The 67,039-nt window shown below is 36.9% G+C and overlaps 4 protein-coding genes across 4 annotated transcripts; 2 read left to right on the top strand and 2 right to left on the bottom strand.

Annotated features, from left to right (window-relative positions):
• Window positions 1–12,386: 12,386 nt before the first annotated feature.
• On the top strand, window positions 12,387–13,343 carry LOC128123762 (olfactory receptor 5B3-like). The gene has a single exon (XM_052760073.1). It carries the CDS (start codon window positions 12,387–12,389, stop codon window positions 13,341–13,343), a length of 957 nt encoding a protein of 318 aa, XP_052616033.1.
• An 8,263-nt stretch (window positions 13,344–21,606) lies between these two features.
• Window positions 21,607–22,539, top strand: LOC128125380 (olfactory receptor 5B3-like). The gene has a single exon (XM_052762754.1). The coding sequence runs from the start codon at window positions 21,607–21,609 to the stop codon at window positions 22,537–22,539; it is 933 nt and encodes a 310-aa protein (XP_052618714.1).
• A 13,456-nt stretch (window positions 22,540–35,995) lies between these two features.
• On the bottom strand, window positions 35,996–36,931 carry LOC128123761 (olfactory receptor 5B17-like). The gene has a single exon (XM_052760072.1). It carries the CDS (start codon window positions 36,929–36,931, stop codon window positions 35,996–35,998), a length of 936 nt encoding a protein of 311 aa, XP_052616032.1.
• Window positions 36,932–56,018: 19,087 nt separating this feature from the next.
• LOC128094377 (olfactory receptor 5B2-like) lies at window positions 56,019–60,806 on the bottom strand (the record flags this gene model as incomplete). The annotated part of the gene is made up of 2 exons (XM_052712725.1): window positions 59,893–60,806; window positions 56,019–56,031 (listed from the first exon to the last, which is right to left on the bottom strand). Coding segments are annotated over exons 1-2 (927 nt in total), but the record flags the coding sequence as incomplete, so codon positions are not given.
• Window positions 60,807–67,039: the final 6,233 nt, after the last annotated feature.

The raw sequence follows: 67,039 nt of genomic DNA, 5'->3' as shown, positions 1-67,039 counted from the left end.
TTCTTTCCCCTTCAACTCCTCTCAGATCCTACCCACTTCCCTACCAGCCAATCTTCATGTTCTTTCTCTCTCTCTCTTAGTACAGATAATACTGACACATCAGGATAAGGATATTAAGAATGGCATCAAACACGTAGTGGAGACCAGTGGCCTTGAACCAGACTAATGACTCTTTGCAAGGAACGCTTGCAAACAGCGATTTATGGACAAAGGGGTTTATGGTGTGATTTGTTGGGTCGCACTGCGGCTTCCCTTTTTTCAAATGTTTCTCATTTTATTTTCTTCCTTTTTTTTTTTTTTGGTTTTTCGAGACAGGGTTTTTATCTCCTGAATTTGGTTTTATGGGGGGGGGGGCGGTTTCCAGGGGCAGAGGGTGGATGTGAAGGGACAGGGAATGAATGGGATCAAGATACATGATGTGAAAAACACATAGAATAAATAAATAAATTAATTAATTAATAAATGAGAAACCACTGTGATTTTCCATGTATGCACCAAAGGCAATCCCATTTGTCCTTATGAATAGGATTTAGGATAGGACGTTTTAGCTACAGGTGACAGGTAGCTGGTAATGTGACACTGGAGCAACATTAGTGTAATGTGAACACAGAATGACCTCAGTTAGCAGAGGCTGGTGTACACAGGAAAAGAGCTTCCCTAAAGCCTATGGAGTGACCGTGCCTCTTACAGAACCCCTAACTTCTTAGTGAGACTGATTTTAGGCTTATAAAATCATGGTTGCAGTAAGCCTCTTATTTGCAGTAACCTGTTAGATCCACAATAGGCACAGTAGCAACCCCTCACAAGCTCCTTCTCTGTCATAGTCTTATGATTTTACTAAACTTGGAGAGAATTCACAAATGAAACTACTTGTTCCTATGACTTTCTTTTGGAAAGATCACTCTTTAGTCAATCCCTCTGCTCGTCATAGACACATTCCAATTGTATCTTACTCCACAGTCACTTTTAGTACTGCCAATTTTCAGGAATTTGCATTTTCTTGGTGTTCTCTGAAGTTTAGTTATTCATAAAAGTGCTATTGTTATTCTCTCATAGGTAAGGTCTGCAATTATACCCTCACCTTATTTCATGATTTTAGTTTTTGTGCTTTTTTTCTTTTTTCTATAGTCAGTCTACAAAATTACACCATTTAGAGTGATCTTTCCATTAGAATCAACTGTCTAGTTGTCAGTTTTCCATATTCCATAAATTTTAACTCAGTGTTAATATATTTTCCTTCCAATGTTTTTTTTAAGGTTTATGTTGAGCTATTCTCATATCATTCTTATTTCTCTCTCTCCTCTCTCTCTCTCTCTCTCTCTCTCTCTCTCTCTCTCTCTCTCTCTCTCTCTCTCTCTCCAGTCTCCCATTTCTTGTGACCATAACCTTTGCTGCCTACCAAAAATTTTTAGATATGCCTTTTGATTTTTCTGTCTCAAAGTACTTTATTGTTTCTCCTTTACCCTAGATTGTAGTATGCTCTTTACATAAGTGGATATTTAATTTTCCTAATGATTTTCTATTTAATTTGTATTGTGGTTGACAAAGTTGTCTCCTATAATCACTAACATTTATAATTTGCTAAGACTAGTTGTATCTGAATATACTTATTTTTGTGACTGTGTTTTACTATGTAGCATTGGCTGGACTGAAGCTTGCTATGTATACCAAGCTGGCTTTGAAGTGAAATTCACATAATTCTACCTGCCTCTGCCTCCCAAGTGCTGGGATTAAAGTCCTGTGCCACTATGTCCAGCTTCTTGTATATTTTTCATCTTATGGGAATGTTTGCATGCAATGGAACATCTACTGTTTTGAGAAGCATAGTCTCTGTCTGATTAAGGTTGTAGAATTATGACAATTTTTCATACCTTCTGTTTCAGTGAATTTTTTCTAAATATTCTGTTCATTACTTTTATGTTTGTTACTTTTTTGTTGTGAAATCTTATGGTTTCAATCTTATCTACACATTAACTTTCCTACAATTTGTATAAGTCATCTTTTACTAAAAAATTAATGAATTATATGTGTGCATATATGCATGCATTTATATATATGTGTGCATGTGTGTATGTATGTTCATATGTATGTGTGATATACATATATTTTAACACAGCAAGAGACACAGATAGACTGACAGAGATGAAGGAGGACAGAGACAGATAGAGAGACAATTTGAAAACACGAGGAAAGAAGAGATTTATTGTTAGGAAATGACTCATGTACTAGGTAATGTTGGGCAGCAGACAAAGGCTCTTGAAAACTTGTCATCTTGTTCCAGCCTGAAGGACATAAGGATACAGGAAGTGCTCCAAAAGAATTGAAGATGCAACCATTTCAAAAGCAGTCTCTTGGCAAACTCCCTCTTACTCAGGGAGCCTAAGATTTATTTTCTAAGACTTCTATTGTTTGAGTGATCCTCATTCATAATATAAAGAGTGATCCATAACAAACCAACTGACTCAATGATTATATCATCCTCAAATACCTACCAAGTCTGCACATAGGCATTCTTCACCACAAATCTTCCCTCTGTTAACTAATCTTATTAAATAACTCTTTAAAACTTAATTTTCAAATAAAGATATCTGTTAACCTGACATAATTGTTCTGATCACAGCCAAAAGCATACCATTTTCCCCTAACCATTGTATGTAGACACTGAATGATTTTTTATACTATTCTTTTAAAAATATCTATTTCATATTTAAATTAATTTTTAAAGAATTTTATATGTAAATATTGTATTCACATAATTTAAGCACTAGTCCATTCTCCTCCAAAGTCTTCTAGTATCATCCAATCCCTCTCAAATTCATAATGTTTTAAATTTTAATTGGTGTTGTTACACACACAGACAAACACACACACAGACACACTACTGAACTTATTGCTATTCTATTTACATACCTCTAATACACACACAATTAAAAACAAAAATTTTAAAGTTTAGATTATTTTTGAATTTTTGCTCACTAGGTCTAGTCAACACAATGTCATCAGGGCACATAGATATCAAGTAAAAGACATCAAGTTTCTGAGGACGCTACTAAACTAAAAGCCCTGAGATGAGGAGCCCTAAAGTAGACACTGAATGAGTATTGCTGACTTTGCTGTCTAAAAGCATTTTGTTTTGTGGTCTTCATTAACATAGTGAAAAATATTTTAATTAATTAATTTTGTTAATTAAAAATTTTAATTCAGTATATTTGTTCATATTTTTTATCTCCCAGTTCCTCCCAGATCCTCCTCACCTCCCTCCCCACCCAACTTTCCATTCTTTCTTCCTCTCCTCCCTCAAAAACAAAGCAAATTAAAAAATACTTAAACCCACAAAAACTAAAATCAAAATAAATAAGCAAAAGAAAAGTAAAACAAAATATTCAAACAAAACAAAATAAAATAAAAAGTAAGAAAAAAAAAACAAAACAAAAACCCATAAACCAAAAAAACAAAACACCTCCACTGAGTTCATTTTGTGTTGTTCAACTACTCCTGGGCATGGAACCTGCCTTGGAGTTGGTTGATGCATCTAGTAAGACAGCACTGTGGAAAACCGATTTTCCTTTTGCAAGCAGATTTCAATTGCAGATGGCTTCGTGGTTAGGGCATGAACCCTCTGTCTACTTCCCCTTCTCAGTGTAGGGGCCCTGTCTGGCTTGACTCTGTGCAGAATATCACTGGGAATTATTTCATTGCTATACCCCTTTAGCAAAATAATAGTATTAATGTTTTCCCTAAGCTCATGACTCTTATGGTCTTAGATTCCTGTCCACCTTAGAAGTATTATTTATTTATTTATTTGTTTGTTTGTTTGTTTTCTCTCATATAATACATCCCAATCACAGTCTTTCCTGCCTCCACTTCTCCCAGTACCTCTGACCTTCACTTTCTCCCAGATCTATTGCACCTCCATTGCCATTTAGAAAAGAACAGGCCTTCCATGGACATCAACCAAACAAAGCATAACAAGATGCCATCAGACTAGGCACAAATTCTCAAGGCTGGATGAGGCAGCCTAGTAGGAGGAAAAGAGTCCCAAGAACAGGCAAAAGAGTCAGAGATACCCCTATTCCCACTGCTTGGTATCAGACTAAACTGTTTCAAATCACGGAGGTTGTTTCATTGCTCAAATCATGAAATCACACTCAGACAGTAGCTGTCATTTGGGTAAAGTTCTGAAGTGGGCAATTTAGGTAGTATATAGGGATTGACTCTACTGCTTATAGAAAGTATAATTCTACAAAAGAGAAAAATATCTCACTAGAATAGAGGTGATTGATATCTCTGTCTTCATAAAGAAGGTTCAATGTATATCCATTCTAATTTTCAGGGTCCTACTTCTCCACAATCAATGCTGTAACTTCTGTAGTAGGAACACACTGGGCATTCCAATTGCAGTTTTAGGCAGCCACTCATGTCACTGGCCAATTCAGCAAAACTGACAACATTACTACTGAGGATCTCTCTCAGAAGAAACTTAGAAGCTTTGAGGTCATTGATCCATGGCTCATGCTTGTAACTGAAACCTCTAAGATCATCCTTCCTCTTTCACCTTTGTCAGCAACAGTAGGAGATAACCTGCAAATTTTATTATATAAAAGTGTTTGAGAATCACATACAAATAGCACTTACTTCTTGGTGGACTTTAATCTTTACGAAGAAATAAATTATTTCCCCATTTGGATGCTTTTGGTCATGTTCCTTATTAGAGTTTGATAGAAATAAAATTAGATAGAATAGACATTGGTCCCAGATTTATGGGGTATTGTTGTGGCAGCAATGTGGCATCACCACTGCATTTTGGAGTGGATTGCAGAGGACTTGGAAACTTTTGGCAGGAAAAGCTGTTGAGTGCTTGTGGCTTGAAGACTGGTTTATCATAGTTTGGAGGATAAGAGCTTGAGAGAAGACCATACCAGGCTGGAACTCAGGTGGATGATTTTCACTATCATTCCTGTCTTCCATTACAATATCTCGAATCTGTTAATCTGCCCCAATAGGAACCTGTATACAGAACATCCCCCACTACCTGCATTTACTGGGCAATTAGCCTTTTGGTCCAGACTCAGATAAGCTTTTTCTCTCAGGCCCTCTCAGTCTTCCCATTTACATTTTTTTGTGTTAACTGAAGATCATCAAACTGCTTTTCATCAGGGACCCCTAGTGGACATATTGGACTAGGACTCAGGTAGGAAATTGCCACTAGCCTTCCTGTCCTACATTAAGTTCTTAAGAGCATCTCCTGCCACCACAACATGCTGGTAGCCAATGACCATATCAGAGATGCAACAGATGGCAATTGAAGTTCAGATGTCAGTTCACCAGAAGAATATCTCTCTGATGGATGTCTTGTTGAATCAAGGCTCATGAGAATACAGACTCCAGAATGTCTTTTGCTTCTGCTGTACCATTGGTTTGAGCTGATCTCCAAAATATGCAAAGAATTCAAGAACTTAGACATCAAAATACTGAACAATCCAATTAATGGGCTACAGAGCTAAACAGAGAATTCTCAACAGAAAAATCTCAAATGGCCAAAAGACATTTAAGGAATATCAGGGAAATGCAAATCAAAACGACTTTAAGATACCATCTTACACCTGTCAGAATGGCTAAGATCAAAAACACTGAAGACAGCTTATGTTGGAGAGGATGTGGAGCAAGGGGAACACTACTGCACTGTTGATGGGAGTACAAACTTGTGCAGCCACTTTGGAAATCAGTATGATGGCTTCAGAAAGTTGGGAATCAATCTACTTCAAGACCCAAATGATACCACTCTTGGGCATATACCCAAGGAATGCGCAATCATACCACAAAGACACATGCTCAACTACATTCATAGCAGCATTATTCATAACAACCAGAACCTGGAAACAACCTAGATGCCCCATCAACTGAAGAATGGATTAAGAAAATGTGGTACATATACACAATGGAGTACTACTCAGCCATAAAAACAATGACATCCTGAAATTTGCATACAAATGGATGGAACTAGAAAATATCATCCCAAGTAAGGTAACCCAGACTCAGAAGGACAGCCATGATGTCATAAGGCACTTATGACACTCATAAGGGGATATTAGATGTAAAGCAAAGGATAACCAGACTGCAACCCATAGCTCCAGAGAAGCTAGATAAGAATGAGGACCACAAGAGAGACACATGGATTGGCCTGGGAAGGGAAAATAGATGAGATCTCCATGAGTAAACTGGAGATGATAGGGAGCAATAGAGGGGAAGGGATGGGGGATGAGAACATAAGGGAATGCGATGGTCGAGCTGGAACAGGAATGGAGTGAGGGGATAGCAATGAAAGAGATACCATGATAGAGGGAGATATTATGGGGATAGGGAGAAACTGGGTGCTAGGGAAGTTCCCCATAATCCACAAGGATGACCGCAGCTTAGACTACTAGCAATAGTGGAGAGGTGCCTGAATTAGCTTACCCCAGTAATCAGATTGGTGAATACCCTGACTGTCATCATAGAGTCTTCATCTGCTAACTGATGGAAGCAGATGCAGAGATCCACAGCCAAGCACTAGGCCAAACTCCAGGAGTCCAGTCAAAGAAAGAAAAGAGGAATTCTATGAGCAAGGGGTATCTATGTTTAGCCACGTGGCTTGGTGCCTTCCTCAGTTCTGCCTTGTCATCTTGCTTCTCTGTATCTGGCTGGTGACTCCTCACTCAACCTTCCTTTTCCCAGAATTCCTCTTGTCCACTTAGCCTGCCTATACTTCCTGCCTGGCTTCTGGCCAATCAGTTTTTTTTTAATCAACCAATCAGAGCAACACATATTCACAGCATACCAAACGATATCACCCATCAAAAGAACAGTATTTCCAATACAAACAAAACCAGATATCAATATCAAGAAACACTTCAGACATCATAACTCCATATTGCTAGACCATAGCAAATAAAAAACTGAAGGCAAAAGAGAATAACAACAAAAACTAAAGGAAATAAAACAAAAAATAAAACATGAATACAAGAATAAGACAATATCTCTGCCAAAAAACTCAGTAACAATATTGTTGTAGACCGTGAGAAATGCAATTGTAGCTGAAACACAAGACAAGAACTTTGAAATATCAATAATGAAAGTGATCAATGACTTTATAAAGGATATAAACAAATCTCTTAATGAAGACCATGATAACACAAAGAAATAGTTGAATGAAATAACAAAAACGGTTCATAACATAAAAGAAGAAATAGAATCACTAAAAAAAACCCAACTTGGATCTCTAAGGTGGATCTCTGGGAGTCCAATTAACGAGAATGAGGAGGGTTTATATGAGCGAGAATTGTTGAGACCAAGGTTGGATAAAGCACAGGGACAAATAGCCAAATGAATGGAAACACATGAACTATGAACCAATGGCTGAGGGGTCCACACTGGATCAGGCCCTCCGAATGGGTGAGACAGTTGATTGACTTGATCTGTTTGGGAGGCATCCAGGCAGTGGGACCAGATCTTGTGCTCATTGCATGAGTTGGCTGTTTGAAACCTGGGGCCTATGCAGGATTGTTTGGCTCGGCCTGGGAGGAGGGGACTAGACCTACCTGGACTGAGTCTACCAGGTTGACCTCAGTCTGTGGGGAAGGCTTTGCCCTGGAGGAGATGGGAATGAGGGGGGGGCGTTGGGGGGAAGGTGAGGGGGACGGGAGGGGGGAGAACAAGGGAATCCGTGACCGATATGTAGAACTGAATTGTATTGCAAAATAAATTAAAATAAATTAAAAAAAAATCAAACTATAACAGTAAAAAAAAAAAACAAAAAACCCAACTTAAGAAAAACAAGAAATGAAATGTTTAGCATATCAAATAGAAAACTCAGAGGTATGCCTCACCAACAGATTACAAGAGATGGAAGAGCAAATCTCAGGTGTTGAAGACAATAGAGAATAAAGGCACAGCTCACACAAAGAAAATGTTAAATCAAAGGGAATCTAGGCCCCAAACATCCAGTAAATCTGCTATACCTTGAAAAGACCAAATTTATGAATTACAGGGATACAGGAAGGAGAATAAATCCAGTTAAAAGGCACAGAAAAATATTTTTAACAAAATTATAACAGAGAATTTCCCAACCTAAAGAACAAGGTGCTTATCAAGGTACAAGAAGCATAGAGAAAACTAAATAGACAGAACCAGAAAAGAAATTCCCCATAACACATAATTAATAATAATAATAATAATGATATAGTAATAATAATAAAACATACATAACAAAGAAGGGATATTAAACACTGCAAAAGAAAAGGATCAAATGTATTATAAATTCAGAAGAATAAGAATGATTTTGGACTTCTCAATGAAGATCCTGAAAGATAGAAGGGCCTGCATGGATGTTCTACAAACTCTGAGAGACCAAAGATGCCAGCCCAGACTTCTATATCTAGCAAAACTCTCAATTACAATCAATAGAGAAAGAAAAACATTCTATAATAAAAGCAAATTTAAACAAATTATACTGATCAGCTTTACAGAAGGTACTAGAAGAAAAACTTCAGTCTGAAAAGTTTAACAACATATAAGAAGACACAAGGAATAAATAATCCCAGAACAATACATAAAAGAGGGGGGAGGACTCATACCATAACAACAAAATGACCAGAATTAATAAGCAATGGTCATTGATAACTCTCAATATTACAGACTAACAGATTGGATTAAAAAACACTATCCATCTTTCTTTTGCATCCAAGAAAGACACCTTACCATTAAGGATAGTTGTGTTTCAACCAAGCTGTAGTCTGAAAACTGCAATTTCAAAGTGGCAATGATGCTCCTTGGAGAATAAAAAATTTAAACTTTTACATCTTGGGATAAATTTTTTACTCGATACAATTAATTGCTGATTTTATTTGATCCAGCCTCTCCAGCACTAGTAATAATTTGAAGAAAATTAAATCACTATGCAAAATATACATCTCACTAAAAGTTCACTGTAGCTTCATACACCATTGCTAGGAAAAGAAAATATCCAGGTCATCCATCCTCTGCTGAAATCATAAAGGAAATGTGGAGTATGAACATCATGGAACACTGTTCATGCTTAAGCAAGTAAACTGCCATTTTCAGCAACATGGATGGAATTAGAGGTCATTAGGTTAGGTGCAAACTGACAAACAGTTGCTGATTGATCTCACTCATTTGTGGCACCTTTAAATTGGATCTCACAGTGGTTATAAGAGGTTAGACAATAGGGTAAAGAGGCATCAGCAAAGACTGGATAGTGGCTATTAATTGTGATCAGAGGTTTTGATGGGCTATTACACAGCAGGATGACTGCAGATAACACTGAGGGACCATGTATTTCAGAGAAGAAAAACACTCTAATTTTCATCATGAAGATCCAATGAATCTTTTGAGAGAGATGTATTTAACCTTATTTAAATATCAGATGATCTATATGCATGCAATAATATCTCATAGTGTAATACACTAGGATATATATTCTAATGTCTTTCCTTATTAAGCAGTAAGTACATTTTATTTTTTAAAGAGATAATTGTTATCTTGATCCCCACAGGCAAGTTAATTGCATCTTCTGTAGGATGGGTGGATGCATGGTTATGTATTCTCTGGAGGCAATCTCTAGAGATTTCTAACTTGCTGTAATTATTCCAGTTTTCCATGTACTACTCAAAGTGATTCAGTATCATGTGTTTTATAAGAAGTGCTCTGTAAACCATGCTCCATTGGACATCATTTATTTGTCTGAATGGTAATCATTGTGAGTACATATAGCCTTTTCCTGACCTGATGATTTGCTGTTAGGTTTCAACCACGGTGAGAGATGAGATCAAGGAGAAAAAAATAGGTATTTTCAATAACAACCTCTTCACATGATGTTTTGTAGCTCTCTTTTATTGTTATTTGCAGATATAATTTATGAATTGTGAGAGAAAAGTAATGTCTTTTGCAGATAAAAGGGAGGTGAGTGACTCATCCAAGAATACAGGAAGAACACAAGATACACTCAATATTTGACCTGTGCTGCTATTATTCCCATGATTCTTTCCTGCATTACAGAAGTTAGAATATTGTGACACCTTCCACAGAGAGGTTGTCTGATAGCATTTACTAAATAAAATACAGCTGAATTTTTTTTTACTTCAAAATCACTTTCTGAGTTGAATATTCTTTCTTTTTTAGCAAAGTGGTGTACCACTTACATGTTCTACAAATATTGAAGTGAGAAGTAATGTTTATGCAGTAGTTATGGGGAACCTCTCTCTACTGTGGGTTGTTTGAAGATAGAAAGAGATGACATCAAAAGACTTAGTAAAATGAGGTGAGACTGGAGCATATACGTTAAAATGTCTACAGAAGTTCTTCAAGACTCATTATACAAGTCATGGGTCTTAGAAAATATTAATAGGAATGAGTGAAATTATATTCTGGTTGATGAGGTAATAACTCTCTTGCTCACTGTATATTTACATTTCTTTGGAGGGTTTAAAAACACACACACACACACACACACACACACACACACACACACACACACACACACAGAAGCACACACATACAATCCAAACCTGGATTAATTAATCATTTAAGTCTTTCTTATACTACCTCTATAATTTTAAAACCTCATGTAGTTCTCACTTCCCTTACTGATAAAAAAGAATAATTATGCTAAATACCTCGCTCCCACAAAAATCCAATGTATAAGAGTCACAACATAGTATCTTTAAGGGCCAAGTTGATCAACTGAAATTTCCACAGGCTTACAATAAGGAAGCCACAGTAGCTATGGAGTATCTTCCACAAAGGCTGTAATTCAAGTAGGAAAACATTAAATATGGTTACTACACTAGAAATGTTCAAATTAATGTTTTAGAAGATGGAATATGTCAACACAACCGGTATGAGAACTAAATGCAGCCAATGATGTGGGACTTTTTCAACCCTCAGTCTCTATGATATTAGATTGTGATATGAAAGTAAGAAAGGAAAAATTGAGTACTAAAAGTGATTGACTCTTTTGCCCAGATAAAAATGAAAATTTCATGAAAGAAATTTTTAAAAATAAATTACTCAGATGGAATTACAGAAGTAGCAGTTGTATGTGTGGAGTAGGGAATGTTAAATACTTGAGGGTGCAGACACTCATTGACACCAGTGTATAAGGAAAATTGGGCAAAAAAATGTCAACATTTCACTAATGGCAAATGAAGCTCTGCTTTACCAGTACTGACCTTGATCAAAACATGGTGTCCATTGTCCCATCCCAATAAAAACATGACAGAGTATGTGACCTGTAGTGAACATTCAAAAGTTGACTTTCTTTTATATACTACCATACATTTTTCTAACAATATTAATAGAAAGTAGGTCTTATTTGTAATCTTCATTTTTCATATGGAAGTATGATATTAGGAGATAAATAGCAGACATCCTGTGAAAGAACCAGAGTTCTCTGCTACATGTAACTGGGGACATACATCACTTAGAGTTACCTCTGCTGGTTGAATCTACCCTCATAATTTCCCAGTTTTCCCATCATTTGATCATTCCTTGAGATGTGATATGATTTAGAGTTAAACTCATCATTAACCTCAGTTTGTAATTGTAGATATGCATGGATGTGCAGATAACAATAATCATGAGCTAGTGCAGAAAAAAGACACACGTCAAACAAGGGTCATAAATAAATTGTTGGCAATTCTGACATTACAAAAGGGCTCATTTCATATTTCAGAATTCTATTGGCTTAATTTTGCCTTTACTAAAAATTAAAAGTATTTTGAATAACACGTGAAACTGTTTAACAATTCAGTTAATTTGAGTTAATGTTTAAATTTAATTTAACTTAAATCTACTTTAGACCTACTTAGGAATTATTCATCCTGAATTAAAGTTTCACATGGTTACTGAGACAAGATTACAACCAAGGACCATATCAGCATGAATGAATTACTTACATTCTTACGCTTATTAATTATTAGAAATTGTAACAAGTAACATTGTTGAGAGGGTATTGCGAGAGCACAATCAAAGCAGCTACAGAAATTTTGACAGGTAAGTATCTGGAAGTATCAGCTTTTACTGTAATTAGAAGAAATGAGCTGTCAAATACATTCATCCACACTAATATTCATCAAATATTAAATATGTCTGTTTAAAAATTGATACATTGTTAAAATGATATAGATGATTCAGATTTGATCCTGTGAATTCCTGTATAAAACTGATACATTCAATTTGGGTTTCAAGTTCATACATTCTTTTGAAAAATCTTGAAGTAAAAATTAAAGCTACAATGGCAGAGTACATACTGTCTTCATACCTTCTAATTTCCATTTTGTTTCTTTATCCCATTGCCCTTTTTTCCATTGCTGCAGAGATTGTACAACACGATGGAGAACTGGACTGAGGTGACACACTTCCTCCTGCTGGGGATCACTGATGACCCAAGTCTCCAGCTTCCTCTCTTCATCACCTTTCTCCTCATCTACACCATCACCCTGGTGGGGAACCTTGGGATGATCCTATTGATTCTCATGGATCCTCGTCTCCACAGTCCCATGTACTTTTTTCTAGGTAACCTGTCTCTGGTGGACTTTTGTTACTCTTCAGCAGTCACTCCAAAAGTCATGGCTGGTTTTCTTATAGGGGACAAGGTCATTTCTTACAATGACTGTGCTGCTCAGATGTTCTTTTTTGCAGCATTTATCACTGTGGAAAACTACCTTTTGGCATCAATGGCCTATGATCGTTATGCAGCAGTGTGTAAGCCCCTACATTATGCTACCACCATGACTACAAGTGTGTGCACATGGCTGATCATTGGCTCCTATGTCATTGGTTTCCTGAATGCTTCCATTCACATTGGAGACACATTCTGGCTCTCTTTCTGTGAGTCTAATGTGGTCCATCACTTTTTCTGTGATATTCCAGCAGTTATGGTTCTCTCTTGTTCTGACAGACATGTCAGTGAGCTTATTCTTGTCTATATAGTGAGCTTCCACATATTTTTTGCCTTCATAGTTATTTGGATATCCTACACATTCATTTTTGTCACCATCCTGAAGATGCATTCAGCTGCAGGACATCACAAGGCTGTGTCCACCTGTGCCTCCCACTTCACTGCAGTCTCCATTTTCTATGGAACTAGTATTTTTATGTATGTGCAGCCTACCTCCAGCCACTCCATGGACACAGACAAAATTGCCTCTGTGTTCTACACCATGGTCATCCCCATGCTGAACCCTCTGGTCTACAGCCTGAGGAACAAAGAGGTGAAAAGTGCCTTCAAAAAGATAGTTTTGGAGGCAAAATCTTTGATTTTGATCTCTCATTTCAGAAATGCATGATACTTAGATTCATTCTTTTCTGATATTTTCTAGTTATTGAGTTACATTTAAAATCCACCTTTCATGCATGTTCCAGGAAACGTTTTTTTACAGAAATAAACAAATAGGATAATTATACTCAGAAACGCATACCTAAATTAAGGTGTCTAAAACATCAAGGGTGGCTTACATAAATCTTCAGTCAGAATGTTGTTGAATTCACTATTTTTTCTGCATTTTGCACTAATACGTTAATATGAAAGTCTGTAAGTGTAGAAAGAAGCTTGAGAACAGAAGACATGCACAGGGAAATTTGCAATGAAGGGCACTCATGGATATGAGTAATTTTTCAGACTTAAATGGAACATGGCTTCTCTGGAGGTTGATATCTGTTCATTTGAGCGCATTCAGATTAACCCAGGTATATAGGAGACATTTGCCTATTTGTACCTGAAAGGGGTTCGCTAAAATATGTCATATTTGTAGCAGTAGATTTATAAAGATTTGCCCTCACCAATATTTGTGGCCAGCATCTCATCCATTGTGGGCTCTTCTAAGTAGAACAGAAACCAGAGAAAGTACCAGTTCTTCATCTCACTGTCTCTGCAGCTGGTTCTCCCCTCTTTCCTTGTCTTCTCTCCCATTATATTTCCCCCTCCTCTATTCTTCCCCTTCTCTTTTCTACCTTCCCTCTCTCTTTTGCTCTTCCCTGTTCTCCCTTCTTTTATCTATAACATATATATTTCCTCATTCTTTGACATCAGAACTTCTGTCTGAGCTTCAAGGTGTACACTATCCAGCTCACTCTTCCCTTTTTAGGATGTTAAATTCAGACTGAACTGACTACATACTTTGTTTATTTCCTAAACTTAAGCCAACATATTAGGGGTTTTACACACTCCACTATCACATGAAACCATACTGATAGTAAATGTCCTGCTTTATAAATATGTGTGTTTACATACATACAATTATATTTATTTCTCTTTCACTGGAGAACACAGAAAAAATCCAGCAGCATTTATTGGATAGTTTAATTTTAATTCAGATATTATGATGTAAAAGTCACATATTATTTTTATTTCATTGCCATTTTAGGAGTCTAGTTTCAGAAGATGCATTATTAAGTGACAGTGAGTTTTCTGTTTCTATATTTTACTGAAAGATGAACTACTCTGCCATATCCTGTGGATTAGTACTTCTGATTGATCATATCCTTTTATATAGTCAGTATGCCCACATTTTAATTTTCAGGAGGATAACTTTTCAAAGTACATACAAACATAATAATGTTTTAAAAATTAATGTTTTCATCTATACTAAATATTCTAGACTCTATAACAGAGAGAGTGGTAATGTGTAAATTCCTTTCTGAAAGAGCTGGCTATTACTTTTCTACATTGAGTGATTTGCCCTCTCTCTTGCCATATCTCCAGTCTTATCATTGCTTGTTCTTTATTATTGCAATTGTGGTCTTGCCTCAGGACCTTTGCACTTCCCTTTGACAATGGATCTCATTCCTTTCAGACCTTTGCTCAAATGTTGCTGTGTCATAGAATCCTTTCCTCACCACCTTCATGAAGGAGTTGTGGTCAACTCACTGCTGACACTGTCCTGCCCTCCTTTGTCATTCTCAATAGCTTTGTCCCTCTTCATCGACCATGTATTTGCATTATTGATACCTATTCATCTTTCTCATGTGGGATATACATTTCCTGGGAGCAGAAAATGTTTTGTTCAAATACATTTCCTCTTTCACACACACACATGTAGAAATACAAATACAAATGTATATATGACAGGAAGTGATGAAAGTAAGTTAGACAAAAACATAAAATACCTTTATGTCTGTATAAAATGCTATAAGGAAACTTCTTATGTATGATTAACATCTGCTGATTAAAAATAATGATGTTTAGCATTATACTATGTCAGATATCTTTGTCGGTGTAGCTTTTCAGTAAGTAATTGTTGAATGACTAATATATCCATTGAATTTAGTTTCACACATATTTTGAACCTTTGAGTTATCCATGGTGAAAGTGAGTCACACATAATAATGGCCAGCTGAAGCTACTACATTCAGTATCTTTCAAGAGACACTGGTAATTTTCTGTTTCACTGAAACATTTTTTACATTCTAAGTTTCCTCCTCGTTTTTATTCCTAATTATGTTCTTGGATTCCCTTTATCAACTAGACCATCAAGCTTTACTAAGAATCGATGTCAAATTAAGTGGCATGTAGCACATCAATCAAATACAATCTTAAAACTCATTAATATGTGAAATATATTACGTAAGTAATTGATATACGTATTTGAGAAATCACACAACTAAGTAAAATGTTCCAACTGCCATCTAAATTCTTTTCTTTACACCTATAGATTATTATGGCTCTAACTCCTCATAAAAAAAACCTTCTTTTTTGAAGCAGAGGCTATTAGAAAGAATTACAACTGGTCTATATGCAGAAAAGTGTCTGTGGAGTGCTCATTCCCAAGTGGACACCTGTAATAACCCCTACTTTCTTTGGAGGAGGTCTACTGAGAGGTTTTCTATTCCAAGAAGATAACCCCACAAATATAACATATGGGCAATACTAATTGAACTCAGATAATAAAATTTTAAGGCCAGGCGGTGGTGGCGCACGCCTTTAATCCCAGCACTTGGGAGGCAGAACCAGGTGGATCTTTGTGAGTTCGAGGCCAGCCTGGGCTACCGAGTGAGTTCCAGGAAAGGCGCAAAGCTACATAGAGAGACCCTGTCTCGAAAAACTAAAAAAAAAAAAAAAAAAAAAAATTTCAAAAAGGAAATGACGTGGAAACTATATCCATGATACATCTACAATAAGGCTGCCAAAAGAGACCGGAATAAATGATAGTATCAATAGATATGCTATGCAGAATGGGAAAAATCTCATCTCCAGGCAAAGAAGTACAGGCAACCAAGGATTGGGAGAAGAATTAGCTTCTCCCAGGGATGAGGTCCCTAACTGGTTATTCAATATAAAGTGGTCAGACCTGAAGTCAGATAAACAAAAGCCACACTTAATGGACTCAGAAGGTTTTATGAATATATTTATACACATATATGTAACAAAAATGATAAAAGACACCATCAATTTGACTGGGTAAGGGAGAATGAGGGAGGAGTTGGAAGGTAGAGAGGAGGAAGCAATGTAATTCAACTTTAATTGTTCTGTTAATTAAAAAGGGTATTAATAGCCGGGCGGTGGTGGCGCACGCCTTTAATCCCAGCACTCGGGAGGCAGAGCCAGGCGGATCTCTGTGAGTTCAAGGCCAGCCTGGGCTACCAAGTGAGTCCCAGGAAAGGCGCAAAGCTACACAGAGAAACCCTGTCTCGAAAAACCAAAAAAAAAAAAAAAAGGGTATTAATGAAATATATATGTTAGGCAGGGCTTGGGACATGTTAGAGGGAGGCATGGAAGTAGATATGATCAAACTGCATTAGCTAAATATATGAAGTTTCAAAGTAAATTTCAATATACAAAATGAATGACATTTGTTTAAGAAACATGTAGATTTGTGGGGGTTTTTGTGGGAATCCTAGCAGTGAGAATGGGGCCTGTTGCTGATGTTTTGGCAGGCTTTTGGGAACCCATTCCTCATACTAGGCTTCCTTATCATGTCTTAATATGAGGGGAGGAGCTTAGACCTACCTCAACTTGATACGCCATGCTCTGATGACACCCATGGGAGGCTTGCCCCTTTTTGAACAGAAACAATGGAGGAGGAGTGGATTTGGGTGGGGCAGAGAGGAGGTTGGGTGAGGGAATGGGGGAAGGAGGGAGGTATAACTGGGGTCAGGATATAAAATAAATGAATATATTTGATTAATAAAAAACATGTACTTTCAATAAAGCACAGTCACCATATTTTTAGTTTTTTGTTTTAAATAATAAATGCTACTCAGTTTTGGAGACTGATAGTCCTAATTTGTAGGGTTGGTCCTTCATTAGTACCCATGAGAACTCATGGTTCATTTGAGTCTAAAAGCCACAGGCAGAGTTCAAGGGGAGCTGGTAATGCAATCAATGACAAAATGTACTGTTAAAGAAGTCTCGGCTGGACAGTGGTGCATGCCTTTAATCCCAGCACTTGGGAGGCAGAGCCAGGTTGATCTCTGTGAGTTCAATGCCAGCCTGTTGTGTGTGTGTGTGTGTGTGTGTGTGTGTGTGTGTGTGTGTGTGTGTGTGTATGTGTTGTTATATATCAGTGCAGGTGCCTGTAGAGACCAATGGCATCAGATCTCCTTGCTCTGGAGTTACATGGAGTCATCTGCCTCTTGACATGGGTGCTGGGAAAGGAACTCTGATCCTCTGCTAAAGCAATTAGTACTCTTAACCACTGAGCAATCTCTCAAGTCTTCTGAATTTTGATTTTTAACTGATAAATAATACTTAAACATATTCACAACCCATAACACATGTATTAGAGTTGCTTTTCAGACTCTTCATTGAGACGATTTGAACACTAGAACATTTCATGCTGAAACAAGGACCATCTCCAAAGTTTCATTACATCTCCACTTCAAACAACTCCACTTGTTCATTGTATTAAAAGGCCCTCACTTTGGGCCTTGAGATTTATTTAAGTTTTTACAACTTCTATAAGAAAATCTCAGATATATTGGTGTAGGTATTGTGTAGAACATATGCAAGACACACTATACAAAAGCCTCCACCACATTGTATGGACTCTAGAATATAGATATTATGCATCAGTTGAAACACCTTAAAAGGAGACATAGCAAGTAATATGAACACAAGGGCACAATGAAAATAACCAGCATCCCCTAAGTTTTTAAACGATGTTTGATTCATTGTGTGATAATTTCATATACTGATATAATGTATCTTGAGCATATCCATCCACCACTACCATCTTCCTACCTCTCCTAGTACCTTTCACCTTTTCTCCAAACTTCATTGTCATTAATAACCCTCTGAGAACAATCAGAAGCACTTCCCATAGGCACATGGGTACCCACAGTTTTAATTGCCTTTTTCCTAGAAAGGAGTTTGGGAGCTGCTGGTATTCCCATAAAAGAAATCTCTAGAGTTGTCCAAGTCTAGATAGTTTTTTTTTGTTCTTCATGCATTAGCTTCTTAAATAAAAACATGGTTAATTCCATATTTCAGAAAAGTTCATCTCTGCATTTGAATGGTATTCACTGTTATCTCTTTTACGGCCACCTCTTGACTAAGGTTTTCTGTCAGTTTTCGTGCACAGTTAAGGAAAAGCACTCAAAGGTAAAAGCTATATTAACAGACTTTTAATTGGCATGATGTCATGTAGACCTGTCATCTTTTTCTTAAGTCATAGTGGTAAATTATGTGAGATATGCAATCTTCTCATTTTTTTGTTTGATAAGCAAAGCAAGTATGTGGCCCTTCTTTGAAAGAGGAAGAATTTATAGAGTTTAAAAAGTTGATGCATATTATTGCTCTTTCCTCTGTTTTTCAATGTCTGGGGAAGCATGAAAGTATTTGATCATTACCCGAGAAAGCACTGTCAGTATTCTGTGGTTGACTTGACTATCTCACATTCACTGTTGGATTCATTTTTCTTTCTTCCAAAGAACTGATGGCCTTATATATTACATAAACATTGTTAATGACACTTGTAGTTGACAGAAAGGGAGTTGGGCATTAATACCTACTGTGAATTATGTGAAAGGAGAAAGAGATGATGGGAATAGTTTCTTAAAACAAAAACTAGAGTGGGTTTATGGTATAAATGTAAAAAAGTTCCATTTTAGAGAATTTAGGTATTCTCTTAACATATCATGTGTATGACCCTTGCAAGAACCAAGACATACTGAATAATTGTGATTTTTGTCTATTTTCTATTTATGTCACTATTATTGCAGATAAAGAAGCATGCAAAAAGCCAAGAGTAAGCTGATCTTTTTTAAATTTCAAAAACACTGTATGATTCGCTATATACATTTTAACAGTTTCCCTACAATCACAGATAGCCACAACATTAGCATATTGTGGAAATGATGAGTTTAATGCAGATATGAGACTTAAAATACCTTGAATTTTTTTCAAAATGAAGAAATAACTTTAGAAAAACTGGTACCTTCTTAAATGTTCAGTTTATTCAATGATAATACATCAAAAATAGTAATAATACCTATTTATACATTCTTGTACAAATCCCACAGTAATTGTAGAGTATAGTATTTTCTGAAAGTAGTCTTAAATAATAGTTTTATAACCTAAAATTTCCAGAATTTTGGGAGACTTGTGGTAGGGAATAACTATTTGTTTTAGGTAGATATTCTTTCAAAGACTTCAATTGAAGCAAAAAAAAAATGCCCCCCTTTCAGCCATTCTGAAAGCTGAGGCAGGATGACAGCTTCGTTCTAGGAATTAAGTACCAGTTAAGTGGTAAAATAAACCTCGGTATCCAAGGAAACAAAACAAATATAGAAGTTGAAACATTGTTATATGACAGTTACATCATATCAAATGTTTTCACAAAATAGAAGGCACCAAGAGAAATCTATGAGACAAAGATGCCCCATAAATGGTCAATTTTATTTTGGTCTTGGTGACTTTGGTATGGTGTGACAAGATGAAGGAAAGAATAAGTTGATGGGAAGTAGACTTTCACCAAATTCAAATATGCCTTTCAAGTAAGAACTCAAGGAAGACTGGGTCCTGGGGAATCATAGGAGCAGCAATTAGTGTTTCCCGAGGAAGCAGAAATGAACACTTTGGAGAGCACAGACACTCAGTGGTGCTATTGCAGGAGAAAAGGCAACACGAGGAGGAACAGGTCAACATCACCTGCAGTGAATCCTTCCTTCCTAGCATCCATGTAAATCAAATCAGCACAAAACCAGAAGATCACTTTCTTATCCAAATACAACATGAAAGCTAACACTCCCTGGATGAAATAAACAACATTTTACTATCTTGTTGGCTTCTCACGATAGTACCTAAAGCTAGTCTGATTACACTGTTTACTTTTCAGTGGTCAGGAAAAGCAGTAAGGAACAATGAATCCTATATAGTGAATGGACCGAAGTTCTGTGTGCTGTAGCTGAAGATTATCTGCCTACATCTTTCAGAACTGAACTGCATCAAGCTGAAGTTGCTGCCATTACCTGAGCTATCCCACCATATCTACTGCACATAGAGATATGCTACATCTGCTACCTAGATGTCCAGCATCCCCTGCTCAGCTCTTATTCTGATTAGTAAAATACTTTAGAAATAAACTGAGAAGGATGCTTGAGAATAATTGTATTAGAGTTTAAGAGAAACACAGGTAAGCTTCAAATCAGCAGCTGCCTGTAGGAGGGAGATGGAGAAAATGGAGTGATAAAGTCATATTTTTTTAAGTTATGTCCATGAAATGTGCTAATGTGGTTTTTAATCAGTTGCATGGAGGAAGAGGAGGAGGGATTCAGAGAAAGAAAGAGAAATCTCAGATTATTTGATAATGTATACTTAAGCCAGTATCCAAAATACAGGTAAAGAAAAAGGGAAAATAGACTTATTGGCAAGCCAAAGTCCTTATTTTAGAGGACATCCTATTCCTTGTCCTTGTGTCTGAGAACAAAAAACTGTGTCAGGAATGGGCACTTAGAAGTAGAAACAGAGCTCTGTAACTCAAACAATGTTGAGTTTTGCCAAAGTATCCATGTAATTATATTTAATGTTATTTTCAATTTAATTAAAATTCTGATTGGACTCCGATACTTGGGAATCAGCAAGGGTTAAATAAACTTATGGACTCAAAGGAAAGACTAGTTTTCATACTTTAGGAATATGTATGAATTATTCAATTTCTTGTGCTCCATAATATACATGAAAGCAATAATCTCCAAATTCTAATATCATTGAGAGGATTCACAGAGTGGTCATCTAAAGTGCTTGTCTAGAGCAGTCTTTGAAAAGTGACCAACAGAGAAAGTGAGATTTAGGCTCAGAGGTAAATTGAGAAATCAACAACACATTGTTTTTATTGTTAGTAAATAGTGTCCATCTATTTGACTAAATGGACTACAAAATTTTGAAATTGGGTGGAGCTCCATCAATAATCTTTAAAATCTAGCACATATAACCTCTGTATATTACTATACCAGATTTGATCTGGGGAAGGACGATTTTCCAGACAATCTCAAAGTATAGATTGTTGCTCAACAAAGGCACATGTTCTCACTTATACTTTTCTATTTTAATTCAACTTCTTTGCCATCATGTTCCTCTTTTCCCATGGCTATGGACCATCTTGTGATTGAAAGATGGCACTGATGCAGAACAGGACAGATGTGACACACTTTCTCCTGCTTGGACTCACTGATGAACCAGGACTACAGATTCCCCTTTTCATCACCTTCTTCCTCATCTACACCATCACCTTGGTGGGCAATCTGGGGATGATCCTACTGATTGTCCTGGACTCTCGGCTCCACACTCCTATGTACTTTTTCCTAGGCAACCTGTCCTTAGTTGATTTTTGTTACTCCTCAGCTGTTACCCCCACGGTTTTGACTGGGCTTCTTGTAGGAGACAAGATCATTTCCTACAATGACTGTGCTGCTCAGATGTTCTTTTTTGTAGCATTTGCTACTGTTGAGAATTACCTGCTGGCCTCAATGGCCTATGATCGCTATGCAGCAGTATGTAAACCCCTATACTATGCCACCACTATGACTACAAGTGTGTGTGTATGTCTTTCTATAGGTTCCTATTTCTGTGGTTTCCTGAATGCCTCCATCCACATTGGGGACACTTTCAGTCTTTCTTTCTGTGGAGCCAATGTGGTCCATCACTTTTTCTGTGATATTCCAGCAGTTATGGTTCTCTCTTGCTCTGACAGACATGTCAGTGAGCTGGTTCTTGTTTATGTAGTGAGCTTTAATATCTTTTTTGCTCTCTTAGTTATCTGGGTATCCTACATATTCATTTTTATCACTATCCTAAAGATGCAGTCAAGTGCTGGATATCGAAAGGCTATATCCACCTGTGCCTCACACTTCACTGCAGTATCTATTTTCTATGGGACAATCATCTTCATGTACTTGCAGCCCAGCTCTAGTCACTCCATGGACACTGACAAAGTTGCATCTGTGTTCTACACCATGGTCATCCCTATGTTGAATCCTCTGGTCTACAGTTTGAGGAACAAGGAGGTCAAGAGTGCATTCACAAAAGTTTTGCTGATGACAAAATAGTTTATAGTGATTTATTTTTAAAGTTCTAAGATGAATAATGTTTCTCATTTTTTCTTCCACATACAATTAAATTCCAGAACAGATTCTTGTATTTCTGCAAGTCTATTGTAAAGGAAAAGAAAAATATTGTATTCATGATCATAGTTATGAGATTTTTTTGTCTGCTTGACAATATTCCTGTGAAGGATATTTATGTACTGTTTCAATAGATTATTGTGTTAATTGTGATTTTACTATCAGCAAAATGTTGATAGTATTTTAAAAATCATCTGTAGCCATGAATCTATGTATTTGATGTAAATGACCAGCTCCAAAAGAAGACTCATATACACTTTGCTGTGCTGACATATTTTGAACATTTCATGGTGTTTCAGTGACATTTTTTTACTGTTGCTTCGATTGTTCTGTGATGAGTTGTGCAGCTTCTTTTTCTAACACAGTACCAGCAAGAATCACATATTACCTGTGTAGTAAGAACTCCTAGTATGTCTCATAGAAGAGTGCTATGATTTTATATGCTTTGTTTCAATGAGTAATTAGATCACATTGATTCAATCTGATTTTCATGCATTGAAACTAGGTATTTGTAAATAAATTCTTACTGTGTGTACAGAATGAATGTTTTAGAAAGTGACAGCTGGTTCTAAAGCTTGAGAGAAATAGGTGCTAAAATATTTCTTGCTTCAAGCATTTTGTTATTAGATTGCTTGTTCCATTAATTTAATTTTTAAAGTTCCGTGAAGTACATTCTCTAGGCAATATCTGAACTAGAGTTTCAGAGTTCCACACTGGGATTCAAATAATGGCTTACATTTCCAGAGGAAAGGTTATCATTCCTTTTTGGAGGCCATTCTTTGTGGTCTTAATATCATTTGTGAACTAGAAACTGATACAATAAATAACTATGCAACATTCTGATTTCATTCATCCATGTGTGCATAGAATTTTGCAATGACTGGATTGTATTATACTCCCAAAGGCTATAGCCATTTAAGTTGAGATTTCTTTTATAATCCATGTAAATTATCAAGTATACAAGGTCTCCAATACACTTGGGGTATGTGATCTGCTGGGAGCAGATTTCTAAATGGTTACAAATGCCTGTAATCTAACACATTAACCATCAATTGCTTTTATTAACTTTTAATATGATTTTTCTTTTTTGAGATTATAATTACATCATTTTCTTTCTTTTCTTCCATCCAATTGCTTTTATAAATCCCTCATCATTATTTCAAATCCATTAGCTATTAGAGGTTTCACTCATGCTCCCTCTCCCTCTCACCTTCATTTCCTATTTCTTCTTCATTTGTTCTTCCATCTGAAATCTTTCACTGAAGTGAGTTATTGATAGTTTTGTGTTTGCCAATAATACTTATTAATATCTTTGATTTCAGTTTCATTTTTGTAACATTGTATCAGTCTGTATTTCTACCTATAATAAACCACTGTCCATATGGAAATCCATCAAATTCATCTGGGTGTCTCATGGTGGTGTCTTTTATGAACAAGAATGTTTACTTATAAATTTATTTACTCTGATTCTGTATTGTAGATTAGGTGTAAATGTAGAATGGACTAAGTTTTATGTGTATGTGTATGGTATAGGGAGTGTAAGGTACTTGATTACAGGAACTATATATGTAAAAAAATAAGAGTCAAAATTGTTCAATATCTAGGACATTGATGTTCTATAGTGAATAGTTGGAAACTGAATTATATCCCTGGAGACAGCAGTTAGTGCATCTCCTTTGAGGGATCAAATGTAGAACAGTAATAAACTGGAAAAAGTCATTGGTTGTTTTCCAAATTATTTGCTTTCATTTCTGGCACACAGACTCAACTTCTCTGATTTCATGAAGTCTCCTGCAATCATTTAATTTTATTCTATTTAATGAGTTATGCTTGAAAGTCATATATGCCACTCACAAATCTATACCATGAAGTCTCCCATGTGATTCTCTGTCCTTATCACTGGTGACACAAAGAGGATGGGTTGTAGAAACCACTAGCAGATGTTAAAATGACTAAGTGGAGACACAGAGAAGATGTAAGATAGAAACCACTACAGAAATGATTGAGTGGAAAACACACATGTTATTAAATTCTACATGGGTTCTCATAAAACAAATAATTGAACAACATACAGGAAAGGATAAAAACTGCTTTGTAACTTGATCACAAGGTATATAGCATTGCTTATTCTCATTATTATGCAAATCTCCTATAAGACAACTGGATACTACAGGAAGAAGAGATTTGCTGATCTATAATTGAAACAATGGCTTAGGTTTCCAAAAATCATTTTATCACCATATTTATTTGTGAATCCTCACATAATCTCCAAGTCAGAATTCAAATAATTTCACAAATAAAAATAGAATTATTTTAAAGTATGAAATAAAGCTTAATTTGAATTTCATTCCTGTGATAGTGAGTACTGGTATCAATTGAACAGGATCTAGAGTCACCTAAGAGCCTAGCCTCTGAGCATGACTATGATGGTTTGTCTTCTTCAGGTTAGCCTCTGGCTATGTCTATGAGATATTATCTTTGTTGTGTTAATTGAGGTTGGAAGAACCCCTATAAAAGTTGACTGCACTATTCATTTCCTTGACTAGAGTACTAGACAGAAAAAAAAATGAAGAAAGCTAGCCCTGCATAAGCCTTCATCATCCTCTGCTTCCTGCCTGTGTGAGTTGGTTCTTCCTTTCTACCATGTGAACCCTGAGAATTTAACTCAGACTATGAGGCTTGACATCAGGCACCTTCACCAACTGACAGTAAATGCAATGTTATTGGCTGCCTCAATCTTCTGTTATCATGAATTTTCTCCATGATTGAGTACTTTAGAATGGTGAGCCAAACATGGTATATACTCACTCATAAGTGGATCCTAGATATAAAGCAAAGGACAATCAGACTGTAACCCACAGATCCAGGGAGGCTACCTAGCAGAGGGGACCCTAGGATGACTGTGGCTTATAATAAATTTTGATTTTGCCCAATCACTGGGCAAGCTTTAGCAAAACATTTCACTATTATGATAAGAATTTGTACTGTATCAAGCTGATGAAAGAAAATGCTGGCCATATTTTCAAGAGGAGAGGCTAAAATCTTTTTAGATTATGGATTAGCCTATAGAAAAATGTCTACCATAAATGGAACAGTGAAGGGAAAGATGAATAGGAATCTCACTTACACAACTTAAGTAAAACATAGCTCTCTGAACAGATGAAGATAGGTTTCTTCTGTATCCCAGAATCTAATCAATATTTATATGTATAATTCAGCTATCATTTGGCTTAAAAGGGCTTATTGGGGAATGTTATCATTTTTACTATTTTCTATGGAGAAAATATTTTACTGTTTAAAATAAACCTGTATTGACTTACATTGCCTGTTGGCAAATTTTATCATAGCAGCAGAAAGGTAATTAACAAGATTTTTTATTGGTGGCTAAGTGTTCTAAGTATATATATGGGAACATACCACCTAGCTCCCAGAATTATATTGCACACACCATTTCAGCCAAGAATAAACCACATTCCCTTAGACGTGGTAGCTTTTCAATATTGATAATCTTCCCTTCCATTATTTTACCTGTATATCTGTAACTAAATGATCTCTTTTGTCAACCTTTCCTTGTAATTGCTAGAACAGTTATTAAATTACATATTTTTTGGTTTTACATATTTAACTTGCTAGTGAATTATCAAACATTTCAGACCAAAGATCTTTCCTCCTTTAGGACTTTATTCCCAGAGTGTAGTATATTTAATAAACAAAGCTTTCTAGTACTTAATGAAATAATGATTGAGCTAGATAGCAAATTTATAGACATTTGTATAACAAATATTACATAGGTCTTCACAATTTTTATTTTTATCATTTGTTTCTTGATAATATTCTTCAAAATATATAATTGTCTAGTTATGTATGTGTGTGTGATTCTTAGCTTTCTTTCCTCCACAACAAACCTTTATGAATATTGGAAAACCTTCAAATTTGTTCACTAACAAAGAATTATCCATAGTGTAGAGGTGGGGTCTAGGAAACAGACTCTAAGTAAAAATTACATGAATGATTAGATGAATGATAAGGAAAACTAAACTGAACACATCATCTTTATCTTTTGTATTTGTGTGCCCATGCATGGTTATTTTCCTGTGTATACAGGTATCTGTGGTAATGAGTAGGTATGCATGTGTTTTATATGTCTTGTGTATGTTTGTGTGTGTGTGTGTGTGTGTGTGTGTGTGTGTGTGTGTGTGTATAAACTTTGATATCTTTCCTCAGATTCTATCCATATTTTTATTATTATTATTATTATTTTTATTTTGCAATACAATTCAGTTTTACATATCAGCCACGGATTCCCTTGTTCTCCCCTTCCCGCCCCCCTCAACTTCCCCCCAGCCCACCCCCCATTCCCACCTCCTCCAGGGCAAAGCCTCCCCCGAGGGCTGAGATCAACCTGGTAGACTCAGTCCAGGCAGGTCCAGTGCCCTCCTCCCAGGCCAAGCCAAGCGACCCTGCATAGGCCCCAGGATTCAAACAGCCAAATCATGCAATTAGCACAGGACCCGGTCCCACTGCCTGGATGCCTCCCAAACAGATCAAGCCAATCAACTGTCTCACCCATTCAGAGGGTCTGATCCAGTTGGGGACCCCTCAGCCATTGGTTCATAGTTCATGTGTTTCCATTCGTTTGGCTAATTGTCCCTGTGCTTTATTCAACCTTGGTCTCAACAATTCTCGCTCATATAAACCCTCCTCTTTCTCGCTAATTGGACTCCCAGTACTCCACCCGGGGCCTAGTCATGGATCTCTGCATCCGGTTCCCTCAGTCTTTGGATGGGGTTTCTAGCACGACCATTAGGGTGTTTGGCCATCCCATCACCAGAGTAGGTCAGTTCGAGCTGTCTCTCGACCATTGCCAGCAGTCTGTTGGTGGGGGTATCTTTGTGGATTTCCGTGGGCCTCTCTAGCACTTTGCTTCTTCCTATTCTCATGTGGTCTTCATTTACCATGGTCTCCTATTCCTTGTTCTCCCTCTCTGTTGTTGAACCAGCTGGGATTTCCTGCTCCCCAAGCACTCTTTCCCTCGACCTTCGCCCTTCATTACCCCCATTCATGTCTAGGTTGTTCATGTAGATCTCTTCCATTTCTCCATCATTGGGCGATCCCCGTGTCTTTCTTGGGGTCCTATTTTCCAGGTAGCCTCCTATGAGTGAGTACATACCATGTTTGTCTTCCTGAGTCTGGGTTACCTCACTCAGGATGATTTTTTTTAGATCCATCCATTTGGTTGCAAACCTCATGATGTCATTGTTTTTCTCTGCTGAGTAATATCCCATTGTGTATATGTACCACATTTTATTTATCCATTCTTCAGTTGAAGGGCATCTGGGTTGTTTCCATGTTCTGGCTATTACAAACAATGCTGATATGAACATAGCTGAACAAGTGCCCTTGTGGTATGATTGAGCATTCCTTGGGTATATGCCCAAGAGTGGTATAGCTGGATCATGGGGGAGATTGATTCCCAATTTTCTAAGAAAGCACCATATTGATTTCCAAAGTGGTTGTACAAGCTTGCATTCCCACCAGCAGTGGAGGAGAGTTCCCCTAGCTCCACATCCTCTCCAGCATAAGGTGTCTTCAGTGTTTTTGATCTTAGCCATTCTGACAGGCATAAGGTGGTATCTCAGAGTTGTTTTGATTTGCATTTCCCTGATTATTAGGGATGTTGAGCAATTCCTTAAATGTCTTTCAACTATTTGAGTTTCCTCTGTTGAGAATTCTCTGTTTAGTTCTATAATGGTTGAGAGATGGCCTGAACTGACCTACTCTGGTGATGGGATGGCCAAATACCCTAATTGCCATGCTAGAAACCCCATCCAATGACTGAGGGATCTGGATGCAAAGATCCATGACTAGGCCCTGGGTGGATCTCTGGGAGTCCAATTAGCGAGAAAGAGGAGGGTTTATATGAGCGAGAATTGTTGAGACCAAGGTTGGATAAAGCACAGGGACAATTAGCCAAACGAATGGAAACACATGAACTATGAACCAATGGCTGAGGGGTCCCCAACTGGATCAGACCCTCTGAATGGGTGAGACAGTTGATTGGCTTGATCTGTTTGGGAGGCATCCAGGCAGTGGGACCGGGTCCTGTGCTCATTACATGATTTGGCTGTTTGAATCCTGGGGCCTATGCAGGGTCGCTTGGCTCGGCCTGGGAGGAGGGGACTGGATCTGCCTGGACTGAGTCTACGAGGTTGATCTTAGTCCTTGGGGGAGGCTTTGCCCTGGAGGAGGTGGGAATGGGGGGTGGGCTCGGGGGAAGGTGAAGGGGGCGGGAGGGGGGAGAACAAGAGAATCCGTGGCTGATATGTAGAACTGAATTGAACTGCAAAATAAGAAAAAAGTAGTAGTCACTTTTTAAAAGTAGATTCAATAATCTACCTTTTAATCTTTTATCTATATCCTGCTCTTTTTCTTCAATAGAAGTAGTAGTAGTAGATTCAATAATTGACCCTTTTATCTTATTATTTCTATATCTCTTTTTTCAGAATATATTCAATAATCTACCTTTTATCTTATCATATATCTATATCCTATTTTTTTCTTTTCAGAGTAGATTCAATAATTTACCTTTTATCTTTTATCTATATGCCCTTTTTTCTTTCTTTTCAAACGAGAACCCTAACTCTAATCTCCTTTGTTTAGCCTTTTTCCTGATCATTAACAATGACAATTTGTAACCAACCATCCTAAACAATGACAATTATCCATAACCCAATGAAAGACAAAAAACCATCCATCCCGCCTCCTGAGAATGTGGGAGTCATGTTCCTAAAATTCCTTCTTGCTCTTTTGGGGTGATGGCATCTTTAGGGCATCCTGGAAAGAAAAATTTTGGATTAATTGTCAAGTCCTGGGAGAGATAGCTGTATCATTTGGCCTGTCTCTGCATAATGGGAAAGTGCAGGGCTTGTCGCAAGTCCTTGCTCATGTAGTCTGTGAGGCTGGATCATCTCAACTAGCTATTTCAAAATTGTCCTGACCAGTTTTTAGTCCAAAGTCAATCTTTGGGTGGTGTTTGTCAGCTTGGTGGCATTATCATTGTCCTGATGGAATCTTCATTGTGGGGTCCCATCATCTTTTTGAAGACTTCAAAGATCGTATTGGGTCAGATTATTCCTTTTCTTGGTCATTTTTTTTCTCGATAATTCTCTCTTCTTATTTGGATATTTATCTGTTCAAATGTCTTGTTTTTAAATTCTTCAAGATTGTTGTTTTAGTTTTCCTGAAAGACAAAAACCAAATCTTTCTCCAACCTAACTTTGGGGAAGTTCTATATCTAATCTTGATCAATTTTCATTTATGGTTTCTCCTGAAATTTTTGTTCTCTCTTCTATAGCTGTTCTATCATCCAGAGAAGTGTGATTTTTTTACAATAGGCTTTAGGCTCTTTAATTACTCTGGGAAGGAGTTTCTTCCACAATGACAGGAAAGGACTGAACAAAGTTTGTCATGGGGGCCTGAGAGAGGCCCCTCTGAGGAGTTTCCCAATGGCAAAGGCAAAGGATTATCTTGTCTGTCCCTTGTTGATCTACATTCATTAGTCCAATGTTCGTCTTTGCTACACCTTCTGCATAATCCAGAAGGGAGGAGAGTTCCGTTGCTATTGTTCCTTAAAAAAAAACAACAAAAAAAAAAACCAAAAAAAAAAACCAAAAAAAAACATTGTTTCTAGGAATTTCCTGTTTACAGTCCCTTTTTATGTGACAATATTTACCACAATTGAAACACCTGACATTACTGTTTTTCTTCAAACCTCTGGAAATCACCTCTTCTATGCAAGTATCATCATGGTCATCAGATTCAATATTCATTGTATCTTAGATCCATTCTTCCAAAGGTGATGATCTTTCCTTTAGCAGCCTAATTATCCTTCTGTATTGTGCATTAGCATTTTCAAAAGCCAGAGATTCAATTATTATCTGTCTAGCTTCTGAATTTGGTATCATTCCATTTACTGCTAAAGACAGCCTTTGTAAGAAAACAGTGAAGATTTCCTTGGGGCCCTGTATAACTTTTGTAAATGACTCAATTTTCTTTCCTACTTCTTCAATTCTGTCCAAAGCATCCAAGGCTGCTATTCATCATAAAGCTAGAGTGTAGTCATCATATAAAGATTGTTTTTGTATATCAGCATAATCGCCTTCTCTACAAAGTTGATCTTGAGAAATTTCCATACCTCTAGCCCTACATAGTTGTTCAATGGTCTTAGCCTCATCTTTCCACCAGATCCTCTATTGTAACTGGAGACCAGCCTCTAAGACTGCTATAACCATTTATTTCCAGTTTTGAGGGATAATTCTATTACAAGTTGACCACTAGTTTAACATTTGCTTTATGAATGGAGAATACATATCATATGATACTATAGCTTCTTTGAATCTCCTCAAATCTAACATTTGCACAGGCTTTCAATCAGCTCATTCACAGCCTTGAGCATTTGACAGTTCCTGTGAGGTTACTAGATAGATTAAAGTTGGTTATTTGAAAGCCCTAGGCTGTTTTTCTGTAACCATATAATGCAATGCTGAGAGAGGTTCACCTTTAAATTCCTCTGTCTGGGTCTGAATTTCTCTATGATCTGTTTCAACAAGTTTTTTTTTTTAAATTTTATGTTGGCACTCACATTAACCAACTTTTTTTAAATGATAAAACAGAAATGATTGAACAAACAATATTTATAATGGACATTACATCTATCCCAAAACATTAGCTATCCTCTCATTTAGTTGTTCCATTTTCAGACTGCCTAATGTGTTATCAAACAGAGACCAAACATCTTCCATTATAAAAATATTTCCCATCTTTTAATGTGGGGAAAATTATCTTTTAACTAATTTTTCCCTTTAAGAAATCTTAATTGACTCATCAACTCTGCTGAATGCATAGAACAATGGAAGCCCAAGCAGGTTTCAAGGGAGCTACCTAGTGTAGCAGCCTGAGAAAGGGATCCAGAGTGAGCCCACAACCCACCAGGAGAGAAGAAGTGAAAGATCCATATGGATTCAGTTGATTAGGGACTCTGGCCTGTGTGGGGTGGAGACTACAGCCACATGCAGCTCAGGACTGAGCTGGGGTCTGCAAGGCCAATAGACAAGCAGCTTTTTCATGAATTTTTGCCACAAACATTGGGTGACAGATGTAACATGAATCTTAAATGGTATTTTAATAAAAATCCTAGAGCCAAATATTGGGGTGCAAGCTGAAAGATCAGAGAAGCAGAACAGCCAGCCACTAGCTTACCTCTATGAAATCCTCAACCTCAAGAGAGAGAGATCCTGTTTCCTCATGACTTAGATACCTTTCTGTATCCTGCCATATTACATCCTGGCATTAAGAGCATGTGTCATCACTGCCTGGTTTTGTTTCTCTCATGTAGCCCAGTGTGATCAAGGGTTGGGGAAAGAGAGCTTAGGGGAGCAGGAGGTACCAGCTGGATCATCAGCAGAGTGGGAGAATGGGGAGGGAGATACCATGATGAATGAAGATCCCAGGGGAATAGGAAAAAGCAGAGTGATAGACAGGACCCCAGAAATCCACAAAGATGCCTCCACTGTAGACTACTGGCAATGGTCAAGAGAGTGCCTGAGCTGACCTGCTCTGGTGATCGGATGGCCGAACACCCTGGCTGTCATGATAGAACTCTCATCCAGTGACTGATGGAAGCAGGTGCAGAGATCCACAGCCCAATCAGCAAGAGAGAGGAGGGATTTTATGAGTGAGAGATATTGAGACCATGATTTGAAAAAGTACAGGGACAAATAGCCAAACTAGTGGAAATGCATGAACTGTGAACCAATGGTAGAGGAACCCCCATGGAACTGGACCAGGGCCCTCTGGATAAGTGGGACAGTTGATTAGCTTGAACTGTTTGGGAGGCCCCCAGGCAGTGGGACTGGGACCTGTCCTTGGTGCATGGGCTGGCTTTTTGGAGCCTGGGGTCTATCCTGGGACACTTTGCTTAGCCTTGGTATAGGGAGGAGGGGACTGGACCTGCCTAAGCTGAGTCTGCCAGGCTGGCCTGACTCCCCTGGGAGACCTTGCCTTGGAGGAGGTGGGAATAGGGGGTGCATTGGGGGGAGGGCTGGGGGGTGGGGGGAGGGAGCACAGCTGATATGTGAAATTAAGTTAATTATAAAATAAAAAATATATAAAAAATAAAAAGAATATATATGTATGTACATAAACATATATTGTATAACAACAATTAATAAAAAAAGTCCATGAATTTGAAATAAAAAGAGTAAGGAGTGATATCTGGGAGGGAAGGAAAGGTGGAAATGATGTAATTATATTATAATCTAAACAAAAAAATAAATAATAAAGAAGCCAAACCTATAATCACTTTGCATTCCTTCAATGAGAAAGGTGTAATAAGTCTGTTAAAGACTGAGGACTCAGAGTAGAATATATACAAAAACTGAGGGCAATTTATTATATGAAAACTTTTTCTCAGCTCTAAGCAAATTATAAGGTATGATTGCATTTTAAAAAATTATTTGTGAGAAAAGTCCAAATACATTGTTGAAAAACAGGTAGAATTTATTACCTAAAGGATGATTGTCCTAATATTGTATACCATAATTAAGATTGTTGTAAGAGAGGATTGGGGCATTTTCATCACAAAGATATTATAAATTTTTGTTATTAATTTAAGCTTGGTAATGCAAGGAATCATAAACTTGGCCTGATATAGCTGACTTGAGAGGTATGAGTCATGGTGTCTTTAAGGTTTGAGACTTTGGTTCTTGCAGTACCTTCTGTGTCTTTCAATTCCTGATTACCAGAGGCACTCCCTTGGGGAGTGAAGCATAGAGGCCCATTTCTAACTCAAATAGACAAGGTTTGGGGTATTTTCTCTAGGGGCAGTTGAAGGGTCTCATGCTGACTTGTTTCCTTGGTTTTGGTTTCTTTTTCAACATGAAGTTGGGTCATTCAGGAGCTGGGAATAATCTGGGAGGATTTGGGAGAGGTGAAAGAATATGAACAAAATACATTAAAAAATAAATAATAGAAAAATGTAATACAAAATTTGAAAATGGAAAATTAAATAAAAAATGTTTAAGAAAATGAAAATGTCAATTACCCATTTTAGTCATTGTTCTATTGCTGTCGAGACACCATGACCAGAGCAACTTCTATAAAGGAAAACATTTAATTGGGACTTGCTTACAGACACTGGACAAAAGCAAGACCAAAAACCAGCTGGGCAAACTCCAAATTCTGCATTCCATGTCGACGTCAAAAGCACTCTTCAGATCTCCAACTCGTTTCATCTTTGTTGACTGCAGCCCATTTTTTTTGGAGGGGGGCTGGTTCCACATCCTGTTAGCAGCTCTCCTTGGCAGATATCTCATGACTGTGGCATCTCCTTCATTTTGGAGTCTCCAATGAAACACAGGCTTCACTTTCATAGCTTTATGCAATGGTCACTCTGGGACTCTATAAAGGAACACCTCTGAAACATGCTTGCCCTCAGATGCTTTTCTTAGACAAGACAGAGATTCCAAACCCCCTTTTTTGTATTCTGGACTTGAAATTCAGAATCACATGGCTGGGGCTGCCATGTTCTGCTCCCTGGGACTGGAAGTTGACATCCTCATTCAAATACACTTTTACCAATTTTCTGTTTTAGATCATTTCCTTCACTGCTTCAAATTTTCTTTAATACTTTTCATAAGTGGAAAGCATAACTGGGTAGGGTCTTGCCTCTATGTCACCACCCCTTTATTCCATTTAGCATTATGTTTTTCTTTGAACTTTTCATCTCTTTGTGCACTGGACAAAGCTCTATTACAAGTCCTGGTGCTCATTCTCTCCTTAAATTTTACATTTTGTATTTTTCCTTGTTCAGCCTGCTTCTTGTCATTATACATCTGTATAAGAGTGGTCACTAATAATCAAGCAAAGCAGTCAATGTCTGGCTATTTTGAAATCTTCTTTGCTAACACCATTAATCTAAAACATTTCAATTTAGCCTCAGGCAGATTTTTTGGACAAGGGCAGAAAGCAGCCCATTCCTTGCCAAATCCACAAGAGCCATCTCTAGGCCACTTACCAATATTCTTCCCCTTTGAAACTTCTTGAGCTTCTTCAGTTCAAATCACCCTCAGCATTGTCTTCTATGCTTGTACTAGGATGGCTCATTAATGTTTGCTTAAAGTAACCAATGGCTTTTTCTAGTTGAAAGACACCAAGTCTTCAGTGTTCGTCCCATAAACAGCTTTGTCAGGTCAGTCACAGCTATACCCCACATCCCAGTACCAACTTCTGACAGAGTCAGGATTCTGTTGCTGTGAAGAGATACCATGGCCATGGAGACTCTTACAAAGGAAAGCATTTGATTGAAGCTTGTTTACAGTTTCAGAGGTTTAGTCCATTATCCTTATGCCAGGGAGCATGGTGTCAGGCAGGCAGACATGGTAGCTGATAGTTTTATATCAATATTTGAAGGCATGAAAAAGAGAGAGACATTGGGCCTGGCTTGAACTTTTTGAAACCCTAAAGCCCACATGTAGTGATATACTTCCTCTAACAAGACCACACCTAATCACGGTCAAGTAACATCACTCCCTAATGACCAAGCATTCAATTATATGGGCCTATGGGCACCATTGCTAGTTAAACCATTGCACTACTCTAAACACACACACACACACACACACACACACACACACACACACATACACACACACACACACACACACATATATGTATACATATATATGACATTACAACCCATATATATATATGTATGTCCATGTCATATATATGTATCAAATTACCATACAGTATTCTATCTGTATGTACAATTAAAATAATATTAATAAAATTTTGTGATTCTATGACTGACATGTGAATTTTATCCTGATTCATAAAATATTTTACATTTTTTCAATGTTAAAATATTTTGTTTCATGGGATATGCTATTGCTATTATTGTTTGGAAGAAACTGTTATATGTTAAATACATTGAGAAATACAATTTGGATAGCTTTATCTATCATAATGATACAGCAAAAGTGATTAAGTAATGTCTGTCTTTTCACTCTAACATAACTTTATTATTTGAAACTGTCACACAAAAAAAGCTTTGCTGAAACAATTCAACAAAGACTGAAAGTACTTATTATTGAAGAGGTAGTGACTATTTATTCCTGAATAAAATGTTACAAAGTTCAGCTCATTAAACATTGTAATATTTTTTAAATTGTGGCTATGTAGAAAAATTTTTCAGCTAAGGAAATTGATAATATTAAGACAAATTTATTTTATGAACAAGTGATATTTGACATTTGTATTATTTCATAGAACAATTTTAAGAGAGATTAAAACCCTTTTGTTGGAATTTGATGTCTTCGAATGACTAACCCCAGAGAAAATTTACCTTCTCAACAACCTTCATGAATGCACTCTTGACCTCCCTGTTCCTCAGGCTATAGACTAATGGGTTCAGCATGGGGATGACCACAGTGTAGACCAAAGATGCAATTTTATCTGTGTCTATAGAGTGACTGGAGCTAGGCTGCAAATACATAATGATGACAGTCCCATAGAAGAGGAAGACCGCAGTAAGGTGAGAAGCACAGGTGGAAAACGCCTTTTGGTACCCCTCACCTGAGCGCATTTTCAAAACGGTGACAAATATGAATAGATAGGAAATCAAAATAACAAAAAGTGCAAATATAACATTGAAACTAGAAATAAGAATCAGAATCATCTCACTTTTGCCTGTATCAGAGCAACTCAGAGTCATGACTGCTGGAATGTCACAGAAAAAGTGATGGACCACATTGGCCATGCAAAATGAGAGGTAAAATGTGTCTCCAATTTGCACAGAAGCATTCACAAAACCAATGATATAGCAACCTGTGGCCAGACGAGCACAAACACTTTTTGTCATGATGGTGGAATAATGGAGGGGCTTACACACTGCTGCATACCGGTCATAGGCCATGGATGTCAAGAAATAACATTCCATAGTGGCGAAGGCTGCAAAAAAGAACATCTGGGCAGCACATGCATTGTAGGAGATGACCTTATCGTCAAGAAGCAAACCAGATAAGAACTTTGGAGTGACTGTTGTGGAGGAACAAAAGTCCACCAGAGAAAGGTTGCTGAGGAAAAAGTACATAGGGGTATGGAGACGATTATCAAGCAGAATCACTGTGATCATTCCCAGGTTCCCAATCAAAGTGATAATGTAAATAAGTGTGAATACAATAAACAGTGGAATCTGTAGTTCTGGGGCTTTGGTTAGTCCCAACAGGAGAAATTCAGTCACTTCTGTAATATTCTTCATTGATGGTGTTTTGTTAATTACAAGATGATCTACAGCAAAGTAAAATAAAGAAAAACAAACATTTTTATGACAATTTCTTTTTAACAGTTATAAAATATAAACAAGCATACAATTTAGAGGATAAACAATCTATGTAGGAGTACACAATTTTTGCTTCAAGTTTTTTTTTTTGTAACTTAGTCTCTATAATCCAGGGTAACCTTGAACTCAAGAATCACCTGTTTCTGCCTCCAGAGTACAGTGATTATAGACTTAGAGCACCACACTAAACTAATAACATGATTTTAATTATGAATTTTTCATGACTCGGCTTCCAGGGTCACTGATTTCATTTATGAATAAACTGAGTTACAAAAAGAACATGTAACCTTAGCTCTCCTAGGTTACAAATTCAGAATGGAACATTCTCAAATAAGATCTGTTCAGTCTACTGATTTACTGTAGTTATCGCACACCAGAATTTGTCTATATTCCTATCATCCTCCCTTCAGTCACACAAGATTTACTAATTTTTATGCACATTTATGTATGAAGAAATTTTCTAATAGAAAATTTTATTTATTTATTTATTTATTTATTTTTTGGTTTTTTTTTTATTTTGCAATACAATTCAGTTATACATATCAGCCACGGATTCCCTTGTTCTCCCCCCTCCCATCCCCCTCATCTTTCCCCCAGGCCCCTCCCCCCATTCCCATCTCCTCCAGGGCAAAGCCTTCCCCACAGACTGAGATCAACCTGGTAGACTCAGTCCAGGCAGGTCCAGTCCCCTCCTCCCAGGCCGAGCCAAGCAATCCTGCATAGGCCCCAGGTTTCAAACAGCCAACTCATGCAATGAGCACAGGACCTGGTCCCACTGCCTGGATGCCTCCCAAACAGATCAAACCAATCAACTGTCTCACCCATTCAGAGGGTCTGATCCAGTGGGGACCCCTCAGCCATTGGTAAAAGTGGGCACAGGCATCAGCTGGTAGAAACAAACATGAGAAGGTGCTACAAAACCTAAATACCAGTAATGAATTGAATTGATTTTCATTTTACTTAATTTATATTTAAATATTATCCTTATTATGTCACACTCATGAATAAAATTGTCTCATAGAACAATTTACAAATGAATGTCCTGTGGATGGAGAGGGATAAATACATCATCAGAGTCATGTCCAATCAACAAAGTCAGTTCTGAAAAGAAAATACAGCACTGGTATAAAGCTTAGTATTCAGGGAATTGACTGTGCATTAGATTAAAATCTATACTAGTTATTAGTTGTGAGACATTCAGTATAACTTGATTCCCTGAATTTTATTTTATCTGTCGGTAAAACATAATTTACTTGGTCTTTTTTTATCAAGCTCAAATTACTGAGTATTAAATGAATTAGTGCATATGCAAGTATGATGCAAAATTTCAAGTCCTGATGAGTGATGATCAGCTGCAACATAATTATTAAAATTATTGTGTGGTATCTGTGTTGGTGTAGAAAAAGGAGTTGTTAACAAATGGTTGTACTCTGATAAATTTACATCTTAACATGTATTTTCCTATATCCTAAGTCTACTCAAAGTTGTTTACTCCAGTATTTCTCTATCCTTTCTCTCTCAGGTAGATATCTATAGCAAACAATTTGCTTTATTTCTTCATTGCAGAACAATTTTTCCTTGTGCTGAAAGAATCTCATTTTACATGGGACTTACTTTACTGTTGTTGTTGTCTATCACCTTCTTGTCTCTCCACATGTGATTGCAAAATATGGATCTTAAATTAACTGTTTTGTTAATGCATAGCCTACCTAATAAGATGAGCCTCAGTTTTTATTTATACTTTAGCCTTTTCTGTTTTAGAATGGTTAATGTATTTACACTAGTCCCAGTTTCATTGTCAGTTTAATCACTAAACAGTTCTTTCTATCACATAAAACAACATAATTGCAAGTGTCTGGGGTTTTAATGGGGACTCTTTGTGGACCATTTTATTAATGGCTGACATGCATATATGAATAAAATATAGATAATTACCTTTATAGTTAGAGTTGTTGAAGCTGAGCTGTCTTCAGGGATCATATAGCCTTCTTTATAATTGTGTATATTAATCAAAAGAGAAAATTGAAATATTAATATATCAAAATAACTATATGAATTTGTCTTAAGTCATATCTCCAGAAATTATTAATAGTTTAAATTAATACTTATGAGCCAGTTTCCTCATAAATGATTGATAGCTATTTTAAAAAGAGAATATTTATGTACAGAGAAAGAGAGATAGATAGAGAGAGAGAGACAGGCAGACAGACAGACAGACAGATAAGACATATAACCTTATTTTATATAAATAAAATAATTCAGACTATGATTATATTATTCATATGAAGTATGAGTTAAAAAGTCAAGTCATGTGTATAATACATGTAATTAAATGGAACAATTTTGTTCATCCATCACCTCTCATGAGATGAGCTTAGACTTGAAATGGTTAAAATGGATAGACACAGGGGTATGTCTATCATCTTAGCACTTGGGAGGCAGAAGCAGGGGGATCAGAAGTTTAAGATCATCTTTGCTACATAACAAGGACAAGTCCAGCCCAGGATACATAAGACCCTTTGTCAAACATCCAAAAAAGCTAAAATACAATTAATGCTGTCCCCAGAAGTTAATCAAGTGTAACTTTGTGTTGGCAATTCTATTATTTTCTACTTCAGTTCTCTTTTATTTGAAGCAACACAAGAAGTCTTATTTTAAAAGATTTTTCTATTTTAAGATTAAAAATTAAGAATAGATAAAAAGTAAGGCACTGAATTTGAAGGTGATGAGATAAGGAAGTATATATAGGAGAGTTTAGAGGGAGGAGAGAGAAGTGAGAAATAATGTAATTAGGTAATCATCTCAAAATTAAAGAAAAAAGAATAAAACTTAAATCCATGTCTAACTTATTTTCAAGTCTGTACCTGTAATCACTATGATGGCAGCTTTCCTAGGTGAATACTAATTCAGGTGAGACAATGAGTAAATAAATAAAAAGGAGAATCTAGTAATGAGCTAAGTAGGTTCATTACAATTCTTTCAGAGTCAGTGGATGTAGTGAAACACCATTTTGGGGGCAATATATCCCTTTAATAACATGTCAGAAACTACAGGCTTATTAAAATTAAGAAGCCTGTATTCAGGTCTTATAGATATTGTGATCTCTTTTTTTTCTGTGCATTTTGAAATTATTTATCAGTGAGTTCTGTTTCTTCATCTGTGGATAGAAATTATAAACTTATCTCTAATACAATATCACAGAATTGGATATGTTTTGTCTGCTTGGAGTTTCAGACTCACCACAAAATATTTGAGTAAAGTCCATTGAGTATCCTAAATGTTTTGGAGTTCACTTGGATGAATGTAAAACAAAAGATCTCTGGTCAGAGTCTTATCTCTTTAAAGTATTACCATGTGAGGCTATGATAATATTTCAAAGGCCAGTTTGGGGAGCTAGGTGAAAACTGTACAAACATGGAATTCTCTCAGGGAACAGACTCCCTCTGAGCGAAGCAATTTTTCCTCACTCCACTTATCCAGCAATTAAAATTCAAGGAAGATCATATTTTTATGTTGAGTGGCACATAAGTTCATTAGTAGCAACTGCTATTATTTCTGTTTTGTGTCTTGAACTTTCTAATTTGCCATTTTACACATGAACGGTGTAGTTAATCAATTTACATGAGCATATTGTAGATATTTTAATAACCTTCAATATTTATTTTTCTATGTTTTTATTAATTTATTTTTATTCTTTCTATGACAGATAGTATTATTAACCCACTGGGTACTGATTATTTGGATTTAAAGAATTCATTGTTGTCACTTTCATGCTTATGATTGATATTGAAGTATGACAAAGGTATCAGAGATGGGAAATTGAATGTTTTCGTAAGTCAATTCAAACTTTTGGTTTAGAGCTGTAGTTAAAATACGATTTTTTTCTATCATGACTTAACTTTCCTTAACACACACTGTTACCACAATATGTATATTGTACCAAGATGAATTGTTCTTGAGCTAGCCAATATTCACTATGGAACAAAATTCAAAGATATCCACATGCTTAGACACAGGAGTTAGATTTTGCTGCAGGAACATCTTCATCTAAAATGATGGTCACTTCATTTCTTTGGCATCTGCCTCACCCAATTATTCACCCTTCCACAAATTTTATGATGTTTCAATGGTCTCTGGAAAATTGAGCCCCAGTGTTCCATAGCAATATCCCACTCACTAATGAAAATTTGTAGTTCCATTTTTACTTTTTCATGTTTAAATATGTTTTTATTGAAATAAAATTATATCACTTTCTCTGCTTCTCTCCATCCAAGAGCTCTAAGATCCTCTTCTTCAAATTCTTCAAACACTAGCCACAGCTCTCAAGCTTCTTAGCTCTTTTATTTGATTGTTAGTGTTATTAATATGTAACAATATATTTAAGAAAGGCAAATTCTCATTTTCCAAGCAGTTGCTGGTTGCCTGTAGTTCTTAGTCTAAGAGTGTGACCCCACAAAATTTTCTCTCTTCTTTCTACTTTAACATGTCTACTGGAGTTACTATTTCCCTGTCTTGTTTCTTTATCCATTTCTAGGACTGCTTTACTGCAGATATCCTGGCATTCTGGTTTTACAATTTTCTGCCTCCTCTTTCCTGATGTTCACTGATTCATAGGTACAGGAACTGTGGTGTAGAGGCATCTAGGTGTGGGGAGTGGGAGTGCTGATATCACAACAATCTGTTGGACTCTGGATTGTAGCTAGTATTTTGTGTGTGTGATGGTCTCTATAAGCAGCAAAGACAGGTTAATTGTGTTAGCTACACTATTCTGTGATGTAAGACTATGATTTACAATGTAGTAAGGTATTATGCTATCAAAAATGGCTGTAGTAGATTCTTTTCAAGATTTATGCTATCAATAGCTCTGAGAAGTTGGTTAGGTTTTAAGTACTAAGCATGAATTCTCCCCTGTTGAGTAGGCATTAATTCCAATTAGTTAGCTGTTGGTTACCACCAACATGAGATTGGCAATTCTTACACTTTTATGGATATCTTGCCATGCTGGTAATTGCCATGGTTCATAGCTGTTGAAGCTGGGTAGGACTTTTTAATTGTTTCCTTTCCTTATCAGCTTGCATAGTATTCTCTGGAATCATGAAAGCTAGACTTCAAGGAAAGGTAAGATTCTTTTAGGTCCAAATCAACTGAGTCCTATGAATTAAGTGCACAGGGTTGTCAATAACAAGCACCTACTCTTAACTCCTGAGAGGCATCTAAGGGCTGCTGCATTGATATTCAATACTGTTTTAGGAGTGACTGGGACTACTCTGACCAACCATTCAGAGATTTGAAGTTTTCATTGTAGAGGTCTTTAACCTCCTTGGTTAGGTTAATCCAAAGATATTTTATTGTCTTTGATGGTATAATAAATGGGACTAGCTCATGGGAACAGAAGGTTCCATACAAACTTCCAAAGGAGAGAAACAACCAATAATACCACCCAAACATGATGCCTATGAACCACATCAATGATCAGTATGCCTCAATAACCCTATGGGTAATGGAGGTACACATACCTGGGTGGTAACCAACAGCTCTCTAATTGAACTTAAGACCCATTCAACAAAAGGAATACTATCATTGGTTCTGGAATTTACCTAACTCATCATTGCCAGTAAAATCATGTTTATTTGAGGAGAATATACAACCACTAACTTACTAGCCCAGCATAATCCCTAACAACAATCTATAAACATTTGTCTTTATATCCATAGATTACTGTGATATACATTCCTCATCAAGGAATCTTCTCCGTGCTATAGACAGAGACCACTACAAAAAACCACAACCAACCAATATGCTAAACTGTGGAGTCCAGTCCCAATGGAAACATCTAAACAACATTGCTAGAACAAAGGCTCAGGGAACATTGCAGAAGAAGGAGTAGAAAGACTGAATGAACAAGAGGATCATGAACTTTCCCTTGAGTTTTTAGTCTTCTAGTAATATCAAAAGATCTACCCATATAATCTTACAAACATGATGGCCCAAATGTCCATTGAACAAGGAGGATACCAACAAGCTTTCCAACCTGCATGAGGTAAGTTCCATGAGGCCTCAACACACAAAGAACTACATGCAAGTAAATAAAGCTGGGAAAATGAGAGATGGCCCTCCTTAGAGAAGGCCACACAAATTGGTAGTCAAGTACCAAAGAATCAACCCTAAAAACTGACATACAACTAACATTATACATACTGTGTATATATATATATATATATATATATATATATATATATATATATATATACACACACACACAAACACATATACATATGAAATAACAAGTGATGAAAATGAAGCCATGAATTTGAAGAATGGGGCAGAGTTCAAATGAGGGTTTATAGGGAGGAAAGAGGATGGAGAATTATTGTAATTGAAATAAAATAAAAATAAAAATAGATGGGATGGTGACCATGATCACGTTTTTAATCTGTTTTTGGTGCATAGACATGCTACTGAGTTCTGTAAATTGCTTTGTATACTGCCACTTTGTTGAAACTTTTGACTGTTTCTAAAATTTTTCTGGTGGAATTTTTAGGATCTCTTATGTATAATATATTCTCATCTGCAAATGGTGATAATTTGACATCTTCTTTTCCAATTTATATCACTTTAATTTCCCTTCCTTGCAAAATTATTACAGACAGTGCTTCTAGCACTATATTGAAAATGAACTGGGATAGTGGAAAGTAATGTCGCATTCCTGATTTTAATGGGATTGCTTCAAGGGTTTTTTCATTTAGGGTATTATTGGCTTTGAGTTTCTCACATAGAACCTTTTTTATGTTGAGATAAGCTCTATGCAGCCCTACTCTCTCCAGTACATTTATCACGAAAGCATGTTGAATTTTATCAAATGTTTTTTCTGCATCTATTGAAATGATCATATGATTTTTGTCTTTAAGTCCATGTTATTATTCATATTAATTATATTTATTGACTAACTTATGTAGAAACATCCCTGAATATCAGAGGTAAAGTAAACTCCACTGTGATGGATGATCTTTTTATTTATTTATTTACTTATTTATTTATTTATTTTCCTTTTTCTTTAAGAAATTTTCTACTCACTCCACATACTATCCACAGATCCCCCCTCCTCCCTCCTCCTATCCCCCAGCCCTCTTTCCCAAGCCACCCCACATCCCCACATGCCCCAAATCGAGGTTCCCCATGGGGAGTCAGCAGAGCCCAGCACACTGAGCCTAGGCAGATCCAAGCCCCTTCCCACTGCACCAAGGCTGTATTTTAACATGTACTTGTATTTGATCTGGTAGTATTTTATTAAGAATTTGTGTTGTATATTTATTAGCGATATTTGTCTGCCTTTTTCTGTTGCTGTTATGTCTTTACCTGCTTTGTCTATTAATGTAATACTGGGAGCTTGGGAGTGATCATTATGCTTCTCTTATTTTGTAGAGTTTAAAATGATTGGTTGTAATTCTTTTTTGAAAGTCTAGTAGAATCAGCTGTGAATCTTCTGGGTCTGGAACATTTAAAATCAAAAGTCTTTTATTACTGGTTCAATTACTTCCTTTCTCATGGGTGTGTTTATATTCCTGTCTCTTCATAGTTTTACTTTCGTTGTTTGGGTGAATTGAGAAATTCATCCATTTCTTGAGATTTTTCAGCTTAATGGAGGACAACTTCTAAAAATTTTCCTTTGTAACTCTCTAGAAATATTTTTTGTTTATTGTAATGTTTGCCTGCTCATTTCAGATTCTGCTAATTTTGGGTTATTAGAGTTTTACATTATCATCAGAACCACCAGCTCCCCAATAATGACCCAGACTTATTAATTATGAAAGCTTGGCCTTAGCAAAGGCTTCTCTCCCTAGCTCTTATAGCTTAAATCAATGAATATTTGTATTAATTTAAATTTTACTATATTTCTTTTACCTCTCCCATTTTATATGTCCTACTTGTTTCACATCTTGATGGCTTCCATGTATGCTTTGAATATTCTACAACATTTTCCACTTTTTTTTTCTAAATAAAAAGGAAAGGTTTTGCCGGGCGGTGGTGGCGCACGCCTTTAATCCCAGCACTCGGGAGGCAGAGCCAGGCGGATCTCTGTGAGTTCGAGGCCAACCTGGGCTACCAAGTGAGTTCCAGGAAAGGCGCAAAGCTACACAGAGAAACCCTGTCTCGAAAAAACAAAACAAAACAAAACAAAAAAGGAAAGGTTTTAACTCTAACATAATAAAACTATATACAATAAGAACAATTATCAGGTAAGAATTACATTCACAATGTCCACTCCATTTGTATTTGGCATATTCAGAGAAAATACTTTATTATCTACCCTATCTTTATGAATCTAAAGTTTTATATTTAAACCATCATCTATCATAACTTGTAATACCATCCTAAAAATATCATTTTAGACTTTAAAACATTTTCTTAGATAAACAACTTAAGCTTTTATGTCTCTGAACCTTAGGAACTTTACATCTCTTTTTTTTTATTTTGCAATACAATTCAGTTCTACATATCAGCCACAGATTCCCTTGTTCTCCCCCCTCCCGCCCCCTCACCTTCCCCCCAGCCCATCCCCCATTCCCACCTCCTCCAGGGCAAAGCCTCCCCCACGGACTGAGATCAACCTGGTAGACTCAGTCCAGGCAGGTCTAGTCCCCTCCTCCCAGGCCGAGCCAAGTGACCCTGCATAGGCCCCAGGTTTTAAACAGCCAACTCATGCAATGAGCACAGGACCCAGTCCCACTGACTGGATGCCTCCCAAACAGATCAAGCCAATCAACTGTCTCACCCATTCAGAGGGTCTGATCCAGTTGGGGACCCCTCAGCCATTGGTAGTTCATGTGTTTCCATTCGTTTGGCTATTTGTCCCTGTGCTTTATCTAACCTTGGTCTCAATAATTCTTGCTCATATAAACCCTTCTCTTTCTCACTAATTGGACTCCCAGAGCTCCACCTGGGGCCTAGCCATGGATCTCTGCATCCAGATCCCTCAGTCGTTGGATGGGGTTTCTGGCAAGACAATTAGGGTGTTTGGAACTTTACATCTCTTAATAAACTTCTTTTTTGAATTTGATAACAAAGAAAATGATATAACTATCTAGTCTTCAACTCCCATCAGAGACACAAGAAGAATAAAATATTACATGAGTAAACAGTAAGTGCAAAGCAAACAACTTCCAAACCTGTAGAAATGACAGAGACAACTAGTTACCTGGACAGTCACCCAAGATTCCTCTGCAATGTTGGATCATCCATCTTCATCCTTCAGGCTTAGATTATCTGACAAACTTTTCTGTGAGCAAGAATTTTGAAGGACTCTCCTACTTGGTCTTGGCAAAGTTTGGCAGTAGCTTCTTTTGTGTCCAATCTGTGCTTGCTGTGTCTGTGTCTCAGGGTGTAGCTGGAGTTTTCTCTTCAGGTCCCACCAAGCCCTGGCAGTCCCTTAGCCCACTTATAAAATAAACATACAGACGCTTATATTATTTAAACTGCTTGGCCATTAGCTCAAGCCTATCATTTCTAGCTCTTACTCTTATATTCAACCCATTTCTATTAATGTATACTTTACCACATGGCTCGTGGCTTACTGGTCCCTTACATCTTCTTTGTCCTGGCAGTAGCTGCAGGCAGTCTCTCCCTTCCTTTCCTGTAGATATTCTAGGCCTGTAGCCAATTTGAATGCACCAACAATGCTGAGAAACATTAGGTGACTGTCCAGGCTGCCAGCTGTCTCTGTCTACTCTTTCAAGATTCCCGAAAGTTGCTTGCATCCATCTTCCATTTCTCAGGTACCATTATATTCCTTCTCAGGTCTTTGATGGGATTGAAGACTAGCAGTTATAGTTACAACTTAGTATATATATCTTAGATAGAACATATTAAGTATTAGATTCAGATTCTTTAGGATAGGACATCTTTTGGAATGATCTTTGTAACATACCATTTACCTATGCTCTAGACTTCTCTGGATTTTAGTATGTGTTTCCTGCTTGATATTGTTCTCATTGATTGTAGTTTCATCTTTTCTAGGTCATTATCCTTCATTACTCCTGGACAATATTTGATAACCATTCCTTTGTATATAGTCTTGTATTAAGTTAGAACCTTCTTATTTAGACAAAAGGGGGAGATGTAGTGGGTAGCCATTCCAGCTTTGATCTGGAAGTTCCAACCCCCATTGAGGCTTCGGTAACTGTCACGCCTACAAGGCAGGGCCAAGAGAGGTCCCTGAAGACCCAAGATCCAGATGCTCCATGCTCTCTTGGTTCCTGGACCCTGGATGCTAGAGGTAGACCGAGCAGAGTTCTCCAGAGAACACTGCTGGACTGCGCTACACCTTCCCCAGACCCTGCAACCTACCTATCCCTTCATTTGTAAGTTACGCCACTAATAAACCTCCCTTTTAACTATGTGGAGTGGCCTTAATAATTTCACCAATATCAGGGGGCCACTCTTTGTCCAATCTGAGCTCTTGGTGTATTGGCACTGGTGGATTCTGTGTCTCCAAGAACTGCTCATAGTCCCAACAGAACTGGCAGATTCTGTGTCTCAGGGAGCCTCTGAGATTGTAGGGGAATGGGTGGGTTTGTGGTAGGGAGTGGGTCTTGTAGATTTCAGGGTCCAGTGGGTGGTGTTGGTTGGGAGGCCTGTCTGCCAGGGTCTTCCCTGCTGGCCTGCAACTGGGGCAGTGATGGGTGTGGGTGGGGGGACATGGATTGAGCCCCAGGGCCTAGGTTCTAGAAGTAAGACTCTCTGGGTGAGAGAAGAGTCACTAATCTCTTGGTCCAGTCAGAGCTTGTGGATTCTGTGTCTCAGGGAGCCACTGAGGTCACAAGGGGGTGGGTGAATTTGGGGTAGGGAGTGGTTATTGTAGATTGTAGGGTCCATTGGGGGGCGGTGTTGGTCAGGAAGACTGCCTGCAGAAGTCTTCCCTGCTGACCTTAAGATGAGTTTCTTATACATAACAGATAGGAAATTTTTTTTAACTCATTAGACTATTCTATGTCTTTTGATTAGAGAGTTGAGGTTATTAATATTTATAGTTGTTATTGAAATGTATGCGTAGAGTGCAGTCATTTTGATGTTCTATGCTTGTTTGAATTCTTAGTTGTGTTTTATTACTATATTATGGCTGTGTTTATTTTCTTTCTAGAGCCTTCTAGAAGAGCTTATTCTTCTCTTCAGTTTGGGAGTTTATGAAGTTTTTAGGTAGTTGTAAAATTGAAAAATTTTCCTTCATTTTCATGATGGCAGATAGTTTTGCTGGGAAAAAGAGTCTAAGATGGTAGTAGTAGTCTATGGTCTTTTTGTTACCATTTGTCTTTTGAGAGCTTAACTTCTTTGTTTATTTGTTTGTTTATTTATTTGTTGATTGTTTTAAATCAAGACCAATGTTTTACCTCCCTCCACTCCTCCTAGTCCATTTCCCTTCTTTTCCCTTTGTCTACCCCACCCCTCATCCACTCCTTCTCCATTCCTACTTAGAAAAGTGTAGACCACAAAGATATGATATATCAAATTGCAGTAGGATTAAGCATCTCCCTTCCCATTAAGGCTGGACAAGGCAACCTAGGATGAGGAATAAGGTCCCCAAAACCAGAAAAAAGAGTCAGAAACAGCCCCTGTTCCCACTGTTAGGAATCACACAACAAGACCAGGCTACACAATTGTAACACATATGCAGATCGGTCACATGCAGGCTTCCTGGGTGTCAGTTTATTCTCTGTGAGACACCATGAGACTAGATGAGTTGATTATGTGGGTTTTCTTCTAGTGTCCTAGACTTCTCTGTCTCTGTCAATCCTTCCTCCCTTCCTTCCACAGATTCACCGTGGTCCACCTAATGTTTGAATGTGGGTCTCTACATCTATTTCCATCAGTTTCTAGATAAAGCCTCTCTGATGACCAATTGGCTAGGCCCCAATCTATGAGTACAGCAGAATATTGTTAGGCATCATTTCATTTACTTTTCTTTGCCGGTACTGTTTGGTTCTATGCTAGACCTCTGAGTCATCCAGGCACTGGGAACTGGCACTCCAGGAAGTGTCAGGGGTGGGCTCACTCTCAGTGTCATGGGTCTCAGGCTGGACCAGTCAATAGAGGGACACCCCTGACATCCCTATGCCACCTTTACCCCAGCACATTCCAGAGGCAGGACAGACTGTAGGTCAAAGTTTATGTGGCTAGTTTGGTGTCCTAATTGCTAGTTTGAAGTGTTTCTTGGTCACAGGGGATGGCCAATTCAAGCTATGTATTCCCTGTTACTTGGCATCTTAGCATCTTAGCTAGAGTCATCTTTGCAGGTTCCAGGGAATTTCTCTTGCACTAGGTTTCTATCTGACCCTGAGATTTCCCCCATTTCCAGTCATTTCTTTCAGTACTCTAGCCATACATCTCTCTCCCATCTGATTGCTCATGTTCCAATTCCCACCTCCCACAGTCCACCCACAAAATCCATTCTATTTCTTCTTCCCAGGGAAATATGGGTGTCCCTTTTGGGCTTTCCTTGTTACCTAGCATCTCTGGGGCTATGGATTGTACCATGGTTATTATCCTTTACAGCTAATATCCACTTATAGGTAAGTACATACCATGTTTGTCTTTCTGGGTATGGGTTACCTCACTCAGCATGATTTCTTTCCAGTTACATTTATTTGCCTATGAATTTCACTGTGTTGTTTTTAACAGTTGAGCAATATCCATTTTGTAAATGTGCCACATTTTCTTTATCCATTATTTGGTGGTGGGGCATTTAGATTGTTTCTAGGTTTTGGTTATCATGAATAAAGCTGCTGTGAAGACAGCTGAACAAGTGTCCTTGTGGTATGACTAAGTATCCTTTGGGTATATGCCCAGAGTGGTATAGCTGGTTCTAGAGGTAGATCTATTCCAAAGTTTCTGAAAAAAAGATGATATTGATTTCCAAAGTGGCTGTACAAATTTGCACTCCCACCAGCAATAGAGGAGTGTTCCCCTTGCTTCACATCCTCTCCAACATAAGCTGTCATTAATGTTTTTGATCTTAGCCATTCTGACAGGTATAAGATGGAATCACAGAGCCATTTGATTTGCATTTCCCTGATAGCTAAGAATATTGAAGATTTATTTAAGTGTTTCTTGGTCATTTGAGATTCTTCTGTTGATAATTCTGTTTAGATCTGTACTCCATTTTGTTAATTGAACTATTTGGGGTTCTGATGTCCAGTTTCTTGAGTTCTTTATATAATTTAGAGATCTGCCCTCTGTCAGATGTGGTGTTGGTGAAGATATTTTTCCATTATGTTGGCTGCCATTTGTCTTACTGTTGGTGTTCTTTGCCTTACAGAAGCTTTATATTTTCATGAGGTCCCATTTTTTAAATTATCAATCTTAGTGTTTATATCATTGGTGCCTGTTCAGGAAAGTGTCTCCTGTGGCAATGCATTCAAGGTTATTTCCCAATTTCTCCTCTACTAGGTTCAATGTTTTTGGATCTATGTTGAGGTCTTTGATACAGTTGGACTTGGGTTTTCTGCATTTATTCATTGCAGTTCTCTTGATAATAACCAGGAGTTGGAAACAACATAGATTTCCCTCAACAGAAGAATGGATAAAGAAAACGTGATACATTTACACAACAGAATATTACTTAGCTGTTAGGAAAATTACATCATAAAATTTGCAAGCAAATGGATGGAACTAGAGTGAGGTAACCCAGATCCAGAAGATAAATATGATATGTTTCTACATATATGTGGATATTAGCCATTAAATGAATGTATTTTTTTGTTTTGAAATAAGGGTTGGCCTAGAGGTATACCATTGGCAATCTCAGGACACAGCTTCAATAGAACAGGTTCTGGGAGTTTTTGGCCTTCAGAATCTCATACCTCATTCTTCACAATAAATCTTCTATATGTATATCTATATATTCTAGTGGTTATTTTAATCTGGAGATAGTTTACTATATATTATACATTCATATATACAGCATGAACTTCCTCAATTTCAGTTTTATTTTTATTTTTTGGCAATAGGACTGAAGTTAGGGCTTTGCAAAACACTAGACAAATGATCTATCATACAGTCTCATCATGAACCCAAGAAATACTTTAATGCTCAGTATAATAGTTCTTAAAGTAAAAATTTATCTTAGTGAGACAACCTGTGCCCCCATACCACCGTCCATGGCAGCCCCAGTTGCAGGACAGCAGGTGAGACTCCTGCAGGCAGGTCTGATCACCACCATGCCCACTGGACCCTGTAACCTACAAGCCCCACTTCACCCCCACAAAACCACCCATTCTCCAAACCACAGCTGCTCCCTGAGACATAGAATCCACCAGCTACAGCTCTGATTAGACCAAGAGCTCCACTTGGACTAAGAGTGGCTCCCTGAGACACAGACACCATGTGCACCGATTAGAGAAAGAGATGGGTAGATACCAATGCAAGAATACATTCAACAACAGAAACAGAAATATTGCACCACCAGAACCTAGTGGCTCTGCATCAGCAAAACCTAAACATCACAACATAGAAGAAGCAAAAGTAAATGACCTTAAAATGACTTTAAGAAGATGCTAGAGGCTTTTAAAGAGAGAATGAAAAATTCCCTTAAAGAAATTGAGGAAAAGACAAAGAAAAATAGGAAGAAATCAATAAATCCCTTAAAGAAAACCAAGAAAAAGCAATTAAACAGGTGAAGGAAAGAGTTCAAGATGGAAAAATTGAAATAGAAACAATGAAGAGGACACAAACCTGGGGAAATCTGGAAATAGAAAATATGAGTAAATGAACAGGAATTACAGATGTAAGCATAACCAACAGAAAACAAGAGATGGAAGAGAGAATCTCTGGTGTGGAGGATACCATAGAGAAAAAAGATTCATCAGTCAAAGAAAACACTAAAGCCAAAACAATCACAACACAAAACATCCAGGAAATCTGGGACATCATGAAAAGACCAAACCTATGAATAATAGGAATAGAAGAAGGAGAAGAATACCAACTCTAAGGTACAAAAAATATATTAAGCAAAATCATAGAAGAAAAGTTTCCCAACCGAAAGAAGGAAATGCCTATGAAGATACAAGAAGGTTACAGAACACCAAATAGACTGGACCCAAAAAAGAACTTGCTATATAATAATCAAATCACTAAATATACAGAATAAAGAAAATATATTAAGAGCTACAAAGGAAAAAGACCAAGTGACTTATAAAGAGTGACCCATCAGAATCACACCTGACTTCTCAGTGGAGACACTAAAAGACAGAAGATCCTGAACAGACATTATGGAGACACTAAGATACCATAGATACCAGCCCAGACTATTATACCCAGCAACATTCTCAATTGCCATAGATGGAGTAACAAAATATTCAATGATAAAACCAGATTTAAACAGTATCTATCCACAAATGCAGTCCTACAGAAAGCACTAGAAGGAAAAATCCAACACAAGGAAGTTAGATGCATCCATGAAAACACAGACAATAGATAATCCCACACAAATAAATCCCAAATAAGCAAAAAACACAACACTACCAGCAAAAAATAACAAGAATTAACCATCACTGGTAATTGATATCCCTTAATATCAATGGGCTAATTTGCCTATTAAAAGACACAGGAGTGGATATGAAAACAGAATCTGTCCTTCTGCTGCATACAAGAAACACACCTCAAATTCAAAGACAGACAGTACCTCAGAGTAAAGAGCTAGGAAAAATCTTTCCAAACAGATGGACTTAAGAACAAAGCAGGCATAGCTATCCTAATATCTAACAAAATAGACTTCAAATTAAAATTAATCAGAAGAGATCAGGAAGGATATTACATATTCACCACAGGAAAAATCCATCAAGATGAAGTCTCAATTCTGAACATTTATGCTCCAAATACAAGGGTACCTACATATGTGAAAGAAATATTACTAAAGCTTAAATCACACATCAAACCCCACATATTAATAGTAAGAGATTTCAACTCCTCACTCTTACCAATGGACAGGTCTGTCAAACAGTAACGTAACAGAGAAATACTGAAACTAACAGAGGTTAAGACTCAAATGGACTTCATAAACATCTGCAGAACATTCCAGCCAAACACAAGAGAATGTACTTTCTTTTCAGCACCCCGTGCAACATTCTCTAAAACTGACCACATATTAAGTCACAAAACAAATCTCAACAGATACAAAAAAATTGGAATAACCTCCTGTATTTTATTGGACCACCATGCCTTAAAGTTAGATTTCAACAACAACAAAAATTACAGAAAGTCTACAAACTCATGGAAACTGAATAATGATCAACTGAATCACCAGTGGGTCAAGGAAGAAATAAAGAAATAAAGAAATTAAAGACACTCTGTGTCTGCTTCCATCAGTCATTGGATGAGAGTTCTAGCACAAAAGTTAGGGTGTTTGGCCATCCGAACACCAGAGTAGGTCAGGTCAGGCTTTCTCTTGACCATTGCCAGTGGTCTATTCCAATGACTTATGGAAATGGATGCAGAGATCCATGGCCAGGCCCCAGGTGGAGCTCTGGGAGTCCAATCAGTGAGAAAGAGGGATTGTATGAGGGAGAATTGTTGAGACCAAGGTTGGATAAAGCACAGGGACAAATAGCCAAACTAGTGGAAACACATGAACTATGAACCAATAGCTGAGGAGTCCCCAACTGGATCAGGCCCTCTGGATAAGTGAGACAGTTGATTAGCTTGAACTGTTTGGGAGGCTCCCAGGCAGTGGGACCAGGACCTGTCCTCAGTGCATGAGCTGGATGTTTGGAAACTGAGGCCTATGCTGGGACACTTTGCTCCACCTGGGTGAAGGGAAGAGGCGACTGGACCTGCTTGGACTGAATCTACCAGGCTGAGCTGAATCCCCAGGGAAGTCCTTGCCCTGGAGGAGATGGGAATGGGGGGTGGGCTTGTGGGAGGGTGGGGGGTGGCAGGAGGAGGGAGGACAGGGAAATCCGTGGGTGATATGTAAAATTAAATTAAATTATAAAATAAAAAAGAAATCCCATAGCTAAAACTGAAAAAAAAAAAAGAAATTAAAGACACACCTGAAAGCTCTAGAAGAAAAGGAAGTAAATTCACCTAAGAGAAATATACACGAGGAAATTAATCAAATTGAGAGCTGAAATCAATGAAATAACAACAAAGAGAGCAATACAAAGAATCAATAAAACAGTTTTTTCTTTGAGAAACTTAATGAGATAGACAAGCACTTACCCAAACTAACCAAAAGACAGAGCGAGAGAGAGCATTCAAATTAATAAAACCAGAAATGAAAAAAGAGATATAACAACAAACAAAAAGGAAATCCAGAGAACCATCAGGTCATATTTTAAAAACCTGTACTCCACAAAATTGGAAAATCTAAAAGAAATGGACAATTTTCTGGATAGGTACCATATAACGAAGTTAAATCAAGACCAGATAAACAATTTAAATAGACCTATAACCCCAAAGGAAATAGAAATAGTCATTAAAAGTTTCCCAACAAAAAAGGGCCCAGGACCAGATGGTTTTAGCACAGAATTCTACCAGATTTTCAAAGAAGAGGCAACACCAATGCTCTTCAAATTTTCACACATAATAGAAACAGAAGGACCATTACCAAACTCCTTTTATGAGTCTACAGTTACTCTGATACTCAAATCACACAAAGATGCAACAAAGAAAGAGAATTACAGACCAATCTCTCTCATGAACATTGATGCAAAAATACTCAATAAAATATTGGCAAACCAAATCCAAGACCACATCAAAAAATTATCCACCATGACCAAGTAGGCTTCATCCCAGAGATGCAAGGGTGGCTCAGCATATGAAAATCTGTCGTTGTAATACACCATACAAACAAACTGAAAGAAAAAACCCACATGATCTTCTCATTAGATGCTGTAAAAGCCTTTGACAAAATCCAACACCCCTTCATGATAAAGGTCATGGAAAGAACAGGAATAAAAGGAACATATCTAAATATAATAAAGGCAATTTGCAGCAAGCTGACAGCCAATATCAAATTAAATGGAGAGAAAGTCAAAGGAATTCCACTAAAATCAGGAACAAGATAAGTCTATCCATTCTCCCCATATTTATTTAATATAGGACTTGAAGTCCTAGTTAGAACAATAAGACAACAAAAGGAGATCAAGAGGATACAAATTGGAAAAGAAGAAGTCAAACTTTCACTATTTGCTAACGATATGATAGTATATGTAAGTGACCCCAAAAATTCTACCAGGGAACTCCTACAGCTGATAAACTCCTTCAGTAATGTGGCAGGATACAAGATTAACTCAAAAAAATCAGTAGCCCTCCTACATACAAATGATAAATGGGCTGTGAAAGAAATCATAGAAACACCACCCTTCACAATAGCCACAAATAATATAAACCACCTTGGGGTAACTCTAACTAAGCAAGTGAAAGACCCATATGACAAGAACTTTAAATCTCTGAAGAAACAAATTAAAGAAGATATCAGAAAATGGAAAGATTTTCTATGCTTGTGGATAGGTAGGATTAACATAGTAAAAATGGCAATCTTACCAAAAGCAATATACAGATTCAATGCAATCCCCATCAAAATCCCAACACAATTCTTCACAGACTTGGAAAGAAAAATACTCAACTTCATATGGAAAAAAAACCCAGGATAGCTAAAATAATCCTGTATAATAAAGTCACCTCTGGAGGCATCATGATCCCAGACCTCAAGCTCTATTATAGATCTATATTAATAAAAACAGCTTGGAATTGGCATAAAAACCAACTTGTGGACCAATGAAATCGAATTGAACATCCTGATATTAATCAACACTCCTGTGAACATCTGGTTTTTTACAAAGTCAAAACTGTACAATGGAAAAAAAAGCTTCTTCAACAAATGGTGCTGGCATAACTGGATGTCAACATGTAGAAGATTGCAAATATATCCATATATCACAATGCAGAAAACTCAAATGCAAGTGGATAAAAGTCCTCAGCAAAATCCAGCTACACTGAACCAGATAGAGGAGAAAGTAGAAAGTAGCCTAGAAAGCATTGGCATAGGAGACTACTTCCTGAATATGACACCAGTAGCATACACATGGAGAGCAACAATTAATTAATGGGATCTCCTGAAACTGAGAGGCTTTGAAAGGAAAAAGACATGGTCAATAAGACAAAACCACAGCCTACAGAATGAGAAAAGATCTTCACCAACCCCACATCTGACAGAGGGCTGATTTCCAAAATATATAAAGAACTCAAGAAACTAGACATCAAAATACCTAACAATCCAATTTAAAAAATGGGTACAGATCTAAACAGAATTTTCAACAGAAGAATCCCAAATGACTAATAGACATTGAAGGAATTGCTCAACATCCTCAGTCATCAGGGAAATACAAATCAAAACGACTCTGATATACCATCTTACAGCTGTCAGAATGGCTAAGGTCAAAAACACTGATAATAGCTTATGTTGGAAAGGATGCAGAGCAAGGGGAACAATCCTCTGCTATTGGTGGGAGCACAAACTTGTACAACCACTTTGGAAATCAGTATGGCATTTTCTCAGAAAATTGGGAAACAGTCTACCAGCTATACCATTCTTGGGCATGTACCCAAGGAATGCTCAATCTGACAACAAGGACACTTGTTCAACTATGTTCATAGCAGCATTATTTGTAATAGCCAGGACCTGGAAACAACCTAGATGCCCCTCAACTAAAGAATGGATAAAGAAAATGTGGTACATATACACAATGGAGTGCTACTCAGTTGTAAAAAACCATGATATCATGAAATTTGCAGGTACATAAATGGAACTAGAAAATATCTTCCTGAGTGAAATAACTCAGACTCAGAAGACTGATGGTGTTTACTCACTCATAAGTGGATACTAGATGTAAAGCAAAGGATCATCAAACTACAACTCACAATTCCAGAAAAGCTAGGAAACAAGGAGGACACTAAGAGGTTTGTACAGATCACCTTGTGAATGGAAGACAGAAGAGATTCCCATGAGTAAACTGATGATGAGGGGGGCAATAGAGAGTAGGATACGGGGGATCAGAACATGAGGGAGCAGATGGTTGAGCTGGAACAGAGATGGAGTGAGAGAGCAGTGAAAGAGACGTCTTGATAGAGAGAGATATTATGGGGTAAGGGAGAAATCTGATGCTAGGGAAATTCCCAATAATCAACAAGGACAACCCCACATTACACTACTAGCAATAGTGGTGACAGTGCCTGAACTGACCTACCCTCTTAATCAGATTGATGAATACCCCAACTGTGTAGCTGAGGTTTTCTCTAGTCCTGCCCAGCTCCACAGACCCCACAGCCGCTTATAAAATAATCACTCAGAAGCTTATATTAATTAAAACTGCTTGACCATTAGCTCAGGCCTACCACTGACTAGCTCTTACATTTAAATTCAGCTCATTTCTGTTAATCTATACGTTGCCACGTTTTATGTGGCTTTACTTGTGTGCCATTACATGCTGCTCCCTGGACAGCGGGCTGGCGTCTCCTGACTCAGCTTTCCTCCCCAGAATTCTCCTTTCTGCTTATCCCGCCTATACCATACTTCCTGCCTGGCTCCTGGCCAATCAATGTTTTATTTATCAACCAAATCAGAGTAACACACATTATCAACATACAGAAAGACATCCCCAGCCCAATTGTCATCATAGATTCTTCATCCAGTAACTGATGGAAGCAGATGCAGAGATCTACAACTAAGCACCAGGCCAAGCTCTCGGAGTCTAGTCAAAGAGGGAGGAGAGATTATATGAGCAAGGGGTGTCAAGATCATGATTTGGAAATCTACAGAGACAACTGAACTATGCTAGTGGAAACTCAACGAACGTTAGACTGACAGCTTTGGAACCTGCATAGGACTGGACTGGACCCTCTGCATAAGGGAGACAGTTGTATAGCTGGGTCTGTTTGAGGGGCCCTGGCAGTGTGATCAGGATCTATCCCTGCTTCATGAGATGGCTTTCTGTATCCCATTACCTATGGTCAGACATCTTACTCACTCCTGATGAAGTGGGAAGGGGTTTGGTCCTGTCTCAACTGAATGTACCAGGTTTAACTGTCCCTCCATGGGAGAACTTACCCTGTTGGAGGTGGGGTTGAGGGTGGGTGGGTGAGGGGAAGGTGGGAGTGGTGTGATTGGGAGGAGACATGAGAGGAGGATCTGTGGTTGGTATATAAAATGAATAAAAATATTTAAAAACATTATTTATAGCTTTATATGTGAAACAAATATAAAATCCTGTAAGATTGCAAAATATGTATGGTGAATTTCACAATAGTCATTAATCACAAATTCTACCACTCTCTAGCACTTTTTTTGCTTAATAAATAAATAAATATATATATTTGCTTATTGTTCTACATGAACAATTTTTTTGTGTAATAGTGACAATATTACCATTCAAAATGATAGCATGGATTAATAAGTAATTTATTGATTTTTTTGTGGATACTAAAACAGAAATTGAATATTATTAGAAAAGCTGATGAAATACGAATAAGTTTGGAATTAGTTATTTACCAGTATTGGGATCACTAAAAAATCTACCAAATCAGTATAATATGGCAGTGTTATTCAAGACAGAGTGAGGGAAGTTTGCAAACATTTTACATTATTTTTGCAAATTTAAACTTGGTCCAATATGAGAACATTAATGTACTCATTTTGTAGTACATTAGAAAATGTAGGACATTAGAAAACATGTCACTTTTACTATAAACTTGGGCACAAAGAAATATTTCTACTGCACTCCCATATCTCCACTAATATTAACATAAACCTCATATGATATTTAATCACAGTTTTATCAATCTTGAACTGATGTGTCTAATTTTATAGAACTTCCTCAATTCACTTATTAATGTAGGAAGTATTTGTGTCTCTATATGAAAGACAATATATGGATTACTGAAGATAAAACTTTGAACAAATCATATCTAGCTTCTGTCAAAGAGTTTCAATTCAAGCCTAGGAAGAGTGATTAATTTATGAACAAAAATTACAAAGATTGTATATTGACCAGAGTTATAAAATGTAAATCAGATGAAGAAAAGAGGAACCACTTGTGTTTTGAATATCATGCAGAAGTTCATGGATGCCTCCAAGATATGTTTCCAAGCAGACATCATTTAATTAACAAAATAAGATGATGATGGAGTTAGTTTGTGCAAAGACAACTGCAAATGGTAAGAGTCTAAGCCAGAAGTATGCTTAAAGTTGTTCACGAATAGAAAGAATTTAGTGTGAGTGAATTGGGCAGAATGGGTAGGAGAGTTAAGAGATTATATACACAAACTCTTTAAAGTAATGCTATTAGCCATTTCAAAATTCCAGACAAACTATTGTTATTTTGAATGGCATGCTATTGTCTTTGTTTTAGCAAATGTGAAAGGAGAGTAATTGTATGCTTAAGGATAAAAATGACTCAGTTTTTCCCCTTTTCAAATACTTTACTTTAAAGTTTTATCATGTGAAAATGTTTTATTACCAAATAACTCAAATAGATTAAATATTTCTTATTTATTTATTATGATTTCATAACTATTAACATATCCTAAGAACAAGCATGTAGTTCATCAAATATAATTTATATATAAGCCATGATATATTTTTAGTCTTATGTTTTTATTATTTTATAAACTTATTGTAAAACCCTTGTAAATACATGTAAACATCATATACCAAATTTAACCAGACCCAAGGTCTATGTGCACATACATTCATCAGATAAAGGAAAGAATGAGATTATTAGGTGTAGTTCTTTTTTTAAGTATTCCAAATGATCATTAACATTTAAGTAATCAAAGACAATAAGTCAACCAATGTACACCACTAAGGTTCTAAACCTACGCATAGCTTTGACCTTTGAACAACCCTCTTAACTGCATTTTTAACTTCTTTGTTCCTCATGCTGTAGACCACAGGATTCAGCATGGGGATGACCATGGTGTAGAACACAGAGACAAATTTATCTGTGTCCATGGAATGACTAGAACTTGGCTTTAAGTACATTATGGTGACAGTCCCATAAAATGTGAAAACTGCAGTGAGGTGAGAAGCACATGTGGAGAAAGCCTTCTGGTATCCCTCATTTGAATGCATCTTCAAAATGTTCATAAATATGAGTAGGTAGGAAATCAAGATAACAAGAAAAGCAAACATAATGTGAAAGCTAGACATAAGAATAAGAATCATCTCATTCATGTGCTTATCAGAGCAAGCCAGAACCCTCACTGCTGGAATATCACAGAAGAAGTGATTAATCACATTGAATACACAGAAATGGAGGCTGAAGGTGTCCCCTGTTTGTATAGAAGCATTCAAAATGCCAAAAGCATAGGAGCCAATGGCCAGATAAGTACACACACCTTTTGTCATGGTGGTAGTATAATGTAAGGGTTTACACACTGCTGCATAACGATCATATGCCATTGAGGCTAACAGGTAGCTATCCACTGTGGCAAAGAACACGAAGAAGAACATCTGAACAGCACAGGCGTTGTAGGAAATTGCATTGTTTCCTGTAAGGAGTGCAGTCATGACCTTTGGAGTGACTGTTGAGGAAGAACCAAAGTCTACCAAGGACAGATTACTGAGGAAGAAGTACATGGGGGTGTGGAGATGAGCATCTAGCAAAATCAGAAGGATCATTGCAAGATTCCCAACCAAAGTGAAGACATAGATAAATGTGAACATCATAAAGAGAAAAACATGAAACCCTGGTACTTTGGTTAGTCCCAGGAGGAAGAATTCACTCACATCTGTGTTGTTCTTCATGACTGTTTTCTGAATCCACAGGATCTTCTTTGAAATGGACAAAAATAAAAGAACAAAGGTTCATATGCCTGGAACATTATATGAAGATATACATTTAGTCTCTTCAATCCTGTGAAGCTGATTAGTTATAATTTCCATATCTATATGAGCCTATAGCATCAAAGAGTTTGTGAGATTATATAAGTTTATACAAACTTTCAAAAGAGTACAGAATGTCAGATAAGTTAAGCATAACTTCCAAAATGTTCTATTTATGAATTTGAATTCACTTTAAGTTCATTCAGTTCATACTCAAGTATTACATTTGGTGTATACAGCTTAATGCTTGAAACTAAACTGTAGCATAATTCACAAATATTTGCATTTTATATACATTAAAATAAACGTGTCACTGCCTTCCAGTTCAACCAACAAAGGTGATTCTTAAAAGAATATATAGTATCAGATATAAAATGTATATTCTAGGAAAAGTTTATAAATATACATTTATCACCTTTCTTATTTACTTCTAGACATATTGGTTTGCATACAAGTTCTCTATCCATAAATAATGCATAGATTGCATTGGACCAATCTAAGTGATTCTTGTAAGATTTAAATGAGATAATGAATAGGAAAGGGCTGATAAGAAATAGCTGCATTATTAGAATAGAAGGTAACATTTTTTTCCTGGGTAGGAGAGGTAAGAGCCCAAAGCTTCAAGGTAGAGGTAAATTTTCAAGACAGGCAGCCTTGCTTGTGATTTTCCTCTACCCACATACTATATCCTCTCATCTCTCCTCTTCTTCTAGTATCCCCTTAATATTCCTTCATCTCCCATATAGGTGACCATGATAGCCATTCTCATGATCAACGAAAAACCAATTTGTCTTGAACTAATTCATTATTTGAATTTATATTTTAGCTTGTGTTTAAAGACTCCCTTTCAACAACCACTGTCCTTCATCCCTCCTCTCTTGTACCTGCTGCACTGTATTCCACATCTGACCATAAATTATTTACTTTTGTTACTATCTCACCCACAGAATAGCTTCAAGTATAAATGTTTGCAGAAGAAATATGAACTGTGATTCATGACATCTACTGTTTCCATTGGGCCCATCTAGACTACCCAGAACACTCACAACAACAAAATCAAGTTAAGGAACAAAGGCACTAGTACCTGGTCTTAGATTATGGATTTCTGGAGAGCCATTTGTCAAGTTATTAAGACAAGTCTGAAAAATATATTTGAAAATTATGTATATATTTAGATTATGGAAACAGAGAAATTACACATCACTCAATTCATAATTGTATTACAAATAGTGTTGTATAAAGAAATATTAATTTTTACATGGTCATTTTGTTATATTTTAAGAATGAGATTACAATATAGTTAAAACATTTCTCCTTCCCTTTCCTTCCTCCAAACCATCTCCAATAACCCTCTCCATTCTTGTTCAAATTCATGGCCTGATAAATACTGTATATTTTACTCATTTATCAGAATAAGGAAGGAGATACTGAATATGAACATATACATGTAAAAAATATAAACATATAAATATTTATACACATGTTTATATATACGAATCTACATATGTGTATGAGTATATATATATTCCAGTTCAGAGGATTAAGGAAAGGGGCCTTCTTAACAGTCTATACCCACAATAAATTTACTCAAAAACTCAAATCTATCTCTAATTGTTTAAAAATTATTTCACTACAGAAATTTCTAAATTGAAAAAAAATAAACTCAAAAGAATGAGGTTATGGGAAACTGAGACCAAAAATTGTATAAGGACATCTGTATGTTAATGATGACCCCTGGAATTTGAAGACATGCCCTTCACCCTATTTGGACAAGCTCACCCTTCAATAAAATCAAGAATCTAGCAACAACTCAATCAAGGCATTATCCAAACTAGGTTTCATCTGATTGTTTCAAGAAGAGAAGCATTGTCATTCCATAAATATCTCTGCATTCCTGTGAATGCCATAATTTTCATTTTTAAATTCTGCTACTATGCAATTTTCAGGAAATAATAGGTCAAACATCCATATCAGTCACCAAAACTTTATAGACAATTTAGGTGATTAATCGTTTCCACATCAATTAAAGCTTTAGCATTTTCTTATTGAATATAAAATTTCATTCCTCACAAATTAAGGATAATACAATACAGGATTGTGAATCAATGTACACATATTTTTGGAGATGTTGTTTCTCAAAAAAATATTCCAGCAAAAATTTATAAGGCTCCTGAGGCATAAAAACATGATGATGGGAGGAGTAACAAGAACTTAGGATGCTTTACTTTATGTCTGGCATCTACCATATATATTTTCAATATTATTAGGAGTTATTTTCTTTGACTATGCACATTTTCTTCACTTTGGGGAAAGAAATAAAATTATTTTCCCACACGATTCATGAAATAATGCTGTTGAAAACTACCTAAAATAAGAATAAATTTTCAAATTTTAGTATGTGGCTATTGTATCAGAATGAGTCAGTATAATTGATACCTTGAGAGTTTCCTCTGGCCATTGTTGAAGCCTCACCATAAATATTCAGTATGGAAGAAAATTATTGTGTGGACAAAAAATTAGCAACCACTTAAATACATAATGTTCAAAAGGATTCTGCTCAGTCTATGGCCCCATTGAAGTAATGCAATGTGAAATCAAGATGGGATTATATACCTTACTATATAGGAATCTTGAGAATTGCAGTCTTGGAGCTCTCCAGGGAAAAGACTCCCTTTGAGGGTAGTCACATTTTATTCATGAAGATGCATTTAAGATGCACAAGAATCTTGCCTTATGTGTTTCAAAGCACATAGAAACTTCTTCGTAATTGCTTCCATTCTATCTCTTCTTTTTTTTGTTAAACTATCACTTAAATATATATGTACAATAAGTTTAATCCATTTACAGTTATTGTAAATGTTTATTTTTAATTGCCAAATTTAAGAATTTCATACATGTATACAATGAAATTTCATATCTACCCATCTGTCCTTCAGTTTCCTCTCCAACTTTCTGCATGAGTCCCTTAATACACTCCCTCTCAACTTCATTACTTTTGATTTTTTAATAACTCACTAAATCCATAGAAGTATTTGTATGGGTGTGGAGAATGGGAAATATAATGTCACATTCTCACAAAATAATGATTCTCTCTCCTATGGTAACTATCAGTTTCCAGTAGCTACTGACTAAGAGGTGAGGCCTGGAGACCATCTAACAAAATTGGTCTTGTGTAGGATTTTAGCCACAGATGCTGAGTTCATGATTATATTAACCATGTCATGTCCAGAAGATATTATTTCACAGCCCTCCTTCCCATCCTCTGGCTCATATATTTTTTATAGCACCTATTTAACAATATTCACTGAGGCTAGGTAGTGGTGGTAGGATTAATGTAGATAGATGTTCCATTTAGGCCTGAAAACTCAGTGGCTTTTCTGTATTGACTGTTCCTGTCCATTGAAAAGAGAAGTTTCTCTAAGAGAAATTTTCTACATACACTTTTTTTCTTTTCTTTTCTCCATTTCCATTCTTGAATTCTGGTCACTAAATATGTATTACTAAAAATTTTAGATGATTAATAATCACTATTCCTTTGTTCTTTTATCAAATAAAATTTAAGGAGGAGAACAAACACCACATTACTTACTATCAGTTAATGTCACTGTCACATCTACTAGCTATGAGGTTCGTAGTAAGACTAGGCCTCAGGTGTTCACATAGATTAGCCACTCCTTAGTGAAAGCCTGAATTTCCATCCTATGCCTTCCTTAATGCCTTTCTCACTCCATCATTTCTGTTATCAACTCCCAAATAGGCATATGAACTTGAATTACTGACTTTGGGTTAACATCTAAGGACCTTACCTAATTCATGTTACAAAACTTAGGCCTCTTGAATAGATTTCCCATATGATTAAATTTATCAAGGAAAGAGGGATTTTTTTTTCTCATAGGAAGTGGATGGAATTCCTTAGATTGATAGCAGAAGTTGTCTTCTGACTTCCAACCACAGTAGCATGTGAACCAACTCCCATCCACTCAGAGAACCTGTATATTCATGGGTGCAGACAAATAGGAGTGGTCTCATTCCTAACTCAGGAAATACTGGCAGTTGACGTCAGTTGTCGGGGAAGGGAGAATCATTCCCCTTTGGGGCTTAGACTATGGTACATTGCCAATGCTCTGGTTCATGACTCCACACCCAAGTACAAATGAGCAGAATTAATTAAATTTCAAAGAAAGTGTGAGGGCATGGAATTTGATCATGTTCGGGGAGATCTAGGGAAGCTTGGAGAGAGGGAGTAGGGGATTGATATAAGAATTTATTATGTATGTGTGTGAAATTCCTAACCCTAGCCCTAACATTATCTTCTCCATCACATCCTCCTAAAAACTTCTTATTCTCTTCTTTTTGAAACTAAGTCACCAAGTAGGGGATATCCATTTAGTGCTTTTTTTGCACAAGTGTTACACTGAATCTTGGGGAGATTAAATTGGTCAGCCAAGACAACACTGCTACATGAAACAGGAACAAGTTTTGAAGGTAAACCCCAGAGCAAATACAGATGGATAACTTTTCTTGACTGCATTGACAAATGTAGAATAAAGAAAATTCTACTATGGGACTTCAAATCAGAGGTAATTATATAAAAATGAGATAGAAACACATCTTTTTTTCTTTTTTTGAAATTATATCATTACATAATTTATCTCTTCATTTTCTTTCCTTCAAGCCCTCCCACATCCTCCTCCTTGTTATTTTTCAAATTCAATTTTTATTGATTATTGCTACATGTAAATATATATATATATTCATATATATATGCCTAAATATAACATATATGTATTCCTAAATATAACCTAGCCTATTTAATTTTACTCATGAATGTATGTTTTTAGGTCTGGTGATTTGGTATTGGATGACTAATTGTGTGTTTTTCCCTGGACAAGACTATTTACCCCACTCTCAGGATTCCTTAGTTTCCCATAGCTTCTTTGGTTCAGTTGAGGCCTCATGGTCTTTACCTCATTCACATTTGTATGCTATTGTTTTCCTTGTTTAGATCATATTTAGGCAGTCATGGTGAGACTTTATGAGTGTAGCTTCAGATTTTAATGAGAAGAAAGAACTTACTTCTACTAATTAACTATAAGCATAGTACAAAATAAGATGACTTTAGTTAAGAGAAACAGTGTATAATTTAAGTAACTACAAAACAAAAGATTGTATGTTCTCAGAAAAACAAATAAATGATAAACATATAGGGACATACTAATTTCCCTGACTTACACATTGATCACTACACAATGTATATATGTGTCAAAATATCACATTCTTCCTTACGTTTTGATGAATGTATATAGTTGTTACATGCTGATGAATTTATAAAAGGAAATGACAAAGAAAAATCTTAGAGGAGATCTGTGGTGCTAAGACAGTGCATGTTTTATTAAAACTAACTAGAAGGAAAGAAAAAAGTGACCCCTAGAACTATGTGACAAAACCAGAAGCTCAGGGTGGGTGCCTTGCCCTGGGTGGGTGCCTTGCCCTGAGATTCTAGTTGGATTTTATTTTTCTTTCTGAACTTACTATGGCCCAACTGGTCTGATAATTAGAGTCACTTCTTTCTAAGCATCTATTCCCTCATGTTCTCATAAGGACTCTCCATCAAACTTAAACTTTTTGATGTCTCCACTAAGGTCAGAATGAATGGCCAACATGGGATCACAAGCCTCCCGAGTGATCTACTATCATACCCTGATTCCCCTGATACATATGTGGAGTTTGTAATCTCCACCACGGTACTGGTAAAAGCACAGGCCAGAGTTCTGTTCTACAGCAGAGCTTGTGCAGGAGGGAAAGGAGAGCATTTCTCACAATACTTTCCTGAGTGTGGATGCAGGCCAATACTGGGCATGATGGTTTTCATACCCCATTCCCTTTGTACATTTGCCTGTTCCTAGAACAATGGTTAGTATTAAAATCTTCAGGGATAGCAATTTAGAATAGTAAGAGAAACAAAATCCAGCCATTTTTACTTCCCAAGTGAAAACACAATAAAAAATAATGGCAATTAGTTTTGAATAGGCCTACTACAGACACACCGTGAACTAGTAATCTTCTCCCTTTTGTTTCATTCCTTTTTTCACCATAATACACTGCTTTATATTATTCATGTTTTGATGCTGAGAATCAGAAGATTCCCTTTAGAA

The sequence above is a fragment of the Peromyscus californicus genome, unplaced genomic scaffold, assembly GCF_007827085.1.
Source record: "Peromyscus californicus insignis strain IS unplaced genomic scaffold, ASM782708v3 Scaffold_4__1_contigs__length_199733344, whole genome shotgun sequence".
Lineage (NCBI taxonomy): Eukaryota > Metazoa > Chordata > Mammalia > Rodentia > Cricetidae > Peromyscus > Peromyscus californicus.
Note: the sequence above shows the minus strand (reverse complement) of the source record. Positions and strands in the feature narration are given on the sequence as shown.

Bases quoted from the DNA above. Each gene is read 5' to 3' on its own strand.
- LOC128123761 (XM_052760072.1), bottom strand. From the start codon at position 36,931: ATGAAGAATATTACAGAAGTGACTGAATTTCTCCTGTTGGGACTAACC.
- LOC128123762 (XM_052760073.1), top strand. From the start codon at position 12,387: ATGGAGAACTGGACTGAGGTGACACACTTCCTCCTGCTGGGGATCACT.
- LOC128125380 (XM_052762754.1), top strand. From the start codon at position 21,607: ATGGCACTGATGCAGAACAGGACAGATGTGACACACTTTCTCCTGCTT.